The sequence below is a fragment of the Rutidosis leptorrhynchoides genome, chromosome 9, assembly GCF_046630445.1.
Source record: "Rutidosis leptorrhynchoides isolate AG116_Rl617_1_P2 chromosome 9, CSIRO_AGI_Rlap_v1, whole genome shotgun sequence".
NCBI lineage: Eukaryota > Viridiplantae > Streptophyta > Magnoliopsida > Asterales > Asteraceae > Rutidosis > Rutidosis leptorrhynchoides.
The window spans coordinates 118,365,562-118,437,650 of NC_092341.1; positions in this window are offsets into that span (position 1 = coordinate 118,365,562).

A 72,089-nucleotide genomic window follows, 5' to 3' on the forward strand; every position below is an offset into this window, starting at 1 on the left:
AGTCGATGGGTAATTGAATTGTTCAAAATTTTGGGATTCAATTTCACAGACTTTGCTTATCGTGTCGGAAACGTTAAAGATTAAGTTTAAATTTGGTCATAAATTTTCGGGTCATCACATTTAACCTCACGATCCATTATTTCAACGGGTTCTTCGACGAATTGAAGTTTTTCGTTGATTTGGATTTCGTCTAACGGAATAGTAGGATCTTCTTTAGCAAAACATTTCTTCAAATTTGAGACGTGAAAAGTGTTATGTACAGCTGCGAGTTGTTGTGGTAATTCAAGTCGGTAAGCTACTGGTCCGACGCGATCAATAATCTTGAATGGTCCTATATACCTTGGATTTAATTTCCCTCGTTTACCAAATTGAACAACGCCTTTCCAAGGTGCAACCTTAAGCATGACCATCTCTCCAATTTCAAATTCTATATCTTTTCTTTAAATGTCGGCATAGCTCTTTTGTCGAATTTGGGCGGTTTTCAACCGTTGTTAAATTTGGATGATCTTCTCGGTAGTTTCTTGTATTATATCCGGACTCGTAATCTGTCTATCCCCCACTTCACTCCAACAAATCGGAGACCTGCACTTTCTACCATAAAGTGCTTCAAACGGCTACATCTCAATGCTTGAATGGTAGCTGTTGTTGTAGGAAAATTCTGCTAACGGAAGGTGTCGATCCCAATTGTTTCCGAAATCAATAACACATGCTCGTAGCTTGTCTTCAAGCATTTGTATCGTCCTTTTGCTCTACCCATCAGTTTGTGGATGATAAGCAGTACTCATGTCTAGACGAGTTCCTAATGCTTGCTGTAATGTCTGCCAGAATCTTGATATAAATCTGCCATCCCTATCAGAGATAATAGAGATTGGTATTCCATGTCTGGAGACGACTTCCTTCAAATACAGTCGTGTTAACTTTTCCATCTTGTCATCTTCTCTTATTGGCAGGAAGTGTGCTGATTTGGTGAGACGTGAAATGTCCCGTTCTTATTGATTAAAAACGTTCCATATTAATTGATTTCGTTGCGAGGTTTTGACCTCTATATGAGACGTTTTTCAAAGACTGCATTCATTTTTAAAACAAACCATAAACTTTATTTCATAAATAAAGGTTTAAAAAGCTTTACGTAGATTATCAAATAATGATAATCTAAAATATCCTGTTTACACACGACCATTACATAATGGTTTACAATACAAATATGTTACATCGAAATCAGTTTCTTGAATGCAGTTTTTACACAATATCATACAAACATGGACTCCAAATCTTGTCCTTATTTTAGTATGCAACAGCGGAAGCTCTTAATATTCACCTGAGAATAAACATGCTTTAAACGTCAACAAAAAATGTTGGTGAGTTATAGGTTTAACCTATATATATCAAATCGTAACAATAGACCACAAGATTTCATATTTCAATACACATCCCATACATAGAGATAAAAATCATTCATATGGTGAACACCTGGTAACCGACAATAACAAGATGCATATATAAGAATATCCCCATCATTCCGGGACACCCTTCGGATATGATATAAATTTCGAAGTACTAAAGCATCCGGTACTTTGGATGGGGTTTGTTAGGCCCAATAGATCTATCTTTAGGATTCGCGTCAATTAGGGTGTCTGTTCCCTAATTCTTAGATTACCAGACTTAATAAAAAGGGGCATATTCGATTTCGATAATTCAACCATAGAATGTAGTTTCACGTACTTGTGTCTATTTTGTAAATCATTTATAAAACCTGCATGTATTCTCATCCCAAAAATATTAGATTTTAAAAGTGGGACTATAACTCACTTTCACAGATTTTTACTTCGTCGGGAAGTAAGACTTGGCCACTGGTTGATTCACGAACCTATAACAATATATACATATATATCAAAGTATGTTCAAAATATATTTACAACACTTTTAATATATTTTGATGTTTTAAGTTTATTAAGTCAGCTGTCCTCGTTAGTAACCTACAACTAGTTGTCCACAGTTAGATGTACAGAAATAAATCGATAGATATTATCTTGAATCAATCCACGACCCAGTGTATACGTATCTCAGTATTGATCACAACTCAAACTATATATATTTTGGAATCAACCTCAACCCTGTATAGCTAACGCCAACATTCACATATAGAGTGTCTATGGTTGTTCCGAAATATATATAGATGTGTCGACATGATAGGTCGAAACATTGTATACGTGTCTATGGTATCTCAAGATTACATAATATACAATACAAGTTGATTAAGTTATGGTTGGAATAGATTTGTTACCAATTTTCACGTGGCTAAAATGAGAAAAATTATCCAATCTTGTTTTACCCATAACTTCTTCATTTTAAATCCGTTTTGAGTGAATCAAATTGCTATGGTTTCATATTGAACTCTATTTTATGAATCTAAACAGAAAAATTATAGGTTTATAGTCGGAAAAATAAGTTACAAGTCGTTTTTGTAAAGGTAGTCATTTCAGTCGAAAGAACGACGTCTAGATGACCATTTTAGAAAACATACTTCCACTTTGAGTTTAACCATAATTTTTGGATATAGTTTCATGTTCATAATAAAAATCATTTTCTCAGAATAACAACTTTTAAATCAAAGTTTATCATAGTTTTTAATTAACTAACCCAAAACAGCCCGCGGTGTTACTACGACGGCGTAAATCCGGTTTTACGGTGTTTTTCGTGTTTCCAGGTTTTAAATCATTAAGTTAGCATATCATATAGATATAGAACATGTGTTTAGTTGATTTTAAAATTCAAGTTAGAAGGATTAAATTTTATTTGCGAACAAGTTTAGAATTAACTAAACTATGTTCTAGTGATTACAAGTTTAAACCTTCGAATAAGATAGCTTTATATGTATGAATCGAATGATGTTATGAACATCATTACTACCTTAAGTTCCTTGGATAAACCTACTGGAAAAGAGAAAAATGGATCTAGCTTCAATGGATCCTTGGATGGCTCGAAGTTCTTGAAGCAGAATCATGACACGAAAACAAGTTCAAGTAAGATCATCACTTGAAATAAGATTGTTATAGTTATAGAAATTGAACCAAAGTTTGAATATGATTATTACCTTGTATTAGAATGATAACCTACTGTAAGAAACAAAGATTTCTTGAGGTTGGATGATCACCTTACAAGATTGGAAGTGAGCTAGCAAACTTGAAAGTATTCTTGATTTTATGAAACTAGAACTTTTGGAATTTATGAAGAACACTTAGAACTTGAAGATAGAACTTGAGAGAGATCAATTAGATGAAGAAAATTGAAGAATGAAAGTGTTTGTAGGTGTTTTTGGTCATTGGTGTCTGGATTAGATATAAAGGATATGTAATTTTGTTTTCATGTAAATAAGTCATGAATGATTACTCATATTTTTGTAATTTTATGAGATATTTCATGCTAGTTGCCAAATGATGGTTCCCACATGTGTTAGGTAACTCACATGGGCTGCTAAGAGCTGATCATTGGAGTGTATATACCAATAGTACATACATCTAAAAGCTGTGTATTGTACGAGTACGAATACGGGTGCATACGAGTAGAATTGTTGATGAAACTGAACGAGGATGTAATTGTAAGCATTTTTGTTAAGTAGAAGTATTTTGATAAGTGTATTGAAGTCTTTCAAAAGTGTATAAATACATATTAAAACATTACATGTATATACATTTTAACTGAGTCGTTAAGTCATCGTTAGTCGTTACATGTAAATGTTGTTTTGAAACCTTTAGGTTAACGATCTTGTTAAATGTTGTTAACCCAATGTTTATAATATCAAAAGAGATTTTAAATTATTATATTATCATGATATTATGATGTACGAATATCTCTTAATATGATATATATACATTAAATGTCGTTACAACGATAATCGTTACATATATGTCTCGTTTCAAAATCATTAAGTTAGTAGTCTTGTTTTTACATATGTAGTTCATTGTTAATATACTTAATGATATGTTTACTTATCATAATATCATGTTAACTATATATATAACCATATATATGTCATCATATAGTTTTTACAAGTTTTAACGTTCGTGAATCACCGGTCAACTTGGGTGGTCAATTGTCTATATGAAACATATTTCAATTAATCAAGTCTTAACAAGTTTGATTGCTTAACATGTTGGAAACATTTAATCATGTAAATATCAATCTCAATTAATATATATAAACATGAAAAAGTTCGGGTCACTACAAGACGATCAACTATTACCCAAATAGTATCAAAACCACTTGCAGTCCTTGGCAATTTAGTGATGAAATCCATGGTAATGTTTTCCCATTTCCATTCCGGGATTTCGGGTTGTTGAAGTAGACCTGATGGTTTCTGATGCTCCGCTTTGACCTTAGAATACGTCAAACATTCTCCTACGTATTTAGCAACATTGGCTTTCATACCCGGCCACCAAAAATGTTTCTTGAGATCCTTGTACATCTTCCCCGTTCCAGGGTGTATTGAGTATCTGGTTTTATGAGCTTCTCTAAGTACCATTTCTCTCATATCTCCAAATTTTTGTACCCAAATTCTTTCAGCCCTATACCGGGTTCCGTCTTCCCGAATATTAAGATGCTTCTCTGATCCTTTGGGTATTTCATCCTTTGAATTTCCCTCTTTTAAAACTCCTTGTTGCTCCTCCTTTATTTGAGTAGTAAGGTTATTGTGAATCATTATATTCATAGCTTTTACTCGAATGGGTTCTCTGTCCTTTCTGCCCAAGGCGTCGACTACCACATTTGCCTTCCCCGGGTAGTAACGAATCTCAAAGTCGTAATCATTCAACAATTCAATCCATCTGCGCTGCCTCATGTTCAGTTGTTTCTGATTAAATATGTGTTGAAGACTTTTGTGGTCGGTATATATAATAATTTTGACCCCATATAAGTAGTGCCTCCAAGTCTTTAATGCAAAAGCAACCGTGCCTAATTCTAAATCATGCGTCGTATAATTCTGCTCGTGAATCTTCAATTGTCTAGACGCATAAGAAATTACCTTCGTTCGTTGCATTAATACACAACCGAGACCTTGCTTTGAAGCGTCACAATATATCACAAAATCATCATTCCCTTTAGGTAATGATAATATAGGTGCCGTAGTTAACTTTTTCTTTAACAATTGAAACGCTTTCTCTTGTTCATCCTTCCATTCAAATTTCCTCCCTTTATGCGTTAATGCAGTCAAGGGTTTTGCTATTCTAGAAAAATCTTGGATGAACCTTCTGTAGTAACCAGCTAGTCCTAAAAATTGGCATATATGCTTCGGAGTTTTCGGGGTTTCCCACTTTTCAACGGTTTCAATCTTTACTGGATCTACCTGAATACCTTCTTTGTTCACAATGTGACCGATGAATTGAACTTCTTTCAACCAAAATGCACACTTTGAAAACTTAGCGTACAGTTTTTTCCTTTCTTAACAACTCTAGCACTTTTCTCAAATGTTCTTCATACTCTTGGTCATTCTTTGAGTAAATAAGTATGTCATCGATGAAAACAATGACAAACTTGTCAAGGTATGGTCCACACACTCTATTCATGAGGTCCATGAACACAGCTGGTGCGTTAGTCAACCCAAACGGCATAACTATAAACTCGTAATGACCGTAACGCGTCCTAAAAGCAGTATTTGGAATATCATCCTCCTTCACCCGCATTTGATGATACCCAGAACATAAATCAATCTTCGAATAAACCGACGAGCCTTGTAGTTGATCAAATAAGTCATCGATTCTCGGTAGTGGGTAGCGGTTCTTGATGGTAAGTTTGTTCAACTCTCGGTAGTCGATACACAACCTAAATGTACCATCCTTCTTCTTGACAAACAAAACAGGAGCTCCCCACGGTGATGTGCTTGGCCGAATGAAACCACGCTCTAAAAGTTCCTGTAACTGACTTTGTAATTCTTTTATTTCGCTAGGTGCGAGTTTGTATGGAGCATGAGCTATTGGTGCAGCTCCTGGTACAAGGTCTATTTGAAATTCAACGGATCGGTGTGGGGGTAATCCCGATAATTCTTTCGAAAATACATCGGGAAATTCTTTTGCGACGGGAACATCACTGATGTTCTTTTCTTCAGGTTTAACTTCCTCGATGTGTGCTAGAATGATGTAACAACCTTTTCTTATTAGTTTTTGCTCCTTCAAACTACTAATAAGATTTAATTTCGCGTTGTTCTTTTCTCCGTACACCATTAAAGGTTTTCCTTTTTCACGCACAATGCGAATCACATTTTTGTAACAAACGACTTCTGCTCTCACCTTTTTCAACCAGTCCATGCCAATTATTACATCAAAACTTCCTAACTCGACTGGTATTAAATCAATTTTAAATGTTTCGTCAACCAGTTTAATTTCTCTATCCCGACATACTTTATCTGCTGTAATTAGTTTACCATTTGCTAATTCGAGTAAAAATTTACTATCCAAGGGCGTCGGTGAACAACTTAGTTTAGCACAAAAATCTCTACTCATATAGCTTCTATCGGCACCCGATGTGATGACCCGAGAATTTCCGACCAAATTTAAACTTAATCTTTATAGGTTTCCGACACGATGAGGAAAGTCTATTAGATTGAATCTCAAAATTTTTTTGAACTGTTTCATGTATGCAATTACTTTGTGACTATGCCCGACGATTCACGAACATTGTGTGTAAATAAAAATATAATTATATATATGAATACTATACATAAGCAATATTATATATGATGTATAAATGATAAATATTTTATATATGTTATCATATAATATTAATAATTAAATTTAATTATAAGTTTGAATATAATCTTTATATTAATATTATTCACATTACCTTTATTATAAATGTTAAAAATTAATATTTGTATTATAAATTATTTTATATAAAATATTTATAAATATGTAAAATAGGATATGTACAAGTATTATCAATATTATTTATATTATTATTACTATTTCTATTATTATTATTATTAATATTATTAGTTTCACTATCATTATTAAAATTAATATTTAATATCAATGTTTGTATAACAAATATTAATTATGTTTCTAATACTGACATATATAAATACAAATATATATATATATATATATATATATATATATATATATATATATATATATATATATATATATATATATATATATATATATATATATATATATAATTAAGAATATATAATCAGATATACAAATAGATTTATAAAAAAAATCAAGTATACATAAATTCATATATACATTTATATATAGTTATAAAAATGCGATTAAATATATATATCGATACATATATAACTAATTATATATAATTCAGTTAACTACTTATATAAATATCATATATTTATATAAATATAAACATTAAGACTAATTATAAAATTATATAAATATAAATACTATTATATTACGCATAATTATTTATTTTATTTGCTGTTACATCCGTGATTCAATACCAGACAAACTCGTTACCTAATAACTTCACTTTATTTACTTTTATCTTATTTTTTTTATTTTTTTTGTCTGCCGTTATATGCTGTCGAACCAAATTTTTTTTTTTTCAATCGATCACTCCACAAAACTGAGTAAAGTAAATTCGAGTTCCACCATCAAATATCACTCCCACTGATTTTTTTCTTTTATCTGATAATGTAAGTAACATTTTTTTTATATATGTCGATATCCCTGTATTGAACTCAAAACTGCAAAACTACGAAATTGAATGATATTTAAAAATGTAATAATGCAATCATGTTCTAAATCCTTCGTTTAAACTATCTGTAAAGTTTCAATGCTCAATTTTAATTATCGAATTCAAATTGGGCAGTCAAAGTTTTAAAAATAAAAAGTCAACGTTTGTTCTTCAATAAAATTCGAGTTGTCTGTTTCAATTCGAGTTAAATTGTTAATTTTTATAGATTCTAGGAAGGTTTAAGAACATATTTCATTTAGGAATTTTTGTCTAAAACGTTATAAATTTCGTAATCATTTTTTTTGTTTCCATTAACGAACAGCAGCGAAGGCTGTTTTAGGTTTTTTTTAAATTTTTTTTTTCTTTTTCTTTTGTTAATGAATTTAAGCTTGCTCTAAATGCTTTTGTGTTAATAAGTTTTTTTAAAAAAAAAAATCAAACGTTAAAGAATGGGTTAATTGGTCAGTGTTTGTGATCGATAAAGAGGAAGAAGATGGAACACAGAAATACGGAGTTATAATAATATCGAATGGGTTAATAACAGAAAAACAGCCACAGCCCAGCTGGTTAGGGTGTTTGTTCGGGGTTCGAGAGGTCATGGTTTCAATTCCGGTCTTAGACTATTCTTTTTGTTGAGCGATATTTTAAAGGGTATACATCCATTTTTCTTTTATTATTATTATTATTATTATTATTATTATTATTATTATTATTATTATTATTATTATTATTATTATTATTATTAATATTATTATTATTATTAATGTTAATATTATTATTATAATTATTATTTTTACCATTATTGATTATTAATATTATTATTATGTTTATAAATATAAATATAATTAAGATATGAAAGGTGATAATAGAAGGATAACAAAATAAGATAATTACAAAATTAATAGTATTATGATTTAATGAAAAATGATAAAAATTATAAGTATAAGATAATATATAACTATGATTAAAATCGTTATCTTGATCATTATCGTTAAACTTATTATTAGCATTATTATCAAAATAACTATTAGTTAAGGATATATGCATATATAGATTATAATACAAACATGATTATAAAGATGATTAATTTTGTAATTGAATAATGAGTTAAAATAAATATTATTATTATTATTAATATCATTATATTATTATTATTATCATCATTATTATTATTAGTGTTATTATTGACATTAAAGATTATGAATGATATTATCAACCTGAGTACGATAAGTAAGATATAAATAGAGATGAAATCGTTAGTAATGACAATAAATAATATTATGAATACGTAGGAAATCTAAATAAAGTTTATAAATTTTATAAATATGAATAACACATTTTTATTATTAAAACTATATTATAATTAATATCAAAACTATTATTTTTAACATTACCATAATTATGTTAATATTATTACCATTATTAATATTATAATAATTATCATTTTTACCACTATTAAGATTATATTGGTATTATTATAACTACTATTATTAATATAAAAATGATATATATATATATATATATATATATATATATATATATATATATATATACATATATTTAGGTATATAAAAAATATATATATATATCTAATACATATAACATAACGAAAATTAATATTTTTATACAACAAAATGAATAAATGACACATATACATATATACATTCAATATAACTAATAATGTTATATATATATATATATATATATATATATATATATATATATATATATATATATATATATATATATATATATATATATATATATATATATATATATATATATATATATATATATATATATAAACTTGATTGATTATGAATATGTATATTAATAAATATACAAATGATATAGGTTCGTGAATCCGAGGCTAACCTTGCATCGTTTAGTTGTTCAATGTCGTCATATGTATTTTTACTACAAAGTACATTAGGTGAGTTTCATTTGCCTTTTTACCCTTTATATTTTTGAGCTGAGAATACATGCGCAAATTTTTATAAATGTTTTACGAAATAGACCCAAGTAATCGAAACTACATTATATGGTTGAATTATCGAAATGGAATATGCCCCTTTTTATTAAGTCTGGTAATCTAAGAATTAGGGAACAGATACCCTAATTGACGTGAACTCTAAAGATAGATCTATCGGGCCCAACAAGCCCCATCCAAAGTACCGGATGCTTTAGAAATTTGAAATTTATGTCATGTCCGAAGGAGGATCCCGGAATGATGGGGATATTCTTATATACATATTGTGAATGTCGGTTACCAGGTGTTCAATCCATATGAATGATATTTTTGTCTCTATGTATGGGACGTATGTTTATGAGAATTGGAAATATGAAATCTTGTGGTCTATTAAAATTATGAAATGATTATTTATGCTAAACTAATGAACTCACCAACCTTTTGGTTGACACTTGAAAGCATGTTTATTCTCAGGTACGAAAGAAATCTTCCGCTGTGCATTTGATCATTTTAAAGATATTACTTGGAGTCATTCATGACATATTTCAAAAGACGTTGCATTCGAGTCGTTGAGTTTATCAAGATCATTATTAAGTCAATTATAGTTGGATATATTATGAAATGGTATGTATGTCTGTCAACTTCAGATGAAATGAAAGATTGTCTTTTCAAAACGAATGCAATGTTTATAAAATGTATCATATAGAGGTCAAGTACCTCGCGATGTAATCAACTGTTGTGAATCATTTATAATCGATATGGACTTCGTCCGGATGGATTAGGATGGGTCCTTTCAGTTGGTATCAGAGCGGTGGTCTTAGCGAACCAGGTCTGCATTAGTGTGTCTAACTGATAAGTCGTTAGGATGCATTAGTGAGTCTGGACTCCGACCGTGTCTGCATGTCAAAAGTTTTGCTTATCATTTCGTGTCGAAAATTTCCTGCTTATCATTCTTAGGGAATCACTTGCTTATCATTCTTAGTCTAGACACGTTTTACTGCATTGACTGCATGAATAGTGTATAGACAAAATTCATATCTTAGCGCATCTGCTACTTTATATCTTAGCGTACCTGTTACTGTAACTTGGGCTGACAACTTCCGTAGATTCCTCCGTAACTTATGGGATTTTAGTATTATATATGCATATGTAAATTATGTATTGCAGGGTACTAATCTACATCCTATAATCTATTTCTTATCGAAAATCCTCCATCTGATCGTACGAGATGAATCCTGCAACCAGTTCGAGTCCCTCAGATTCCGATAGCTATTCCGATAGTTATTCCGACAGCTATTCCGACATAGATGTTCACCTAAGCTCCGAAAACAGCGTCATCGGCATGAATCAACCAATCAGCCATTATCAATTCATCTGATGGGTTCATAGTCGACTTAATTAATGGAAACGCGCAGAAGACAAATCCTTCCACTAACCGAATTCACCTCTTGACAATGAACCTGAAGCGTTTACCGACAAACCTGTTCGAGACACCATTTTCAGTCTCATTTCTAGGGTAACTCGACAAGATTATATTCTATCCACAATTCTGAACCTTATTCATCCGCTCGTTCCGACCGACAATCATCCTGGAGTAATAAGTCAACGAACTTCGCGCTCGAATAATCAATTCGGAGAATATGGTGAAAAATGTACCAGCTTCAGCAACATCACCGGCACCAACAGTACCATCAATAACAGCACCAGTACCATCAACAATCCATGCTTCAATATCATCATCTATACTTTGAGTATGATCTTCGTTCTACGTATCGTTCTACCTCATTTATCTTCGTTCGACATGGAGAATATGTAATCTCTAAAGTTTTAGAGATTATTTATTCTAGTTCCAACGGAAAACTACATGAGTTTAATTTCCCATTAACTCATTAAATCCATGATTACGTCTGAAGAAAATATATATGTATATATGTTTTCATAGAGATTGTAATTAAAATTTTTATTGTACAAACTGTTAATGGTGAAAATATTTTAACGGGTAGGTAACACCCGAGGAATATTTAGATTCTACATTAATAAGTTACACTGTACATTCTTCGAATCTGATTCAACATTCATTTACTATCCTACTTACATCCATCGATATACAAATCCGTTCATCACAGAATAACCATTTTCATCCAATTACATATTTGGATTTTGACCTATCAGAATCCATCAAGTGGCATAACGAAGAAATAATAGACAAAAAAAAAATTTGATTAGAAACAGATTAATTAACAATATGAAATTCTATTAAGAATCCACGCTAACAAAATCCTAGCTAACTGTTCCTAGCTAACTGTTAATTCCGTATTACCATTTAATTTATTGCAATTTATTTTATCGCAATTTTAATTATTGTCATTAATTTCTGTTATTTACTTTACGCATTTTATTTATCGTCATTTAATTTCTGTATTTATTTTACGCACTTTAAATATCGGGACACGTATACAAGGTTTTGACATATCATATCGACGCATCTATATATATTATTTGGAATCACCATAGACACTCTATATGCAGTAATGATCGAGTTCTCTATACAGGGTTGAGGTTGATTCTCAAATAATATATATACTTTGAGTTGTGATCGAGTCTGAGACGTATACGGGTCACGATACGTATTAATTAATTCGAATATTATATATTAAATTATATATGAATTATTGGACTATTAAATGTGGACTATCGACTGTGGACTAATGACATTGGACAATTAAAAGGAATTAAAATATTGAATATAACATATGAAACTAAACATTTCTTCAAGTTGCCACTTGATTTCATTTTAAACCTCATTTGTATCTTGATGATTACAATCTGCGTTCAAACCTTTCATGATTCTTGAAAACACCTCAATTGAGAGGATGAACCAACCGCACTTCATCAACGAAAGAAAAGATTGATGCATATAGTTATGCACCTGAAAACACTCAGAACATGAGTAAACGTTTAACACGTATCTGTGCTAGCTCCTTTGGCGTTGTTACTACCGAAAATAACTTTACAATTCCTTTCCCAATTAGCCAATTTTGTCATAGCTCCAGCAAATCAACTTTGACTTTCATTCGAATTAAACTTATTATAACTTGATTTATAAGCCCACCTTTCATCATCGTTACCGGGGAACTGTTTATATTTCACCACATTAACAGAAACTTATCAGCAACTTCATTACTCATCGACTTAATTTCTCCGAAGAATCATTATATTTATTCAATGAAACCCCATCTTGTATTCATCTACACACTGTAACAATAATTGCCATAACAATTATCGGGAATCAGCAATCAGTACTTTGAAAACTCACAGCATATGTACATCAACAGTTATATATATGACATTTATCTCTTAGAATTATGATCTCTCATTCTGAAATTCTGAAAAGCACCCAGTCACAAATCAATACTTTGAATGTTGAAAAAGCTGAACGAAGCAGCAGAAACTGTAGATAACCGTAAACGACCATAATCATCGAAAGTTTGATGATAAAGATTAGTATGTTGGAAAAGCTCAGAAAAGTTAGAACTGGAAAGCGGATTGAGCTAACCATAAAGGAAACCAAGGAGAAATACAAGTAACATACCCTAAATTAATAGAACCCAGATAAATCTAGATCCGTTGAAATCTTTAGAGAATATCTTGCTCCGAAGTCATGTTAAAATCTTGCGGAAAATCTTTCTTCATCAACCATCGAACTTAGAAATTCCAAAATGTTATCATCAATATCTTCGATATTTCTGAGGATATTTTCATAAATATTCTCGTCCGAAATTATATACCTCTTCGTGCTTCCTGTGTACCATTGTATTGGAAACACTCAATAGAAAATTAGTGTCGAAAAGCGGATTATGCAAAACTATGAAGGAAGCCGTGGACAAATCACAAAGAATAAGTTTGACTTCAAAGAATCCAAATGATTCTGTTTCTGATGAAATCTTTAGCGAATACCTTGCTTCCGAATCTAAACCTTTACAGATAAATCTTCTTCATCATCCATCGATATTAGAAATTCCAAGATATCATCGTATCCTTCATTATAAATATCCTTCATATTTCTGAAGATATTTTCATAACTATTCTTATCTGAAATCATTAATCTCTTCGTGCTATCAGTGTTACATCATATAGAAACTGTTAGTTTCTATAATCTGTAAACTTTCGAGCTTAAAATATGAATGTTATTGAAGTAATGTTGGGAACTGATGCATGAGTTAGTATAATATAATGACACTTGATCAACGTGATTATATTACAGTAAGTCATGCTGAGTTCTAATGGGACATGATGGTTCACAGTAGATCATACCACCATCATGTGTCATGTTACATAACTCTTTCATTCTAATTAACTTCTGAACATATCAAGAAAGTATATTCTTGATAGCTCTATTCTCAATGATTCTGGTAATTTGACGAATCAAATCGTGCTATTACGTTCTTTCTTGATTATAACATTAAATTCATTCGAAACTCCATACTTACAAATTCTAGACCATTACTCGTTTTACTAGAGATCGAGAGGAGATTAAAAAGACGAAGAGCTCCGAAACATAAAGGAAGATATAAAACTCGACAACAACACTGAAATTACAATAATTAAAAATTAAAACTTCACGACAATTAAAAATTAAAAGATTAAAATCAAACTACTCGTCGTCGTCAATTGTCATCTGCGAAGTAGCGTTCACCAGTCTTTTCACCATCCTTGAAGTACTCTGGAGACATCGGTATTTCTCTTGATACCTCAACTGCTGCTTCAGCTGATTCATCGAGGTAACGATAACCCAACGTCTCTTCATCTTCAAGAACCGCATACAAAGAAATGCGTTTACCGCGATCTTCAATAGTATCTTTTATAAAGTACCATTTATCATCGGTACACAGAAAACTTGCCCTACAATCCGCATCATAATCGTCTTTATAAAAGAACACAGACGTGAATTCACACGGAACTTTTTCCTTCAGAAAGGATAGCAAGTCTTGTAAACCAACATCACGAATGTCGATATCTTCAAACGAAATACTGTCGCCCCACTTATATTCCTTCATTTGATTACGGAAATCACCTCCGTAATGAACATCGAATGAAACAATCATTGAGAGAAGTGTTAACATTTTGCAGTTTGAGAGTATTTGATTTTGATTTTTGAGAAAGGTGGAAATATAGAAGAAATATATGTTGGAGTGTATAAAAATGAAGTAAATGGTTGGTGTTTTTATAGTGTAAAAGTGACCGTTGGGATAGCCGTTGAAATTTGTTTTTTATTTTACTAACGGCTAAAAATTTGGGCAAGTTTTTGGGCAAAGGTGGACGATACCCGTTGGGACCTCTCTCATGATAGTTTCATTCGTACTCTTCGAATAATCGAATTATTTTTATCTGTATTATTCAATAATGATAAACTCTATTTATCAGCTCATATTCGTCAGGAAAACATATTTATTGTTAGCCATGACGACCTCACTCAAATTTCGGGACGAAATTTCTTTAACGGGTAGGTACTGTGATGACCCGGGAATTTTCGACCAAATTTAAACTTAATCTTTATAGGTTTCCGACACGATGAGCAAAGTCTATTAGATTGAATCTCAAAATTTTTTTGAACTGTTTCATGTATGCAATTACTTTGTGACTATGCCCGACGATTCACGAACACTGTGTAAATAAAAATATAATTATATATATGAATACTATACATAAGCAATATTATATATGATGTATAAATGATAAATATTTTATATATGTTATCATATAATATTAATAATTAAATTTAATTATAAGTTTGAATATAATCTTTATATTAATATTATTCACATTACCTTTATTATAAATGTTAAAAATTAATATTTGTATTATAAATTATTTTATATAAAATATTTATAAATATGTAAAATAGGATATGTACAAGTATTATCAATATTATTTATATTATTATTACTATTTCTATTATTATTATTTCTATTATTAGTTTCACTATCATTATTAAAATTAATATTTAATATCAATGTTTGTATAACAAATATTAATTATGTTTCTAATACTGACATATATAAATACAAATATATATATATATATATATATATATATATATATATATATATATATATATATATATATATATATATATATATATATATATAATTAAGAATATATAATCAGATATACAAATAGATTTATAAAAAAAATCAAATATACATAAATTCATATATACATTTATATATAGTTATAAAAATGCGATTAAATATATATATATATCGATACATATATAACTAATTATATATAATTCAGTTAACTACTTATATAAATATCATATATTTATATAAATATAAACATTAAGACTAATTATAAAATTATATAAATATAAATACTGTTATATTACGCATAATTATTTATTTTATTTGCTGTTACATCCGTGATTCAATACCAGACAAACTCGTTACCTAATAACTTCACTTTATTTACTTTTATCTTATTTTTTTTGTTTTTTTTTGTCTACCGTTATATGCTGTCGAACCAATTTTTTTTTTTCAATCGATCACTCCACAAAACTGAGTAAAGTAAATTCGAGTTCCACCATCAAATATCACTCCCACTGATTTTTTTCTTTTATCTGATACTGTAAGTAACATTTTTTTTATATATGTCGATATCCCTGTATTGAACTCAAAACTGCAAAACTACGAAATTGAATGATATTTAAAAATGTAATAATGCAATCATGTTCTAAATCCTTCGTTTAAACTATCTGTAAAGTTTCAATGCTCAATTTTAATTATTGAATTCAAATTGGGCAGTCAAAGTTTTAAAAACAAAAAGTCAACGTTTGTTCTTCAATAAAATTCGAGTTGTCTGTTTCAATTCGAGTTAAATTGTTAATTTTTATAGATTCTAGGAAGGTTTAAGAACATATTTCATTTAGGAATTTTTGTCTAAAACGTTATAAATTCCGTAATCATTTTTTTTGTTTCCATTAACGAACAGCAGCGAAGGCTGTTTTAGGTTTTTTTTTAAATTTTTTTTCTTTTTCGTTTGTTAATGAATTTAAGCTTGCTCTAAATGCTTATGTGTTAATAAGTTTAAAAAAAAAAATCAAACGTTAAAGAGTGGGTTAATTGGACAGTGTTTGTGATCGATAAAGAGGAAGAAGATGGAACACAGAAATACGGAGTTATAATAATATCGAATGGGTTAATAACAGAAAAACGGCTACAGCCCAGCTGGTTAGGGTGTTTGTTCGGGGTTCGAGAGGTCATGGTTTCAATTCCGGTCTTGGACTATTCTTTTTGTTGAGCGATGTTTTAAAGGGTATACATCCATTTTTCTTTTATTATTATTATTATTATTATTATTATTATTATTATTATTATTATTATTATTATTATTATTATTATTATTATTATTATTATTATTATTATTATTATTATTATTATTATTAATATTATTATTATTATTAATGTTAATATTATTATTATAATTATTATTGTTACCATTATTGATTATTAATATTATTATTATGTTTATGAATATAAATATAATTAAGATATGAAAGATGATAATAGAAGGATAACAAAATAAGATAATTACAAAATTAATAGTATTATGATTTAATGAAAAATGATAAAAATTATAAGTATAAGATAATATATAACTATGATTAAAATCGTTATCTTGATCATTATCGTTAAACTTATTATTAGCATTATTATCAAAATAACTATTAGTTAAGGATATATGCATATATAGATTATAATACAAACATGATTATAAAGATGATTAAATTTGTAATTGAATAATGAGTTAAAATAAATATTATTATTATTATTAATATCATTATATTATTATTATTATCATCATTATTATTATTAGTGTTATTATTGACATTAAAGATTATGAATGATATTATCAACCTGAGTACGATAAGTATGATATAAATAGAGATGAAATCGTTAGTAATGACAATAAATAATATTATGAATACGTAGGAAATCTAAATAAAGTTTATAAATTTTATAAATATGAATAACACATTTTTATTATTAAAACTATATTATAATTAATATCAAAACTATTATTTTTAACATTACCATAATTATATTAATATTATTACCATTATTAATATTATAATAATTATCATTTTTACCACTATTAAGATTATATTGGTATTATTATAACTACTATTATTAATATAAAAATGATATATATATATATATATATATATATATATATATATATATATATATATATATATATACATATATATAGGTATATAAAAAAAATATATATATATCTAATACATATAACATAACGAAAATTAATATTTTTATACAACAAAATGAATAAATGACACATATACATATATACATTCAATATAACTAATAATGTTATATATATATATATATATATATATATATATATATATATATATATATATATATATATATATATATATATATATATATATATATATATATATATATATATATATATATATATATATATATATATATATAAACTTGATTGATTACGAATATGTATATTAATAAATATACAAATGATATAGGTTCGTGAATCCGAGGCTAACCTTGCATCGTTTAGTTGTTCAATGTCGTCATATGTATTTTTACTACAAAATACATTAGGTGAGTTTCATTTGCCTTTTTACCCTTTATATTTCTGGGCTGAGAATACATGCGCAAATTTTTATAAATGTTTTATGAAATAGACACAAGTAATCGAAACTACATTATATGGTTGAATTATCGAAATGGAATATGCCCCTTTTTATTAAGTCTGGTAATCTAAGAATTAGGGAACAGACACCCTAATTGACGCAAACTCTAAAGATAGATCTATCGGGACCAACAAGCCCCATCCAAAGTACCGGATGCTTTAGAAATTCGAAATTTATGTCATGTCCCAAGGAGGATCCCGGAATGATGGGGATATTCTTATATACATATTGTGAATGTCGGTTACCAGGTGTTCAATCCATATGAATGATATTTTTGTCTCTATGTATGGGACGTATGTTTATGAGAATTGGTTGACACTTGAAAGCATGTTTATTCTCAGGTACGAAAGAAATCTTCCGCTGTGCATTTGATCATTTTAAAGATATTACTTGGAGTCATTCATGACATATTTCAAAAGATGTTGCATTCGAGTCGTTGAGTTTATCAAGATCATTATTAAGTCAATTATAGTTGGATATATTATGAAATGGTATGTATGTCTGTCAACTTCAGATGAAATGAAAGATTGTCTTTTCAAAACGAATGCAATGTTTGTAAAATGTATCATATAGAGGTCAAGTACCTCGCGATATAATCAACTATTGTGAATCGTTTATAATCGATATGGACTTCTTCCGGATTGATTAGGACGGGTCCTTTCACCCGAATCAAATAAAATATAAGCAGATTTATTGTCAATGAGAAACGTACCCGTAACAAGCTCCGGGTCTTCCTGCGCTTCTGCCGTATTAATATTGAAAACTCTTCCGCGGCCCTGCCCATTAGTATTCCCATGATTCGGGCAATTTCTACTAAAGTGGCCTGGTTTTCCACATCCAAAACAAACTATGGCGGTGTTATTGGTTCCGACATTATTTGTTCCTTTAGTTCTGTTATGCATTGGTCCGTAGATTTCGCACTTCTTCGCGCTATGACCATTTCTTTTACACCTGTTGGAAAATATCGTGCAGAACCCCAGGTGATGTTTTTCACATCTTTGGCATGGCTGTTTTTGGTTTTTGTTGCCATTGTTGTTATTGAGATTGTTGTTGGGATTGTTATTATTGATGTTGTTGTTGTTGTTGTTGTTGTTGTTGTTGTTGTTGTTGTTGTTGTTGTTGTTGTTGTTGTTGTTGTTGTTGTTGTTGTTGTTGTTGTTGTTGTTGTTGTTGTTGTTGTTGTTGTTGTTGTTGGGACGGTTATTGTAGTTGTTGTTGGGACATTTGTTGAAGTTGTTGTTGCAATTGATGTTGCGGTTATTGGGATAGTTATTGCGATTGTGGTTGTGATTGTTGTTGTTGTATTGGTGACTCTTGTCGTTGATTTCTTCCCACTTTCTCTTGACTTGTTTCATGTTAGCCTCTTCGGTCACCTGCTCTTTAATCCTTCCTTCGATCTGGTTCACTAATTTGTGAGCCATTCGACTTGCCTTTTGCATAGAGGCGGGTTCGTGTGAACTCACATTTTCTTGAATTCTTTCCGGTAACCCTTTTACAAATGCGTCGATCTTCTCTTCTTCGTCTTCGAACGTTCTGGGACACAATAGGCATAATTCTATGAATCGTCATTCGTACGTGGTGATATCGAAACCTTGCGTTCGTAATCCTCTAAGCTCTACCTTGAGCTTATTGACCTCGTTTCTGGGACGATACTGCTCGTTCATCAATTGCTTAAATGCTGACCATGGTAGTGCGTAAGCAGCATCTTGTCCTACCTGCTCGAGATAGGTATTTGTGACGACCCGGAAATTTCCGACCAAATTTAAACTTTAATCTTTATTTTATTCCGACACGATAAGCAAAGTTTGTTAAATTAAATCTCAAAAATTTTAAACTGTGTTCATACATTCATTATAACCTCGACCAAATTCCGACGATTCACGAACCGTTATATATAAATAGATATGTATATGTATATATATATTATAACTTGAGAATATTAATAAAGTATTAAACGTATAATACTTTACACGAACGTATTTGTTTCAATATGATTTTCGACGAAATTAAAAAAAAAATATATTAAATGATTGAATTATTAGAAACATTGAATTATGATTACAAGTCTCTGTTGAGAGGTCCACTATGATTTGAGAAAATCTATTCCTCTTAACGATATTTAGAATAATTTGTAAAGCTATTTATAAATAAAAAAAAGTGTCATTTGCGAAAGTTAGACAAAAGTTAGTGGAGAATTGGTTTCCATAATATTCTATTAATCTATTTTCAAACGTACAAAGACGTTTTCAGTTTAAAAAGAACTTTATTATTAAAACGTATATAACTTTTATAAATATCTAGAACCACTTTTGACAACTCATTACTTAACCAGTATGATAAAGATAACGATATTTATATTTTATTTTATTAAATATATATAACGATTTAAATTAATATTATATATATTTATACGCGTATTATACGTATATAGTTTTATACTTTTACTATACTTTAACTTTACCTTTACTTTACTATTACTTTTACTTTACTTTTACTTTAATAATTCACTTTAATAATTCATACTTTAATAATTCACTTTAATAATTCATACTTTAATAATTCACTTTAATAATTCACTTTAATAATTCATACTTTAATAATTCACTTTAATAATTCACTTTAATAATTCATACTTTAATAATTCACTTTAATAATTCACTTTAATAATTCATACTTTAATAATTCACTTTAATAATTCACTTTAATAATTCATACTTTAATAATTCACTTTAATAATTCACTTTAATAATTCAAAAATCTATTATAAATAGAATTGAATAGGTTTCATTATTTCATAGAAACTTGAAAATATATTTCTCTAAACTCTCTCAATCGAATTACATATATATATTTTCTTTGTATTATTTCATGATATTATTAGTATACATAAAATACTACGATGGAGTTATACTCAGACGATTTCAAAATAAGTTTTCAAACGGGATAAAGCTAAGGAAATTATGAGTTATAGCTATGGAGGTTATGGGTATTGATCGAGAGTATTGCTCGTGAGTCAAACTAGTGTTTATCATCTCCATTGCGTCTACGTACTTTTCCTGCAATATTGAATCTCAATATTGATACGTTCGTGAATCCAAGGCCAACATTGCACTTGTTCAATGACGTCATATGTATTTTTACTACAAAATACAGTATTGTGAGTTTCATTTGCTCCCTTTTATATATATTTTTGGGACTGAGAATACATGCGCTGTTTTTTATAAATGTTTTACGAAATAGGCACAAGTACTAAAACTAATTCTACGTGGGTTTAAACCAGAAATATACCCTTAGCTTGGTAACATTAAACTACTTGTCTATGTACGGTAGGCGCGAATCCTAAAGATAGATCTATTGGGCCTGACAAATCCCATCCTGACTACGGGATGCTTTAGTACTTCGAGGTTATTTTAAACACACCTGATCTGGTGTACTTCAGAGGGTAAAATATGAACGTTAAGGCTTGTTACCGGGTGCCTACAATTTATAGAATAATTTTATACACTTGCGAGTGTACATATATTTATAAACGGAAATCTTGTGGTCTATTAATATATTGAAATGATTGTTATGATAAACCTATGAACTCACCAACCTTTTGGTTGACACTTTAAAGCATGTTTATTCTCAGGTATTAAAGAAATCTTCCGCTGTGCATTAGCTCATTTTAAGGATATTACTTGGAGTCATTCATGACATATTTTGAAAGACGTTGCATTCAAGTCATTGAGTTCATCAAGATTATTATTAAGTCAATTATAGTTGGATGTATTATGAAATGGTGTGCATACCGTCAATTTTCGTTGTAAAGAAAGTTTGTCTTTTAAAAACGAATGCAATGTTTGTAAAATGTATCATATAGAGGTCAAATACCTCATGTAATCAACTATTGTGAATCGTTTATAATGTATATGAACGAGTCATTTCAGTTGGTATCAGAGCGGTGGTCTTAGTGAACCAGGTCTTGCATTAGTGTGTCTAACTGATAGTTGTTAAGATGCATTAGTGAGTCTGGACTTCGACCGTGTCTGCATGTCAAAAGTTTTGTTTATCATTTTTAGTCGGAAATCATCTACTTACCATCCTTAGGAAATTATCTACTTATCATTCTTAGTCTAGACACGTCTTGCTGCATTGATTGCATGAATAGTGTATAGACAAAATTCATATCTTAGCGTATCTGCTAAATCATATCTTATCGTATCTATTACCGTAAACTTTGCCTGACATATTCCTTAAATTCCTCCGTAATCTATGAAATCTTTTGATCTATATATATATATAGATATTCTATGTAGTTAGAATACCACCCGATAGCCGGAAAATCATTTCGTATCTAAAAATCCTTTATCAAATAGTACGAAATGGAATTCGTCATCAGTTCAAGTTCCTCGAATTCCGAAATGGAATCCCACTCAAGCTCCGAAAGCAGTGTGACTGGAATGGATCAACCAATCAGCCATCATCTATTCTGGATGAATTGGGGATGGGTTCGTAGCCTCCTTAATCATTGGAGACAAGAAAAAGGCGATCCTTTCCATCCACCACATTGTCCTCTTGGCAATGAACCTGAAGCACTTACCGGCGAACATGTCCGAAACACCATTTTCTCTCTCATTTCTAGAGTATCTCGTCATGATTATATACTACACCAAATTCTAGATCTTATTTATCCGCTCGTCCGAACTGACAATCACCCCGGTGTAATAGAAGAAGTCAACGAGCTTCGTGCTCGGGTAGTGGCTTTGGAGAATATGGTGCAAAGGTTACAAACACCAGCACCAGCAACATAACCAGTACCACCATCAGCAACATCAACAGTACCATTACCACCACCAACAACAACATCCACATCCCACACCGCAACATCACAATCTGTATCTCAAACATCAACGGCATACACCCTGTAAATATCCAGGAATATCAACAACAACAAACGATGAAGTATTAATTCATAAACTTCATTGAAGAGATATCTCTGCGGCAGTTATGTAATCTCCAAAATCTTAGAGATTATTTAATTCTGACCGTAAATCGGATGAGTGAACGGAGATGGTAGAGTAGAAACTTTGATCGAAAATGGTGTACGATTTAAAGCTAGAATTGTTTTACCAACAGCATCAACAGGACCGTAGCATCATCAACACAGTCAGTGCCGTCAGTATCGTCAGAATCAATAGCACCTGTAACATCACAAACTCTGTCAGTTCAAGAATCATTGTGGACATCATTACGAATCAACAACAAATATATTGTATCAACGAGTTATGAAGTATTAACTCATTTCCAATCGAAAGATTTATATGTATATTTTATATGTATAAATTTTTAAACCATAATAAATCTTCCCGTACTAAGCTATTATGTGTGAATCTTAACTACTCAGTTAATTCATATTACAAATATGCAATGATGTACGTCCTTCGTCCGCAACTTAACCATCGTTAATTACAATCTCTGTCTCAATTCAATAAAAATCCAATTCATAATAAATCAAATGTATTATTCGAATATATGTTTCATTTTACACTTTCATCATTGATGTACTCGAAACTTTTCAAATAACATCATTCGTACCTTGCGAAGTTCACAAGAATTTCACGAAAACCAACAAATAACAAAGTAATGATTCATAATTTCAATATTATTGAAGAAATACTTATGCAATTTATAAAGTTTTAGGGATTACTCAATTCTAGTTTCAATCATAAAACAAATGAGTTTAATTTAATATTAACTCATTAAATCTATATTACATCTAAAGAAAATATACACATATATTTTCATAAAGACTGTAATAAACTTCTTTTGTACAAAACATTAATTGTGAAATTTTTATAACGGGTAGGTAATACCCGAGAGATATATAAATTCACAATTAATATATTACATTTTTCGAAACTGATTCAGCAATCATCAACTATACTCCCTACTTTCACAACAATATCCATTCTTTCATATAAATCAAAACAATCATACTCATTCAAATTCAATTACATACTCTGATTTTGAAATCGCATAATTCAATTCGAAATATAACTAGTATGATCACTCTTAGATTCCTATATCTTTCAAAGCTATAATTTGACTTCAAAACTGTGTTAGAACATCATATGTATTAACGATTACAATATGTGCTCAAACCCTTCGAAATTCCTGAAGACACTTCAACTAAGGAACAATCGAGATGATGATCCAACCACATGTTACCCACAGTTATACACCTGAAAAACTCTCAAAACCCAAGTCATAGTTCGACACGTATCCGTGTTAGACCCTTTGGCATTTACTAGCTAAAATAACTTTTTAATTCTGTTTCAAAATAGACAGTTTTGTCACAGCTCCAGCAAGTCAACTTCGACTTCTTAATCAAAACAGTCTTATTATAACCTTGATAGATACGTTGCCCTTTCACCAACGTTACCGGAGAATCGTTTATATTCACCACATTAGCAATAAACTTACCAACAACTTCACTGATCTTTGACTTTCCAAAAAAAAAAAATTCATTAAAATTATCGAAACCCTATCATATACTCATTTGTACCTTATAACAAGAATTGCCATACCAATTATTGAGAATCAGCAATCAGTATTTTGAAACCTCGCAGCATGTTTACATCAACAATTACATATACACACAATGTCTACCTCCAAGACTTACATTCTTTGAATGAGAAATTTCTGAAAAACACCCTAAACTGCGAACCAGTTCTCGAAATTTTGAAAAATGCTGATGAAGCAGCAAAAACTGTAAACGACCTTAACAGTAAAAAGTTGAATGATAAAGGATAGTATATTGGCAAAGCTCAGAAAAAGAGAAGCTTTGGAACTGGAAAACGGATTGAGCAAAGTATAAAGGAGGATGTGGACAAATCACAAAGGCTGAACCTGCCTTCAAAGAATCCAAATGATTCAGTACTTGCTGAAGTCATTAACGAATACCTTGCTCCTGACTCTAAACCCCTGCGAACAATATCCTTCATCATCCTCTGATATTAGACATTCTAAGATATCATCGTATCTTTCATTATAAATATCATCCATACCTCTGAAGATATTTTTATAATTATTATTATCTGAAATCATTTACCTCTTCGCGCTATCTGTATTATATCATAAAAGAAACTATTTTAGTTTATAAATTCTGAAACATTCGAGTTTAAAATAGGAATATTCTTGAAGAAGTGTTGGGAGCTGAAGCATGAGTTAGTATAATATAATGACACTTGATCAACGTGATTATATTACAGTAATTCATGCTGAGTTTCTAAATGGAACATGATGTATCACAGATCATAATGTCATCATGTGCTATGTTACACGACTCTTGTATTCTCTTTGATCTCTAAATATCAAGAAAATATTTCTTGATGATTCGGCCTTTTGCGAGGTATTCTGGTGATTTGACAAGTCAAGATCATACCATTTCAATTTCATTCCTAGAACATTAACAATGTTCATTCTGAAATTTATATCTGCGAATTCTGGACCATTACAAGCGGTGCTTAATCGCAAGAAGAAGAAACGAAAGGACAAAGCTCCGAACTAGAAATGGGAGTATAAATCATAGCAAATAGAAGAGAGCATTAACTGTGGATGACAATGATTATAGAAGAAGCAAGGACTTTGAAATATAAGGGAAGATATAAAACCCAATAACAACCCAGAAATCACAAATCGTATATATCAATGCATATAGCAATATAAAGACACGGGAGAACTAAAAACACTATAAAACCAAGAGTATAGTAGAAGTAGATAGATTCTTCCGGAGGCAGATGAAAAAGAAGAGCGACATATATGAAAGTGAGGAGTATATCAAGAATCAGTACTGGATGAAGCATATTGACAAATACTTTAAAATATGAGTTGAGAAGGTGTGAGTTGTAAGAAAACAAATGAGGTGGATTTATAGTGAAATATTCGACAGAGAAATCAAAATGGATTATCGTATTAATTCGAAGAGGATCATAATTTCCTTAATCGCCGAATAATCAAATCCAATATAGATTACAAAGATTTTCTTTTCGGAGATCAATCGTGATGACTTCAAAAGATACGACGAATCACTATTATCTTATTTCATTCATTTACTATAACTTCACTCACACGCTTCGAGTAATCGAATTATTTTATCCATTCTTCTTGAACATGATAAAACTCTATAATCGTTATAATAACATTCTCATTGTTAGTCATGACGACCTCTATTAAATTTCGGGGACGAAATTTCTTTAACGGGTAGGTACTGTGACGACCCGGAAATTTCCGACCAAATTTAAACTTTAATCTTTATTTTATTCCGACACGATAAGCAAAGTTTGTTAAATTAAATCTCAAGAATTTTAAACTGTGTTCATACATTCATTATAACCTCGACCAAATTCTGACGATTCACGAACCGTTATATATAAATAGATATGTATATGTATATATATATTATAACTTGAGAATATTAATAAAGTATTAAATGTATAATACTTTACACGAACGTATTTGTTTCAATATGATTTTCGACGAAATTAAAAAAAAATATATTAAATGATTGAATTATTAGAAACATTGAATTATGATTACAAGTCTCTGTTGAGAGGTCCACTATGATTTGAGAAAATCTATTCCTCTTAACGATATTTAGAATAATTTGTAAAGCTATTTATAAATAAAAAAAGTGTCATTTGCGAAAGTTAGACAAAAGTTAGTGGAGAATTGATTTCCATAATATTCTATTAATCTATTTTCAAACGTACAAAGACGTTTTCAGTTTAAAAAGAACTTTATTATTAAAACGTATATAACTTTTATAAATATCTAGAACCACTTTTGACAACTCATTACTTAACCAGTATGATAAAGATAACGATATTTATATTTTATTTTATTAAATATATATAACGATTTAAATTAATATTATATATATTTATACGCGTATTATACGTATATAGTTTTATACTTTTACTATACTTTAACTTTACCTTTACTTTACTATTACTTTTACTTTACTTTTACTTTAATAATTCACTTTAATAATTCATACTTTAATAATTCACTTTAATAATTCATACTTTAATAATTCACTTTAATAATTCACTTTAATAATTCATACTTTAATAATTCACTTTAATAATTCACTTTAATAATTCATACTTTAATAATTCACTTTAATAATTTACTTTAATAATTCACTTTAATAATTCACTTTAATAATTCATACTTTAATAATTCATACTTTAATAATTCAAAAATCTATTATAAATAGAATTGAATAGGTTTCATTATTTCATAGAAACTTGAAAATATATTTCTCTAAACTCTCTCAATCGAATTACATATATATATTTTCTTTGTATTATTTCATGATATTATTAGTATACATAAAATACTACGATGGAGTTATACTCAGACGATTTCAAAATAAGTTTTCAAACGGGATAAAGCTAAGGAAATTATGGGTTATAGCTATGGAGGTTATGGGTATTGATCGAGAGTATTGTTCGTGAGTCAAACTAGTGTTTATCATCTCCGTTGCGTCTACGTACTTTTCCTGCAATATTGAATCTCAATATTGATATGTTCGTGAATCCAAGGCCAACATTGCACTTGTTCAATGACGTCATATGTATTTTTACTACAAAATACAGTATTGTGAGTTTCATTTGCTCCCTTTTATATATATTTTTGGGACTGAGAATACATGCGCTGTTTTTTATAAATGTTTTACGAAATAGGCACAAGTACTAAAACTAATTCTACGTGGGTTTAAACCAGAAATATACCCTTAGCTTGGTAACATTAAACTACTTGTCTATGTAAGGTAGGCGTGAATCCTAAAGATAGATCTATTGGGCCTGACAAATCCCATCCTGACTATGGGATGCTTTAGTACTTAGAGGTTATTTTAAACACACCTGATCTGGTGTACTTCAGAGGGTAAAACATGAACGTTAAGGCTTGTTACCGGGTGCCTACAATTTATAGAATAATTTTATACACTTGCGAGTGTACATATATTTATAAACGGAAATCTTGTGGTCTATTAATATATTGAAATGATTGTTATGATAAACCTATGAACTCACCAACCTTTTGGTTGACACTTTAAAGCATGTTTATTCTCAGGTATTAAAGAAATCTTCCGCTGTGCATTAGCTCATTTTAAGGATATTACTTGGAGTCATTCATGGCATATTTTGAAAGACGTTGCATTCAAGTCATTGAGTTCATCAAGATTATTATTAAGTCAATTATAGTTGGATGTATTATGAAATGGTGTGCATACCGTCAATTTTCGTTGTAAAGAAAGTTTGTCTTTTAAAAACGAATGCAATGTTTGTAAAATGTATCATATAGAGGTCAAATACCTCGCGATGTAATCAACTATTGTGAATCGTTTATAATGTATATGAACGAGTCATTTCAGTATTCCACCATGTTAACACCGTACCTGTGAAGGTATGCGTAGCGTACTTAACTTTGTCCTCTTCAGTACACTTACTTATGGAAAACACCGATTCGACCTTCTTGGTCCACCGTTTCAATCCAATTGGTCCTTCGGTTTCATCAAATTCCAAAGGTTTGCAGGCAGTGAATTCTTTGTAGGAGCATCCTACATGATTTCTTGTGAAATTAGTTCCACTGCTAGATCCAGAGTTATTGTTATTTTGCATCGCAGCCTGTACTGTGGCTATATTTGCTGCAAGGAAAACACGGAAGTCTTCCTCACTCATGTTCAAGTTCTGACTAGTTGCCGGTGCCATTTCCTTCAAAAATAGCCAAAAGAATTGAGTTAATCATATAGAATTTAAGAGTAGTCAATAGTATTTCATAGCATAATATGAACTTATTTATAAAAGCTTTTTCTTCATATTAGCATTTTATAGTTTTAATTCGGGTAGTACCTACCCGTTAAATTCATACTTAGCAGCTATTATACAATTCAACTACTACAATTCTATATGAAAAACTTATTACAATAATATTTCGCATTCAAACTTTATACAATATTTTATAAACTTACAATACCGCTATTATACATATTGGATGAAATATAGCACATAATAACTTTGCTACTCGGCAGCTGTGAAGGCAATTCTAGTTAATGTGCAAGTTGTTCAGCAAAAGAAATAAAGACACGTAATTCATAAGTCCAGAAACAAGTCATGCATTCAGGTTTTACTAAGACGACTTCCCATCCTTGATCTTGTGGAAAGTAACCGTTATGACCATTGGCTAGGCAGCATGTTGTAATGTCGTCAAAAGGACGAGGGTTTCGTAATGTCCAACAGCCCCGTAATAATCTAAAAACCTTGTTTCTCACCCTAACTACTGAATCCGTCACTTGTGAGAAGGTTTTATTTAAAAGTTGTAATCCGATGTTCTTTTTCTCACTTTGGTAAGAAGCGAACATCACTAACCCGTAAGTATAACATGCTTCTTTATGTTGCATGTTAGAAGCTCTTTCTAACTCACGAAATTCTATGTTGGGATATGTTGAGTCAAAATAGGTTCTTAACCCGTAGCGTAAGATTGCATTTGGGTTCCCCGCATTTAGCACTTTAAAGAAAACACGGCGTAACTTGCGATCTCCCCAATGTGATATACCTCACCTATCAAAGGAAAGCCTTTTATAAACTAAGGCATTTCTGGAAAGTCTTTCCAATGTTTGACAAGTTAATTTCGCCATAACTAAATGTGCTGATGAATTCTGACTGACTCTAGTCAAGATTTCCTCAATCATATCCTCTGGTAGGTCTTCTAAAATATTCGGTTGTCTACCCTTAACGTCCATTTTGTTTTTATACTGTAAAATAGACAAGGATTAGATTCGTAAAAGACAATTAACAAACAATACAAGCAATTTTTACATCGAATATAAAAGTACAAGCACACTACAATACATATAATATACAACATGATTACAACCCTCTAATCTGAATCACTGGTTTCTTCTTCTTCGGACTTGGTTCGTTTTCCTAATTTTCTAGGGATATATGGTGTTCCTCTAATACGAGCCGTCATTTTCTACAATGGTTTAGAAAACCTGGTGGTTTAGAGGTTCCCAGGTTATTGTTACAATTTAGGAAATACGGACGTTGCCGATATATATAAAGTTCATCGGGGTTGGAATCAGGTTTCTCTATTTTTATACCTTTTCCCTTATTATTTTCTTTTGCTTTATTAAATTGGGTCGAGGTAATTTCTATAACATCATCGAAATCCTCATCGGGATCCGATTCATCAGAAAATTGGTAATCTTCCCAATATTTTGCTTCCTCGACGGAAACACCATTGATCATTATTGACTTTGGTCCGTTGATTGAGGATTTTCTTTTATTTAATCGATTTACAGTAGGTATCAATATTTCTTCCTCCGAAACCTCTTCTTCTTCCGGTTCCTCCTCTTTCGGTTCCTCCTCTTCCGGTTCCTCCTCTTCCGGTTCCTCCTCTTCCGGTTCCTCTTCGGGAATTTGTGAATCTTCCCAAAGTATATTCGACTCTTCATTATTATTAGGTGAGTCGATGGGATTTGTACTAGAGGTAGACATCTATCACACAATATCAAACACGTTAAGAGATTAATATATCACATAATATTTACATGTTAATAATATATAGTTTCCAACAAAAATGTTAAGCAATCGTTATTTAAAGAAAACACGGTTGAAGTCCAGACTCACTAATGTATCCTAACAAACTCAATAAGACACACTAATGCAAATTTCTGGTTCTCTAAGACCAACGCTCTAATACCAACTGAAATGTCCCGTTCATATTGATTATAAACGTTCCATATTAATTGATTTCGTTGCGAGGTTTTGAGCTCTATATGAGACGTTTTTCAAAGACCGCATTCATTTTTAAAACAACCATAACCTTTATTTTATCTATAAAGGTTTAAAAAGCATTACGTAGATTATCAAATAATGATAATCTAAAATATACCGTTTACACACGACCATTACATAATGGTTTACAATATTAATATGTTACAACAAAGTAAATTTCGAATACAATTTTAAACAATATTATACAAGCATGCTGACTCCAAATCTTGTCCATATATTAGCATGCAACAGAGGAAGCTCTTAATAATCACCTGAGAATAAACATACTTTAAACGTCAACAAAAATGTTGGTGAGTTATAGGTTTAACCTATATATTTATCAAATCGTAATAATAGACCACAAGATTTCATATTTCAATACACATCCCATACATAGAGATAAAAATCATTCATATGGTGAGCACCTGGTAACTGACATTAACAAGATGCATATAAGAATATCCCCTATCATTCCGGGACATCCATCAGACATGATAAAACAACATCGAAGTACTAAAGCATCCGCTACAACGGATGGGGTTTGTTGAGCCCAATAGATCTATCTTTAGGATTAGCGTCAATTAGTAGACTGGTTTACTAATTCTTAGGTTACCAAGTAAAAAGGGGCATATTCGGCTTCGATCGTTCAACCATAGAAAGCAATTTCATGTACTTGTGTCTATTTTGTAAATCATTTATAAAACTGCATGTATTCTCATCCTAAAATATTAGATTTTAAAAGTGGGACTATAACTTACTTTCACAGATTTTTACTTCGCCGGGAAGTAAGACTTGGCCACTGGTCGATTCACGAACCTATAACAAATATGTACATATATATCAAAGTATGTTCAAAATATATTTACAATATTTTTAATACATTTTAATGTTTTAAGTTTATTAAGTCAGCTGTCCTAGTTAGTAACCTACAACTAGTTATCCATAGTTAGATGTACAGAAATAAATTGATATATATTATCTTGACCTAACCCACGACCCAGTGTATACACATCTCAGGCTAGATCACAAATCAAAGTATATATATTTTTGGAATCAACCTCAACCCTGTATAGCTAACTCAAACATTACTGCATATTGAGTATCTATGGTTGTTTCAAATAATATATATACATGGGTCGATATGATATGTAAAAACATTTGCATACGTGTCTATGGTATCCCAATATTACATAATATATTAGAATACATGTATAATACAATATAAGTTAGCTAGGATATGATTTGTATAGAATTGTTACAATATTTCCCGTAGCTACAACAATCAAAAAAATATTCAATCTTGTTTTACCCATAACTTCTTCGTTTTAAATCCGTTTTGAGTGAATCAAATTGCTATGGTTTCATATTGAACTCTATTTTATGAATCTAAACAGAAAAATTATAGGTTTATAGTCTTAAATATAAGTTACAAGTCATTTTTGTAAGAGGTAGTCATTTCAGTCGAAAGAACGACGTCTTGATGACCATTTTGAAAAACATACTTCCACTTTGGGTTTAACCATGATTTTTGGATATAGTTTCATGTTCATAAGAAAAATCGTTTTCCCAGAAAAACAACTTTTAAATCAAAGTTTATCATAGTTTTTAATTATCAAACCCAAAACAGCCTGCGGTGTTACTACGACGGCGTATGTCCGGTTTTACGGTGTTTTTCGTGTTTCCAGGTTTTAAATCATTAAGTTAGCATATCATATAGATATAGAATATGTGTTTAGTTGATTTTAAAAGTCAAGTTAGAAGGATTAACTTTTGTTTACGAACAAGTTTAGAATTAACTTAACTATGTTCTAGTGATATCAAGTTTAAACCTTCGAATAAGGTAGTTATATATATATGAATCGAATGATGTTATGAACATCATTACTACCTCAGGTTTTGTGGATAAACCTACTGGAAATGAGAAAAATAGATCTAGCTTCAAAGGATCCTTGGATGGCTTGAAAGTTCTTGAAGCAGAATCATGATACGAAAACAAGTTTAAGTAAGATTTCCACTCGAAATAAGATTGTTATAGTTATAGAAATTGAATCAAAGTTTGAATATGAGTATTACCTTGTATTAGAAAGATATCTTACCGTAAATAAGAAAGATTTCTTGAGGTTGGATGATCACTTTACAAGATTGGAAGTAAGCTAGCAAACTTGGAAGTATTCTTGATTTTATGAAACTAGAACTTATAGAATTTATGAAGAACACTTAGAACTTGAAGATAGAACTTGAGAGAGATCAATTAGATGAAGAAAATTGAAGAATGAAAGTGTTTGTAGGTGTTTTTGGTTGTTGGTATATGGATTAGATATAAAGGATGTGTAATTTTGTTTACATGTAAATAAGTCATGAATGATTACTAATATTTTTGTAATTTTATGAGATATTTCATGCTAGTTGCCAAATGATGGTTCCCACATGTGTTAGGTGACTCACATGGGCTGCTAAGAGCTTATCATTGGAGTGTATATACCAATAGTACATAGATCTAAAAGCTGTGTATTGTACGAGTACGAATACGGGTGCATACGAGTAGAATTGTTGATGAAAATGAATGAGGATGTAATTGTAAGCATTTTTGTTAAGTAGAAGTACTTTGATAAGTGTCTTGAAGTGTTTCAAAAGTGTATGAATACATATTAAAACACTACATGTAAATACATTTTAACTGAGTCGTTAAGTCATCGTTAGTCGTTAAATGTAAATGTTGTTTTGAAACCTTTAGGTTAACGATCTTGTTAAATGTTGCTAACCCATTGTTTATTATATTTAAATAGATGTTAAATTGTTACATTATCATGATATTATGATATATAATATATCTTAGTATGATATATATACAGTTAAATGTCGTTACAATGATAATCGTTACATATATGTCTCGATTCGAAATCATTAAGTTAGTAGTCTTGTTTTTACATATGTAGTTCATTGTTAATAAACTTAATGACATGTTTACTTATTATTTATCATGATTAAACATAGTGTATCAATATCTTAATATGATTCATATGTATTTAGTAAGACATTGTTATAACGATAATCGTTATATATATCGTTTCGAGTTTCTTAATTCAATAAACTCAATTTTATGTATATAACTCATTATTAAAATACCTAATGAGATACTTACTTATCATAATATCATTTTAACTATATATATAATCATATATATGTCATCATATAGTTTTTACAAGTTTTAACGTTCGTGAATCACCGGTCAACTTGGGTGGTCAATTGTCTATATGAAACCTATTTCAATTAATCAAGTCTTAACAATTTTGATTGCTTAACATGTTGGAAACACTTAATCATGTAAATAACAATTTCATTTAATATATATAAACATGGAAAAGTTCGGGTCACTACAATAACTATATGCATAAATCCTTTCTTTCGTAGATGAAGTGCAGTTGGTTCATCCTCTCGATTGAGGTGTTTTCAAGAATCATGAAAGGTTTGAACGCAGATTGTAATCGTCAAGATACAAATGAGGTTTAAGATAAAATCAAGTGGCAAACTTGAAGGAATGTTTAGTTTCATATGTTATAATCAATATTTTAATTCATTTTAATTGTCCAATGTTATTAGTACACAGTCGATAGTCCACAGTTAACAGTCCAATAATTCATATATAATTTAATATATAATATTCGAATTAATTAATACTTATCGTGGCCCGTGTACATGTCTCAGACTCGATCACAACTCAAAGTATATATGTTATTATAGAATCAACCTCAACCCTGTAAAGAGAACTCGATCATTACTGCATATAGAGTGTCTATGGTTATTCCAAATAATATATATAGATGCGTCGATATGATATGTCAAAACCTTGTATACATGTCCCGATATTTAAAGTGCGTAAAATAAATAACAGAAATTAAATGACGATAAATAAAATTGCGAGAATATAAATTACGATAAATAAATTGCGATAAATAAATTGTAATCAGTTAGCTAGGAACAGTTAGCTGGAAATAGTTAGCGTGGATTCTTAACAAAATTTTCCTCATAGTTAATTTGTTTGTTTCTAACAATTTTTATTTTGTCCAATGTTTTCTTCATTATGCCACTTGTTGGATTCTGATAAGTCAAAATTCAAATATGAAATTGAATGAAAAGGGTTATTTTGTGGTGAACGAATTCGTATATCTGTGGATGTAAGTAGGATAGTAAATAACTGTTGAATCTGATTCGAAGAATGTACAGTGTAACTTATTAATGTAAAACTAAATATTCCTCGGGTATTACCTACCCGTTAAAATATTTTCACCATTAACAGTTTGTACAAAAGAATTTTTAATTACAATCTTTATGAAAATATACTTACATATATATATTTTCTTCAGATGTAATTATGGATTTAATGAGTTAATATGATATTAATCTCATTTGGTTTACCGTCCGAACTAGAATACATAATCTCTAAAACATTAAAGATTACATAATCGCCAGGAAGAACGAAGATAGTTGATGTAGAATGATACGTAGAATGATGATTATACTCGAGATACAGAATGAGATGTTGAGGCATGGATTGTTGATGGTACTGGTGCTATTACTGATGGTACTGTTGGGGACGGTGTTGTTACTGAAGCTGGTAAATTTTGCACCATATTTTCCAAGGCTACAACTCAAGTGCGAAGCTCGTTGACTTCTTCTATTACTCCGGGATGATTGGCGGTTGGAACGAGCGAATGAATAAGATTCAGAATTTGAGATAGTATATAATCATGGCAAGATATCCGGGGAATGAGGGTGAAAATGGTGTTTCGGACTGGTTCGCTGATAAGTGCTTCAGGTTCATCGCCAAGAGGTAAATTCGGTTGGTGAAAAGGATTGCCTTCTTCGCGTCTCCATTGATTAAGTCAACTACGAACCCATCAGATGAATTGGGGATGGCTGATTGATTGATTCATTCTGGTGACACCGTTTTCGGAGCTTAGGTGAAACTCCATATCGGAATATCTGTCGGAATCCGAGGAATTCGAACTAGTTGAGGGATTCATCTCGTACGATCAAATGAAGGATTTTTGATAAGAAATATATTATAGGATGTGGATTAGTACCCTGCAATACATAATTTACATATGCATATATAATACTAAAATCCCATAAGTTATGGAGGAATCTACGGAAGCTGTCAGGCAAGGGTAACAATAACAGATACTCTAAGATATGAATTTATCTATACACCGTCTATGCAATAGGGGTAGTAAGACGTGTCTAGACTTTAAGGATGATAAGCAATTAATTTTTCGACACTAGATGATAAGCAAAACTTTTGACATGCAGACACAGTCGAAGTCCAGACCCACTAATGCATCTAAACAACTATCAGTTAGACACACTAATGCAAGACGTGGTTCGCTAAGACCACCGCTCTGATACCAACTGAAAGGACCCGTCCTAATCCATCTGGACGAATACATTACATTTGGTTACATCGCGAGGTACTTGACCTCTATATGATATATTTTACAAACATTACATTCATTTTTAAAAGACAAACTTTCTTTACATAAAAAGTAGACTACATGCATACCATTTCATAATATATCCAACTATAATTGACTTATTAATAATCTTGATGAACTCAACGACTCGAATGCAACGTCTTTTGAAATATGTCATGAATGACTCCAAGTAATATCTCTAATATGAGCAAATGCACAGCGAAAGATTTCTTTCATATATGAGAATAAACATGCTTTCAAGTGTCAACTAAAAAGGTTGGTAAGTTCATAGGTTTATCATAAAATAATAAAATTCATCATTTTGATAGACCACAAGATTTAAATCATGCATGGTACAAATGGGCCCGAATCCTATACCCACCTGTAATGTACATGCGATATCTTTGAAATACAGTACACCTTTCTCGTGTACGAAATCATCTTTCATAACTCTTAGAAACCGTACACATATCTCGTGCACAAAAATAACATACACATAACCTGTGTATAAAATCATTCTCTCGATACATAACATTCACTTTTCATTGCTTTCATAGCTTGGCTTGGTAACCGACCTTAACATATAATGCGCATAATAATATCCCCAAAACAGAACATCTCGTTTGTATAATAATCATATAAACTTCAAAGTACTAAACACCACGCCCACTAGCCCTTCCGTCTAGTGAACATTCTTGGTGGGGGTGTTAAACCCGGTAGCTACCTTTAGGATTCGCGTCAATTAGGCATGCACTAATTCTCAAAATTAGTGATGTTCCCTAATTCTTAGGTTACCAAGAAATAATAATCAGGGGAAAAATATTCATATCAATTGTGGCAATTATCACGTCCACATAATTCAATGGTGGTAATTATTACTTCCACAAAATTCATTCGAGGAATGTTTTGCTTGTGTCTATCTCGTCAAACATTTATAAAAGAATTTCATGTATTCGCAGTTCAAAATGTATTTCAAAAGCATTTAATAAAGCAGTTGTAAAAGTAGCGCATGTATTCTCAGTCCCAAAAATGTAAAGAGTAAAAGGGAATCAAATGAACTCACTTTATGATATTTTATAGTAAAAATATGCATACGACGATACTGAACAATGCAGGGTTGGCCTTGGATTCACGAACCTATATCATTTATATATATTAAAACATATACTGGTAATCGAACAAATATAAATATTATTATTAGTGATATAATTTTTATATTTAATAATTTATAGGTTTCATTAATAATTTAATTAAATATATCTAGTTTATATACTTTAGATAAATAATTAGTAAAAATATTAATATAGTTATGTTACATGTATTAAGTGTAGTTATTTATATATAAAAATATTTGTTTGTTATTATAATACTAAGGTAGTAATGATAGTAATAATAATATTAATAATTTCATTTAATTTGTAACTTAATCGTTTCTATAATAATATTGATATCTATAATCATAATAATAATAATAATGTTAATAATAATAAAAATGAAAATAATGATAATAATAATGATAAAATTTAATAATAATAATGTTTAATAATAATTTTTTCTAAAAAAGATACTTTTAACAACCATGATAATAATAATATTTATATTCCTAATAATGATAATATTAATAATAATAATAATAATAATAATAATACTTATAATAATAATAATAATAATATTATTATTATTATTATTAATGATTATACTTATGTTAATAATAATAATAGTCGTAATCATAATAATAATAATACATGTATTAGTAATAATAATAATGATAAAATTCTTAATACTTATACATAAGGTAATAATAGCTATAATACTACTAATAATAATAATAATAATAACATACAATAACAATAATAACAATGATCATGATAATAATAATAATAATAATAATAATAATAATAATAATAACAATAAAAAAATATTAAAACTACCTCCAAAGCTTGTTTTTAAAAAAAAGAACGCCCCGAACCGGGTTCGAACCCGAGACCTCTCGTAAATACCCAAACACCTTTAACCAATTGATCTGTCACGATTTGCTGTAATTAATCTGACTTATTATTCATTTAACCTCATTTATTTATCGTTCTTCTTCTTCTACTTTCCAAAATCAATCTACGGTTCAATCCACCATCATAACCATTTAAAATTTGATTTTTATAATTCTTATGATTACAGAAACAACTAATATTCAATTAATCTAATTAAAACAGAAGAAGAATTTAAGAAACACAATTTGAAACAGATACTGAAAACGTTTTATGAACTCATCATCCAATTCGAAATTGTAGGATGTTTTAGACTACGATCATAACATGAAAAAGGTTCCATTTGAATCTTAGAAACTCTATGGATCATCAATTGTATCTGAAACATCGATACCGAGTTGAATTTCATGATGAACGAAATATTTGACTTTTGAATTTGAAAGTTTGACCCTAAAATTAGAACTCGATATAAAGAGTTGGAGGTTGAGATTTTACAGAAAGTTTGGTTGGAGGATTCCTAACGAGACTGTGTTAACACATTTTGAAATTTATTTCAAAATAGATCTAATTGAAAAATGGAGGAGAAACAGGGTAGTCGCCTGGATTTTGTTCAAATTTTGTTTTAATTCGACAATCTAAGAGCGGTTAAAGGTAATTGAGGTTGTGAATTGATAATGTAAGTCTACTGGTATCATTTACACTAAATTTGGTCAAGCTTTACAGCTAATTGAGGTCGACACCAATTTTCAAAGTGTACAGAATTAAATAAAGAAAAAATATAAAAAGTTGAAATAGATTTCTAACTGAATTTGGATCGTTCTTGTGATGTTATTCGATGTGTTCTCCAATTTAGAGACAAATACAGAAATCAATTACAGTCCTGATTAAGATGTGTAACTTAAATCAAATATAAATTGTACTTATGATATTTATAATTATTATTAATAATTAATAATTATATTAATAATTATCTAAATACAGTTATTAATAATAATAATAATATGATAAAAGTAATAATAATAATAAGTTATAGTAAAATTTTAATGGAATTTATAATAATAGTATCATTAATAATAATTATAATAATATTACTAATTATATTATTTTTGATAATAATATTAGTATTGATAATATTTATATATCAAGTTTCATATATAAATTGTTTTAATAAGAATATTAATAGCACTAGTATTTATATTAATATTAAAAGTAATAACTCTATTAATATAACAATTGCATTTAATACATTAAAATTACATATTATAGATTATGTAATGTAATTGTATATAATATTAATGAGTACTAACTTTTTATATATTTTAATAATAGTAATATCTAATAATAACGAAGATATAACAAGTTATATGTTTCCATAATAATATTAATGATACCGATATTGATATTAGTATTAATAAAAGTAATAATAATAATAGTATAACAAATATATTTTTTTTAACTTGTCTTTACATTTAATTATTACAATTATGTATTATATGATATCATATGTTATATATTTAATATTTATATATTTTAATATATTCCAATATACATAATCAATAATTATGTATAGAAATCATACATATATATGTATATATATATATATATATATATACACATATATATAATTATATTCCAAATATTAAATATGTAATAATTATATAATGAAACAAATAATCCTAGAGTATAACTTTTAATACATTGTTAATGTTTTGGAAATTATTATCTATACTCACATCTAATCATAATATCCTGTTCGTGAATCGTCGGGAATGGTCAAAGATCAAATGCTTTCATGTAAACAGTTTTCAAAATTTTGTAACTCAATATTACAGACTTTGCTTATCTTGTCGAAATCATATAAGATTAAGTTTAAATTTGGTCGAAAATTTCCGGGTCGTCACATATATTGCAAAAGCATTTAAAAAGGGAGCAAATGAAACTCACAATCCAATATTTTGTAGTAAAAATATTCATACGATGAAACTGCATAATGCAGGGTTGGCCTCGGATTCACGAACCTACGTCATTCGTATATATATATTAAACCATATACTTGTAATTTAACAAATATATATATGTAAATTTATTAGTTATATCATATTTATATTATTAATATATATATGTTTTATATATTCATTTTGTATATAAAATATTAATTTTGTTATGTCATATATATTAAGTATCTTTATATACATGTATATATATTTCATTTGTTTGTTAAAAATAGTAATTATAACAATACTAAAATTATATTAAATATGGTAAAAAAATAATAATAATAATATTTAATTTTATTAATGAAGGTAATAATGTTATTAATTCTCTTAATGATAATAATAATGATATTACTCATGATAATATAAATAATAATACTTATGTTAATATTAACAATTCTATTATTTATAAAAAGATAATAATATTAATATTTATGAAAATAATAATAATTTGTATTATTTTCATAATGATAATAATAATAAACTTTTTCATCTTGATAATAATAATATTAAAGTTTTAAAATTAATAATAATATCATAAGTAATACTCATAGTAATAATAATAATAGATATAATACTTATATTTATGATAATAATAATAAATACAATTATGATACTTATAATAATAATTATAGAGCTAATAATAACAATAACAATAATAATCACAATAATAACCATAACCATAATAATGATAATAAACATAATAATAACTAATAATAATAATGATAGAAGAAAAAAAAATGTGTATACCCCTTTAGAAGCTTTTCTAAAAAGAAATGCCCATGCCCGGGCTTGAACCCGCGACTGTTCATTACACACAACCACACCCAACCGTTAGATCCATATCGTTTTCTATGATTTATCCACCCATTAAAACCTTTTAGCTTTAACTAATCTGTCTCCTCTAAGCCCAACAACAGCTTGGATCACGGCCCAACAGCTTGGATCACAGCCCAACAAAACAAACTGTCCAAAACAATTAATACGGCCCAAGAGGAAACTAAATCGGCTCGTTTAACTGTTTTAATAAAAAGAATGGTGTTGATTTAATCACGTTAACATAACAGACACAAACAAGTGGTACAGCCTGTCATGCCTATCTTTATCATCATTCTTATATATTCTTCTCATCTTTTTAGCAGTAACCGAATTAATAATGATAGTATAAAGCAGTATGCAATAGCAGTTAAATAAAGGTTGTAAGTGGGTGTTTGGTTTGGGTTACGGTTTAAACAGAAACATAACAAGATAGCTGGAGAAACAGAATGAATGGAAGTAGTGATCGAGTGATGGTGTTTTCTTGGTGGTTTTGCTGCAATCGTACAAGGAAACAAAAACGAAAACGAAAACGAAACAGAAAATATTACGATTAAAAACAGAAGACATGAAGTAGCAGTTCACGAGAAGCATTGAAAGAAGAAAAAAAATAATAAAAACAGAAAACATTTGTTGCAGCCTAATTTTCTTTCTCTTTCGTGTTTAATGTTTCAGAAAAATAGAAATAGAATGACCATACAGTAGCAAGGGCTATTTGGGTTAGTGTTGATCGGTCCAACACAGTAACAGCGAGATATTAACAGAAGGTGATGGAGGTTTGATGGTTGGTGTTTTGTTCATGGAAAAGGAAACGAAGAAGGGAAGAAAGAAAGAAGGAGGTGGTGAAAGGTGATGTTAAACGAACAATAAAAGCTCTAGAGTGATGGGGGTTTTCGACTAGTGGTTGTCAAGTTGTTGTACTTCTTCAATTCAAACCGAGATAAGCTTAACGATGACTAAGTACATATTCCTGGATAATCGTTTACGATGACCGCTGTGTTGTGGCTGGATACTACTCGTGGAACCCAGATGCATATCACATAAACTTTGTTCTGGGATGTATATATCCGGAGCTGAAACACGAGAGTTTGTTATTCGAAATAACCCGTGACTGTATGTTTGTATATGTTGGAATCTTGAGCATGATGTTAAGTTGTTAAGAATCATTTCCTATCGAAAAATCTTTTACTCAATCGTACGAAATGGAACTCGTCACTAGTTCAAGTTCTTCAGAACCCGAAAACTATTCCGACATGGATGTTCACCTAAGCTCCGGAAGCAGCGTCACCAGAATGAATCAACCAGTCAGCCATCCCTAATTCATTTGGTGGGTTCGTAGTCTACTTAATCACTGGAGACAAGAAGAAGGTGATCCTTTTCAATCCACTTGATGCTTTATGTTTGTTCTGTATGAGAATATATTTGATATTTAAAGATATTATATTTATGTATGTCCGTGAACTGAATGTGCACCAAATTATGAATTGAGTTTACTGTGTAATGAATTATATAATGTTTTACTATTTGCTTTTAACTCTTCACAACAATATCAATCTCATTTTATATATATACACCTGCATAGAATATGAAGTCACAAAACCCATTTTCTTCCTCTGTTGTATATTTCTGTTTTGCTGTGAACTTTCACAACTAACCACCACCGAGTGTCACCTTGTTCACCATAGTTACAACCATGTACTTATCCCTCACTCACTTCTCCTTGTGTTCTTCTCCTTTTCCTCTTGAGATAACCGGAGCCACCATCACCTCGTATCACCTTCCAACAATCTACAACCACCACTAACTACCATCTCACCCTATATATATATATATATATATATATATATATATATATATATATATATATATATATATATATATATATATATATATATATATATATGTATATACATGTTATAAAAACCAAATATCACCACTCTTTATCTTTGCAAAAGCAATACCCACCATCTTTAAACTTGTTTAACCAACCCACCATGATACCAACTGAAATTCAGTTGGGGACACCACACATCCCACCCAGTACCTTCCCAGCTAACCGCATGGTGACCACTGAGTGTACCTCAGATACTAATTTTAGGGCCTGCCTCTCGGCTACTGCCAACCCTCGTAAGGGATCGCAAGGAGTAAGAGCCAATGCTTCGTCACAGGTAACACTGTGAGAACCTCCTTTACGACTAACCCACCACACATGGACGCGGTTATACCAGCTCTGATACCAACTTTCATGACCCAACCTAATCCATCTGGACGAATACATTACATTTGGTTACATCGCGAGGTACTTGACCTCTATATGATATATTTTACAAACATTGCATTCGTTTTTGAAAGACAAACTTTCATTATGTGGTATCAAAGCTGGTATAACCGCGTCCATGTGTGGTGGGTTAGTCATAAAGGAGGTTCTCACAGTGTGACCTGTGGCGAAGCATTGGCTCTTACTCCTTGCGATCCCTTACGAGGGTTGGCAGTAGCCGAGAGGCAGGCCCTAAAATCAGTATTTGAGGTACACTCAGAGGTCACCAGGCGGTTAGCTGGGAAGGAACTGGGTGGGACGGTGGTTGTCCCCACTGTTACTACATGTGCCAATACTTCGCCACAGGTCACACTGTGAGAACCTCCTTTACGACTAACCCGCCACACATGGACGCGGTTATACCAGCTCTGATACCACCTGTAGTGACCCGTCCTAATCCATCTGGACGAAGTCTTCAACAGTTGGTCCCATTGCGAGGTTCTGTCTTCTATATGCCATGAATGACTCCATGTAATATGAGCAAATGCACAACGGAAGGTTTCCTCAAAAGGTTGGTGAATTCATAAGTTTATCATAAAATAATAAAATTCATCATTTGATAGACCACAAGATTTAAATATAGTACACCTATCTCGTGTACGAAACCATTTTTCATAAATCTTAGTAACCGTACACATATCTCGTGTACAAAAATATCATACACATAACCTGTGTATAAAATCATTCTCTCGATACATAACATTCACTTTTCATTCATTGTTTGGCTTGGTAACTGACCTTAACATATAATGCGCATCAATAATATCCCCAAAAACAGAACATCTCATCTGTATAATATATAAACTTCGAAGTACTAAACACCACGCTCACTAGCTCTTCCGTCTAGTGAATATTCTGGGTGGGGGTGTTAAACCCGGTAGCTACCTTTAGGATTCGCGTGAATTAGGGCCATACCCGATTCTAATTCTTAGGTTACCAAGCAATAATAATCAGGGGAAAAATATTCACAACAATTAGTGGCAATTATCACGTCCAACTAATTCAATAATAATCCACAGAACTTCTGTCTGAATAATAATTCATTCGAGGAATGTTTTGCTTGTGTCTATCTCGTCAAACATTTATAAAAGCATTTCATGTATTCGCAGTTCAAAGTATATTTCAAAAGCATTTAATAAAGCAGTTGTAAAATAGCGCATGTATTCTCAGTCCCAAAATATAAAGAGTAAAAGGGAATCAAATGAACTCACGATACAATATTTTGTAGTAAAAATATTCATACGACGATACTGAACAATGCAGGGTTGGCCTCGGATTCACGAACCTATAACAAGTATATATATTAACACATATAATAATATTTAAATAAATATATATTTTGATATTAGTAATATACTTGTGATATTAAATTTAATATTAATAATTACTTAAATATTTTTATTTTATATATTTTATTAAATTATCATAATAATATATTTTGAATAAATACTTATTTTTAATATTCTTAAATACTCATAATTTTTAATATGATAGTATTTTTAATAAATTCAAGTTATATTAAAACGTAAATGAACAAAAAGTATTTTATTAGTAAAAGTAGTATACTTATTATATGTACTTCTATATATCTAATGTTTGTATCTAACTTATAATATCTATCTTTTTAGTTTAAGATCATAAAAATATAGTTATATTTTATATATACAAAATATATTTAAAACTAAAGTTATAGTTAATAATAATAATAATAATAATAATAATAATAATAATAATAATAATAATAATAATAATAATAATAATAATAATAATAATAATAATAATAATAATAATGATATTAGTAGTAAAAATAATAATGATAATGATAATAATATTAATATTAGTAATAATAATACTTATTTAAATAATAATAGTAATAAGAATAATAGGAATAATAAGTATACTACCTTAAAGAAATAGCTTCAAAAAAATAATGTTGCAGCCCGGGCTCGAACCCTTGACCTCTCGTTTCCCATAACCCACTCCCAAACCATTAAACTGCTTATAACTTTCTTGATATATTTTGATCATTTATTTGATTAACATATACGAAGCAGTATATTAAATTCATCATCATCATTATCACTATCCTTACTCATCTTCATAATCTTAATCATGATTATCACAGATTCATAAAATCACAGAATTATCACCAACGTCCATCATCATATATCGTTTTAACATCTTCATCGTTTCACGAATACGTGTTATTTTATGATATTATCATCATCCTAGTATTATCTTCGTATCATCATAATACCGTCATTACCATAATCATAATCATACTCTATCGTCTCCTTAATCGTCATCACCATTTTCGACAGTTTCATTATTCGAAAACAACAGAAACACGACATGATGGCAGTGATCCAATTACAAGTGAATTTTTGTTAAAGACCCAACTTCAAGGACTAGTCCACTAGCAGCCCACAATTAAATTATTTGGCCCAATTGAAACCCGATCCAAATTTGTTTTAATCAACAAATTAAAAGGGTTTGGTGGTGGTAGTTCTTGGCCATCAACAGGGACCAGAAGACAAAGCTTGGAATAGTTTTTGGGTTCAAACAAAATAGCAGTAGTTTTCAATGGTTCAGGGTTAGTATTTGAAGCCGACCCCATAGCAGCAACAATAACATGTGTGGTGGTTTGTTGGGTGTTTTACGGAATAAGAAGAAAAGGATAGCAGTTAAATTTTGGCTGTTGGGCTTCGATTAAAACAGGAAAACAAATGGGTCATTCAATAATAATATTCGTATTGTGAGTTTTATTTGCTCCCTTTTTAAATGCTTTTGCAATATATATTTTTGGGACTGAGAATAGATGCGCTGTTTTTATAAATGTTTTACGGAATAGACACAAGTAATCGAAACAACATTCTATGGTTGGATTATCGAAATCGAATATCACCCTTTTAGCTTGGTAACCTAAGAATTAGGGAACAGACACCCTAATTGACGTGAATCCTAAAGGTAGATCTACGGACACTAACTCCCCCCATACTGGAAAATGGTATGCTTTAGTACTTCGAGTTTATATTATACAGATGGATTTCTGTTTTGGGGATATTCTATATGCATTTTGTTAATGTCGGTTACCAGGTGTTCAATCCATATGAATGATTTTTAAACACTTGCGAGTGTATGATTATTGAATAAAGGAAATCTTGTGGTCTATTATAATATTGAAAATGATTGATTATGATAAACTAATGAACTCACCAACCTTTTGGTTGACACTTGAAAGTATGTTTATTCCCAGGTATGAAAGAAATCTTCCGCTGTGCATTTGCTCATATTAGAGATATTACTTGGAGTCATTCATGACATATTTCAAAAGACGTTGCATTCGAGTCGTCGAGTTCATCAAGATTATTATTAAATCAATTATAGTCGGGTATATTATGAAAATGGTATGCATGCCGTCAACTTAGTATTAATATAATTACTATTTTAACAAACAAATAAAATATATTCATATAAAATATTTGATACATATAACATAACAAAAGTTATATTTTTATATAGTAATAATGAGATATATAAATTAATAATATAAAAATTATATCACTAATAATAATATATGTATATTTGTTGGATTACAAGTATATGTGTTAATATATATATATATATATATATATATATATATATATATATATATATATATATATATATATATATATATATATATATATATATATATATATATATATATATATATACTTGATATAGGTTCGTGAATCTGAGGCCAACCCTGCATTGTTCGGTATCGTCGTATGAATATTTTTACTACAAAATATTATATAGTGAGTTTCATTTGCTCCCTTTTTAAATGCTTTTGCAATATATATTTTTGGGACTGAGAATACATGCGCTGCTTTTATAAATGTTTTACGAAATAGACACAAGTAATCGAAACTACATTATATGGTTGGATTGTCGAATCGAATATCACCCCTTTAGCTTGGTAGCCTAAGAATTAGGGAACAGACACCCTAATTGACGCGAATCCTAAAGGTAGATCTACGGTCACTAACTCCCCCCATACTGGAAAATGATATGCTTTAGTACTTCGAGTTTATATTATACAGATGGATTTCTGTTTTGGGGATATTCTATAGGCATGATGTTAATGTCGGTTATCAGGTGTTCAATCCATATGAATGATTTTTAAACACTTGCGAGTGTATGATTATTGAATAAAGGAAATCTCGTGGTCTATTAAAATTATGGAAATGATCGATTATGATAAACTAATGAACTCACCAACCTTTTGGTTGACACTTGAAAGCATGTTTATTCTCAGGTATGAAAGAAATCTTTCGCTGTGCATTTGCTCATTTTAGAGATATTACTTGGAGTCATTCATGACATATTTCAAAAGACGTTGCATTCGAGTCGTTGAGTTCATCAAGATTATCATTAAGTCATTATAGTTGGATATATTATGAAATGGTATGCATGCCATCCATTTTCGATGTAATGAAAGTTTGACTTTTAAAAATGAATGCAATGTTTGTAAAATGTATCATATAGAGGTCAAGTACCTCGCGATGTAACCAAATATAATGTATTCGTCCAGATGGATTAGGACGCTCTAACAACCCGTCCTAATTCGTACGTCATCCACACTCTTCACCTCGGTTTCTAATGTTTTCACATGTGCCAAAACAGCAAGACGTCATTTCTTCATGATCTTTTGCGCTTTCATGCAACTAATGAGATTCAGTCTCGAGTTACATCTCTCTCCGTAAATAATCAGTGGATTACCGTCTCCGTGTGGTATACGAAGAGCTTTATCTCCACAGATAATGTCGGCCCTTATCTTGGTCAACCAGTCCATACCGACAATAACATCAAAGCTTCCCAACTTAATGGGTATCAAGTCAATCTCGAAATCCACACCAGCTATGTTGATAATGGATCCTCGGTTAATATGGTCAATTTTCTCAAGTTTTCCATTGGCTACCTCTACAAGCATACTCTCCTTTAAAGGAACTAACGACCAATTTATCTTATCGCAAAAGTGTCTACATACATAACTTCTATCGGCACCAGTATCAAATAGGACAGAAGCTAATAGATTGTTGATAGTGAATATACCTGTCACCAAGTTAGGGTTCTCACGAGCATCCCTTGCATTTATATTGAAAGCTCGTCCACGCAGTGGTTCGCCGTCCTTTCGCTTGTTGGGACACTCATTTCTGAAGTCTTTCTCGGTCCATTGGGGTTCGGGTTCCCAGTCATGGTGGTGATCTTGCAGTCCTTGCTGATATGGTGCTTGTAGCACCTCTTGCACTGTGGCAGACTACCCTTGTAGTTGGGGTTCGAGTTGGTGTTCGAATTAGGATTCCCACCGTTGTTGTGCCTCTTAGTGGGGGTTTGATCATAGGCTCTCCCGTTGTTGTTATCCCACTTACGCTTATCACTACTACCCGCTTTGAATTTAGCCTTCTCCGGTTCATCGATGATAATTTGGTTCATTAAGGTATGCGCCATGCGCATTGCTTCCGGTACATTGGGTGGCTTAGACGAGGTGACATTTCCCTTAATAGACTTAGGAAGTCCCCACAAATACCTTTCCATACGTTTAAACTCCGGGGTAACCATGGTAGGACACATCAGGGCTAATTCTAGATACCTACAGTTGTAACCATCGAGGTCGTTTCCCACAACCTTCAACTGCATAAACTCAATCTCCATTTTCTAGATCTCTGTCCTAGGGCAATATTCCTCAATCATGGCCCCCTTAAACTCTTCCCATGGAGTGGCATACGCCTCATTAATACCCTTTGCTTGAGCCAGAGTGTTCCACCAAGTTAGGGCACTTTCAGACAGCGTACATGAAGCATACTTGGTTTTGTTCGCCTCTGAGCAGTTACTAACTCGGAACACAGATTCTAATTTCTCAAACCACCTAGTGAGACCAACCGGTCCCTCAGTTCCACTAAAGTTGTGGGGCTTGTAGCTTTGAAACTCTTTGTATGTACACCCATTACGAATGGGCTGGATAACCGGTGGTGGTGGAGCTTGGGGGTTCATTTTTGCTAAAGCTGTGGCGACTCGTTCATTGATCATTTCCTAGATCTGTGCTGCGGTTGGCGTTGATCTTCTGTTGGCCATTAATGTTCTAAACAAAAATTTTGACTCAAGTCAAAATCCAGTATTCAAATAGTAATAATACAGTATATGGTAACCAACATTGAATTAATACATCACATGTTTATTAAGTAATGCAATTAGATTCAGATACACAGAATCATCATACAGTAACGTAAATAGGACACTGTATAAGAATTAAACAACACAAAGTTCCATTCATTAATAATAAGTTGCATACATCCGCATAGGTTCGTACAATACATAAGTGAAACATGAAACTACAAATGAGATTACATAATGAAATCTACTACAAAAGCCCTACGGTGATGGTAGGTGTAGGATGTCCATGATGTGGGACATCTGGTCCTCGAGCTCAATTACCCGAGCACGCAGGATCTCCACTTCCCTCTTCAATTCCTCGACGGAGGGAGATGGTGGGGCAGGCGGTGCTGGTGGTGCAGGTGGTGCTGGTGGTGCATATGGTCCGGCTCCAGAAATAGAGGCTGCAAAGTGGTAAGGCTTACGCACAAAAGGGTCAGCAGGATACGGCATAAGCCGCTTACGGGCGGTAACCCTACAACGCCGACCATGAGCGTCAACGAATGGTCAACCTCCATTAATCCCTGGAATGATGGTATCCTCGAAACGGTACCGCTTCTTCGGCGGGGTGGAGGGTGGTTGTACAGGTGCATCATCAGGGTCCTCATCTGAATCCTCGTCACTAGAGTCGTCAGAGGATGAGTCGTCGGATGACGAATCGGCGAATGATGGGTCGTCTAGATTGGCTGGGGGTGGCTGCACGGGTGGCTCTCCTCGGGCGGCCATCATCTGTCAGTATCTGCCGGGCCCGATCGGCACGAGACGTCCATCAGGAAGGCGTCGACACCAATGGTTATGCTCAATATGGACTGGACCTTCCCCAAGTTCCGCGGGAATCACAGCACCACTGGAATGGTGCTGTGGCTCCGAGGGTCCTGGGCCAAGTGGAGTTGGAATCTCCTGTAGGTCCTCTGCTCCGTCTGAGGTAATCACTGGGCCGGGTGCATGGCTACTAGCTCCGAAGGACGAAGCGCCTGAGTTACTGGAGGGTGTCATTGACGGGATCAGAGAATCGGCAACGATGGCCGGCGATGTGGCTGATGAGTCTGTGTCGCTGTCCAAAATGATGACAGGTTGAATATCCGACATCTGAACACGGAAAAATAACTTTTTCCATGTCAGTAAGTCATAAAGCAAGCACATATTAGGCAAAGTAACTATGACAGTCTAGATCATGTATAGCAGTAAGTAGCATGGTAATAATAACAAATCGTACAGAAGTTTCATGCAATCGAAGCATATAGTAGCATGCAGTAGAGTAAACATGTGGCAGTATACGACATATAGTAGCAAAAGTAAGCAGCAGCATGCAGCAAGTTCCGCAGAAACATGTAAACTAGAAAGTTGTAGATTAGTCCTATTAGTGAATCATACTCGGGTCGGTCCAGACTCACTAATGCAACCTAATTCCCTACAAACAATGCTCTGATACCAAATGTGATGCCCCGTACAAAACCATCGTGTACGAATCATCAACAACAGGATCATTACAAGGTCAAATACTATATGCTGTCTCAAAATAAGTTTGCATTCATGAAATGAAGTGACGTTTTAACCAACGTCAAATGTTTAACAACCAAAAGTATGCTTCTACGAATAGCAAGCAATAATAGTACGTGACCCGTAGGTCGTTACAAATACATCGTTTCAAAAGTAATATAGTTTGAATGCAAAATAAACGTTTCATGCGGTGACATCTCTAATAAGCACAGCGGGTGTCTACAAAGCATGACTAGTACAGCGGAAGCAAGCAAACCTTAAGCACCTGAGAAAAACATGCTTAAAAACATCAACACAAAGGTTGGTGAGCTATAGTTTAAGTATAACAGTAATGTAAGGTAGGCCATGAGATTTCAATGCTTTAACAGCGTTTCAAAACAGTATGAAAAGTATATGTATAACCGTGGGCACTTGGTAACTAACTTAACGTTTATCACCCCTAGAAGTACACTTGGCGAGTGCGTATGTTTACAAAGTATTAAACACCCATTAAATGCTAGTGCTACTAGCCCGAGTGGGGATGTCAAACCCTATGGATCCATATCTAAGATTCGCGTTCACCGGTTCAAAGACCAATGACTAAACGTTACCGAGCTAAGGGGAAAGTTTATGCCGTTGTATAACCCACACATATATAAAGTTTAAGTACTCGTGCCTAGTATGTAAAACGTAAAATTTGCATGTATTCTCAGTTCCCAAAATAGTTAAAGTAAAAAGGGATGCTATAACTCACAGTGATAAAGTAGTAGTAAAGTTGACATGGGAAATGTAAGCAAGTATGTTTGTCCGGAAGGGTCCTCAACCTAAGTCAAAAGTTACTAAGTCAGTAAATCATTCCTAAAGGATTAAATGTATGTAAATTAGGTCTTAAGTATCATCATCATTCATCATTAAACAAAAAGTGTAAAGTAAATTTTAAGTCAAGACTAGGGTTTGAAACAAAGGCTGACTTCGTCCAGTCGCCACGGCCTCTATACAAACTGAAATGAGGCGAGACCAGTGGCCATGGCTCCGTATATGAGTCCCCTAGGTACTGACCAAACTCGTCTTCATTTGACAGTGGTGACGGTTTAAGTGCGAGTAGGTCAGAAATTTCAGCACAACGTTAATAGGGTGTAGTGACTTTCGGGGGGCCATAGATCCTAAATCGTAACTCGGATTAAGACGAGGTCTAAACGGAAAATTATCTAATCGAACCAAACTAACTAAAAATTAACTTTACAGTAGCCCAGGTGGTCTGATCAGTTCCAAAAAATAGTAGCTAAAGTGTTCCAGTGGGTTCTTGTGTAGTGACCCGAACTTTTCCATGTTTATATATATTAATTAAGATTGATATTTACATGATTAAATGTTTCCAACATGTTAAGCAATCATACTTGTTAAGACTTGATTAATTGTAATAGGTTTCATATAGAAAATTGACCACCCAAGTTGACCGGCGATTCACGAACGTTAAAACTTGTAAAAACTATATGATGACATATATATGGATATATATATATACTTAACATGATATTATGATAAGTAAACATATCATTAAGTATATTAACAATGAACTACATATGTAAAAACAAGACTACTAACTTAATGATTTTGAAACGAGACATATATGTAACGATTATCGTTGTAACGATATTTAATGTATATATATATCATATTAAGATATATTAATACATCATGATATCATGATAATGTAATAATTTAACATCTCATTTTATATAATAAATATTGGGTTAACAACATTTAACAAGATCGTTAACTTAAAGGTTTCAAATCAACACTTACATGTAACGACTAACAATGACTTAACGACTCAGTTAAAATGTATATACATGTAGTGTTTTAATATGTATTCATACACTTTTGAAAGACTTCAAGACACTTATCAAAATACTTCTACTTAACAAAAATGCTTACAATTACATCCTCGTTCAGTTTCATCAACAATTCTGCTCGTATGCACCCGTATTCGTACTCGTACAATACACAGCTTTTAGATGTATGTACTATTGGTATATTGAAAGGACAATTTCATATACATTATAAACGATTCACAATAGTTGATTATATCGCGAGGTATTTGACCTCTATATGATACGTTTTACAAACATTGCATTCGTTTTTAAAAGACAAACTTTCTTTACATCAAAAATTGACGACATGCATACCATTTCATATTACATCCAACTATAATTGACTTAATATTAATCTTGATGAACTCAACGACTCGAATGCAACGTCTTTCAAAGTATGCCATGAATGACTCCAAGTAATATCCTTAAAATGAGCTAATGCACAGCGGAAGATTTCTTTAATACCTGAGAATAAACATGCTTTAAAGTGTCAACCAAAAGGTTGGTGAGTTCATAGGTTTATCATAACAATCATTTCAATATATTAATAGACCACAAGATTTCCGTTTATAAATATATGTACACTCACAAGTGTATAAAAGTATTCTATAAGTTGTAGGCACCTGGTAACAAGCCTTAACGTTCATGTTTTACCCTCTGAAGTACACCAGATCAGGTGTGTTTAAAATAACCTCGAAGTACTAAAGCATCCCATAGTGAGGATGGGGTTTGTCAGGCCCAATAGATCTATCTTTAGAATTCGCGCCTACCGTACATAGACAAGTAGTTTAATGTTACCAAGCTAAGGGTATATTTCTGGTTTAAACCCACATAGAATTAGTTTTAGTACTTGTGCCTACTTCATAAAACATTTATAAAACAGCGCATGTATTCTCAGCCCAAAAATATATATTGCAAAAGCAATTAAAAAGGGAGCAAATGAAACTCACCATACTGTATTTCGTAGTAAAAATACATATAACGACATTTAATAAGTGCAAGGTTGGCCTCGGATTCACGAACCTATATTAATTATATATATTTATATGTTGGTCAATATTTGTCTAACAATTTTTGGTCAAGTCATAGTGTACCACAATCCTAATGCTCGAGACTAATATGCAAAAGTCAACAAAAGTCAACTTGACCCAAAATGACTTCTAAAATTTATACGTGTTTATTATATAACTTAACTATAGTCGTTTTATATATTTAAATATATTTATTAGATTTTATAATAATAAAAGTCATTTATTAATAAAAATTTATATTAACGTTTATATATGATAGAATATACTTTTATATATCTTAAGTAGTAAAATTTATAAAGTTCACTTAATATCGTAAAACTATAGTGGTAAGTATTATTAATGTAATTATATTACGCGTGGTGAAAAATATCTTTATATCCCCTATTTATTTGATAAAATAATATTGATCATAATAATAATAAGTAAAAGTTGTATTATTTTGTAATAATAATTATTATTATTCTATAAAAAAATAACAATATTTATATTTACTAAAAATGGTATTATGATAAAATGATAATACTAATATAATAGTAATAATGATATTTTATAATAACAATGATATTTCTATTAAAATAATAACGACGATAGTAATAATAATCATTTTAACAATAATACTAAAATTCAGTTGACTATAACTTCTAATCCGTTCATCGAAACCATTCGATATCTAAATGAAAAGTTCTTAATTTTTCGCTAGCTTTCCAATGATATGCATATCATATACCCTATCTGTCATAACCCGTCCTTAACCATAAGAACGCGTTAGATAACGTATGATTTCATTGCGAGGTATTGACCTCTATATGAGACATTTTTGAAAGAAAACTGCATATATTATACATTACAAACCATAACCATTATTTTTGTTACAAACTTAAGACAATAAAAAGAAGATTAACGTTTAGCGATAATCTTCGACTTACAAACTTTACAAATGATGACAACAACACGGTTTCTAGCATATTTTACAGTACAACATCTTGGATATGCAGTTTTATTTTTGACACAAACATGCGTACGCAAGATCCTGGTTAGATCCAACATGATGCAGCGGAAGCTTTAGAAATCACCTGAGAATAGACATGTTTAAAAAGGTCAACATAAAGTTGGTGAGATATAGGTTTAATGCCGGCTGCAATATATATATAGACCACAAGATTTCGTATATAATCAGTTTAATAAAAGTATTCTAAGTGGTTGAGCACTCGGTAACCATACTTAACATTTTCACGTCGCATATTCCCTTTAATATGAAATCTTACTACACCGTACCAAGTGTAGTCACAAAAACGAAGTACTGTGCAACCGTTGAATACTGGTCGTCCAGTCCGGTTGGGGTTGTCAGGCCCGATAGATCTATCAACAGGATTCGCGTTTACAATACCGCTGTAAATATTAGTTACCAAGCTACAGGGAAGTATGCCAGTGGTACAACTCAACGTAGAATATATTTTTCAGTTACTTGTGTCCATATCGTAAAACATAAAATACATGTATTCTCATCCCGAAATATTTAAAGTTTAAAAGTGGGACTATATACTCACACTTGTCTTGATGATATATATAATTTGACTCGGTCTTCCGGTTGATATCACGGACCTATCCATATATAATATATCAATATGTTTTCATTTTAAACAAACGTTACATATATATATATACTTGTTATACTTTTAATACTTTGAATATTTCCTTAGTCCGAAGTTAGCATTCCGATGTTAGTAATTCAATTTTTAATGGTTCATTTTTAGATGTTTAATATACCCGCAATAAATAAAACCCCCAACGAAATAAATAAAACCCCAACGTATATGTATTGGTCGAGATTAATCTTGACCCATGGTACCGGTGTTGTCAAATGACGTGTTGCGTACAATCATGGGATCTTATGATTAATCTTCTCGTGTTGTTTACGGGTGATCCTGAACCATATAAAATTGAATTATAAGTACATATATATAAAATATCATGTTATCTTAGAAGTATGTGATTTTATGTAAATTTTTCCAATGAATCCCGAAGTCATTTAAGCCTTGGATAACCAATTTTGTTTCGGTCATAGTTTCTTCGTTACAAGTCCGTTTTCGTTGATTCAACTTGCCATCTCCTTGGATCGAGTCCCTCTTTAAGACTATGAACTGTAAATACCTTAGTTTGTATTCAAAATCACACGGCATAGGTCAAACTTTAGTGAAACTTATGAAGTTAATCATTTTCGTTACAACAAAATCATTTAATGACCATTTTTCTAAAAATACTTATACTTTGAAAAACCAAGTTTTACCTTGTTAAATTAGCATATACATAAGTTATATTACAGGTCTTGAAGTATTTTAAAAGTTAAGTTAGAAGGATCTATTTAGTTTGCAAACAAGTTTGAAAACATTCAAACTATGTTCTTGTTGTTAAACTTGTATACCACAAAATATGATAGCTATATATATATGAATCGAATAAGGTTATGAACATATATTCTACCTCAAGTTCCTTGGATGAAGTTGCTGTAAAAGAGAAGTAAGAAGCTAGAATCAAAAGGGTGATAGAAGTGGATGAAAGATTGGAAGTAAGTTGGTGTTCTTGGAGGGTTTTTTTGAAGTGTTTTTGTATGGTTTTCTTATGGTGTTTTAGTATGGTTTTTGAAGCTAGATCTTTATGGAATTTTGCTGGGTTGTTATGGAGTTTAGAGAGTAAGAAAGATTGTGTGTTTTAGCTAGGAAATTGAAGTAGTAAATGAAGCAAAATGATCATGTATATATACACCATAAAAACGTGAATGATGATGATGATGGACAAGTTCACATGTTGTATTTTTGTGTAATAATTCATGCATGCATCCAAAATCCAATTACCTTGCTCTAAGGGCAGTAACAAGGGTGGGTTAGGTGGTGATTTGATGTGTATTCACTATTAGTAAATACGTATAGAAGCTTGGCATGATACGAGTACAAATACTCTAGGTATACGTATAGAAATTTTGTGAAAAATGGAATGAGGATTCAAATATAGCTATCTTTTGTGAATACACTTATATGATTTTATGTATTTAAGTCTTTAAAAGTGATTAAATACATTACTTATACAATATATGTATAAACATTATAAGTCTTAAGTATTTATGTCAATTAACGTTACGTATTGTTATCATTTTGAAAACTTAAGTTAGTAGTTTCAAAATATACTTATAACTTGTTGTTATTAATACAAAATGAGATATTAAAACATTTATTAATCATGTTAAATATGTATATATACATATATATACACAAACGTATAATTATTATATATTGTATAGTTCGTGATATCATTGGTCAAACTAGACGGTCAAACGTTGCGTAAAACTCTTTTCGGAAATATAAATCTCGACAATTTGGATTGCTTATCATGTTGGCAAGGTTTAATTTATGTAAATATTAATCTTATAAGTATAGTATGATCGAAAAAATGCGGGTCGTTACATTACCTCCCCGTTAAATAAATTTCGTCCCGAAATTTTAAAATTGTACCTATTTTGCGTCATCAAGAAACAAGTGTGGATACTTTTGCTTCATCTGATCCTCTCGTTCCCAAGTAAACTCGGGACCTCTTCTAGCATTCCAACGAACCTTAACAATCGGTATATTGCTCTGTTTGAGCTGTTTAACTTCACGGTCCATGATTTCGATTGGTTCTTCGACGAATTGTAGTTTCTCGTCGACATGGATTTCTTCGAGAGGAATGGTAAGGTCTTCCTTTGCAAGACACTTCTTAAGGTTTGAGACGTGAAAGGTATTATGTACTCCAGCGAGTTGTTGCGGTAACTCGAGTCGATAAGCTACCGGTCCAATGCGTTCGATGATCTTAAACGGGCCTACGTACCTTGGGTTCAGTTTACCCCTTTTGCCGAAACGTATTACACCTTTCCAAGGTGACACCTTTAGCATAACCATGTCCCCGACCTGAAACTCTAATGGTTTCCTTCGGACATCGGCGTAGCTCTTTTGACGACTACGGGCTGTTTTCAATCTCTCCTTGATTTGTACTATCTTCTCGGTCGTTTCGTGTATGATCTCGGGACCAGTTAAATACCGATCTCCTACTTCAGTCCAACAGATAGGAGATCTACACTTCCTTCCATACAATGCTTCGAATGGTGCAGCTCCAATGCTCGCATGATAACTATTATTATACGAGAATTCTGCTAACGGTAGATACTTATCCCATCCGTTTCCAAAATCGATCACACATGCCCTGAGCATATCTTCAAGAGTCTGAATTGTTCTTTCACTCTGCCCGTCGGTCTGCGGATGATATGCGGTACTCATATCCAAACGAGTTCCTAGTGCCTCCTGTAGTGATTGCCAAAACTTTGAGGTAAATCTACTATCACGATCGGATATAATGGAAATAGGTATTCCATGCCTTGAAACAACTTCCTTTATATACAATCGTAATAGTTTCTCCATTCTATCCGTTTCCTTTATAGGCAAGAAATGTGCAGACTTGGTGAGACGATCAACAATCACCCAAATGGTGTCGTATCCCCAGGCAGTCTTTGGTAACTTCGTGATGAAATCCATGGTAATACCATCCCATTTCCATTCTGGGATTTCTGGTTGTTGAAGTAACCCTGACGGCTTTTGGTGTTCTGCTTTAACCTTGGAACAAGTTAAACACTCCCCAACATATGTTGCAACGTCTGTTTTTAAATTAGGCCACCAATAACGTGTCTTAAGATCTTGATACATTTTTCCAACTCCAGGATGTATCGAGTATCTTGTCTTATGTGCCTCGTTCAATATCAACTTCCTTAATCCACCCAACTTCGGTACCCAAATACGATTTGCAAAATATCGAATTCCATCTTCCCGCATAATGAGTTGCTTCTCATACTTCTTCATTATTTCATTTCCTACATTTTCTTTAGTAAGTGCTTCTCGTTGAACTTCTTTGATTTGTGAGTTGAGATTCATACGAATTTTTATGTTCATTGCTCGAACTCGAATTGGTTCTCGTTCTTTTCTGCTTAAAGCATCAGCCACCACGTTTGCCTTCCCGGGATGATAACGAATTTCACAATCATAGTCGTTTATTAACTCGACCCACCTACGTTGCCTCATGTTCAATTGTTTCTGATCAAAAATATGTTGAAGGCTTTTATGATCAGTAAACACAGTGAATTTAACCCCATACAAGTAGTGTCTCCACATCTTCAATGCAAACACGACTGCTCCCAATTCTAGATCATGCGTCGTATAATTTCGCTCGTGAATCTTCAATTGTCGGGATGCAAATGCAATAACTTTCTTCCGTTGCATAAGAACACAACCAAAACCTTGTCGCGAAGCGTCACAATATATTTCAAAATCATTGTTCCCTTCTGGTAACGATAAAATAGGCGCCGTAGTTAACTTCTTCTTCAGTAATTGAAATGCGTTCTCCTGCTCCGAGGTCCATTCGTATTTCTTCCCTTTTTGTGTTAATGCTGTCAACGGCTTAGCTATTCGGGAAAAATCTTGAATAAACCTTCTATAATAACCGGCTAAACCCAAAAATTGGCGTATCTGTGTTGGTGTCTTAGGAGTCTCCCATTTTTCAATAGCTTCAGTTTTTGCTGGATCGACCTGAATTCCTTTGCTATTAACAACGTGACCAAGAAATTGCACTTCTTTCAACCAGAAAGCACACTTAGAAAATTTAGCGTATAGCTGTTCTTTTCTCAACAACTCTAATATCAACCTTAAATGCTGCTCATGCTCTTGCTCACTCTTGGAATAGATAAGAATATCATCAATGAAAACGATAACAAACTTATCTAAATACGGACTACAAACTCGATTCATGAGGTCCATGAATACAGCTGGCGCATTTGTCAACCCAAACGGCATGACCAAAAATTCGTAATGACCATAACGTGTTCGAAAAGCAGTTTTCGGAATGTCCTCTTCTTTGACACGTAGTTGATGATAGCCCGATCTTAGGTCGATTTTCGAATAAACACATGATCCCTGGAGTTGATCAAATAAGTCGTCAATTCTCGGTAGTGGATACCGATTTTTGATAGTTAACTTATTTAATTCACGATAATCTATGCACATCCTAAAAGATCCATCTTTCTTCTTAACAAACAAAATTGGAGCTCCCCACGGTGATGTACTTGGTCGTATGAATCCACGGTCCAATAATTCTTTTAACTGACTTTGAAGTTCTTTTAATTCGGACGGTGCAAGTCTATATGGCGCACGAGCCACTGGTGCAGCTCCTGGTACTAAATCTATTTGAAATTCTACCGATCTAAATGGAGGTAATCCCGGCAATTCTTCCGGAAAAACTTCAGGAAAATCTCTTGCCACAGGCACGTCGTTGATGCACTTTTCTTTCTTTTCGACTTTATTAACATGTGCTAAAATAGCGTAACATCCCTTTTCTAAACACTTCTTGGCTTTCAAACAGCTAATGAGTTTTAGCTTTGAATTACCCTTCTCTCCATAAATCATCACCGGTATTTTATCCTTACCAGGAATACGAATTGCCTTCTTGGCACAAACAACTTCCGCTCCTATTTTGGACATCCAGTCCATGCCGACTATTACATCAAAACCTCCTAATTCTACGGGTATTAAGTCGATTTTAAACGTTTCTCCGGCTAGATTTATTTCACAATCACGACAAATTTTATCGGCTTTAATTAGCTTACCATTAGCTAACTCAATCAAGTACTTAGCATCTAGAGGTAATGATGAACAATTCAATTTAGTGTAAAAATTTATACACACGTAACTTCTATCGGCGCCAGTATCAAATAAAATAGATGCTGATAAGTTATTAATGGTAAACGTACCCGTAACAAGTTCCGGGTCTTCTCGTGCCTCTCTAGCATTAATAACAAACGCTCTTCCACGTGCAGGTCCGCCATTCTTTTCTGGATTCGGGCACTGACTCTTATAGTGACCTTGTTTTCCACACCCAAAACAAGTAATGTTAGCCAAAGCAGTTCTATTTGCGTTGGTGGCAGGAGTCTTGTTACCATTTGCATTTGTAACGAGAGCCTTACAATCTTCAGCAAGATGTCCCTGTCTATTGCATTTGGTGCACAACACACTGCAGTAACCAAAATGATGTTTGTGACAACGGTTGCATAAAGGACTTTGTCCTTTGTAACCAACGCCTGAACCGCTACCCGCACCTTTCGTGGTTTCTTGTTTCTTATAAGGTTGTTGTTGGTTACCTCGATCATAACCTCCATTCCACTTTTTCTTGTTCCCCAATACCTTCACCTCAGTATTGAATGCTTTCTTGTCCAAAATGACCTGATCCATTAGCTCGTTCGCCATGGTTATAGCTTCATGAATTGTCTTAGGTTTCGACACCGTAACGTTTGCCTTGACCTTTTTGGGCAAACCACCTTTGTACATTTCAATCTTCCGTGCTTCGGTTGGGACCAATTCAGGACATAGTAAAACTAATTCCATGAATCGCTGGTTGTAGTTGGTGATTTCAGTACCAACCACCTTCAAACTTCGTAACTCATCTTCTAACTTAATAACCTCATTCCTTGGACAATACTCGGTGATTATCATTGCTTTGAATTCTTCCCATGGAGTATCATAAGCTACATCTCCTCCTACCGCCTTCACATAATTCTTCCACCATGTGAGTGCACTATCTTGTAAAGTGCACGATGCATACTTGGTCATGTCTTTTTCATCACAACCGCTGATTTTGAACACCGTCTCCATCTTTTCTATCCATCGGGTTAAACCGATAGGTCCTTCCGTTCCACTGAATGATGAAGGTTTGCAAGCTTGAAACGTCTTGTAGGAGCATCCTACACGAGGATTTGGATTAACTGCAGTAGCTCTTGCAGCTTCGACCCATAGCATTCTATCGTTGACTCGCTGGTTGATGAAGTTCTCGACTTCTTGTTCCGTCATTCGGTTCAATCGCGCCATTTCCTAATGAAAGAAAATAATTATTCACATGGATTATTATAGATGTAGTATGTATTTATAGTACATTTATAGCTTGTTAATAATATGAACCAGGTATTATTATAAAAGCCTTTTCTTCTTATTAGCGTTTTATAATTATATCTTGGGTAGTACCTACCCGTTAATGTTCATACTTAATAGCTTAGTACAGAATCAATTACTACAATCTAAATAATACTTAACCATGGAAAATTATTGCATTTCATACTTCGCTATTTTACATATGCTTATCTTACATCAAACTTTAAGCAAACCACACTAATAATATTATACAAAACATTATATGATTCCATGGCTTAATACGGCAGTGCATCGTTCGGTCTATTTTCTAGGGCGTTTAGTTCCAATGAATGGCCTAACGCTTATCCTAGCTGTCTGCCTACGTTTTGGCTGAGGAGCCGAAGAACTAGATGCGGGGATAGCACTAATAGGAATAGCGGGAATAGGGGTGGTAGTGTTGAGTGGAATTGGTGCTACGTCATTCTCACTAAGTTCGGGATTTGAATTTTCTAATTCATTCGCTTTTCGTTTCTTTCCTTGATCGAATTTTTCTTTCGTAATTTCTAGTATTTCTTCCTCGGGTTCACTTTCTTCTTCGGGTTCACTTTCCTCTTCGGGTTCACTTTCCTCCTCGGGTTCACTTTCCGATATTTCTATAGTTGGTTCATCTGGAAATTGTGAGTCTTCCCCAAAAATACCATTTTCGTCATCGGATATGTTAATGACTGAAACACAATCTGAAGATTCTGATTCGGAGTCGCTGAATGTGATAATAAGTTTCGAGCCCGACATCTATCACACAACAACTAACCCATTAGTACTTACATAATATTTACATATGAATTTTTAACCAACAGTGATAAGCAATGTTTTTTTTTTTTTTTTTAAAATCAAACCCGGTCAAAGTCCAGACTTACTAATGTATCCTAACGACTTATCGGTTTAGACACACTAATGCAAACCTGGTTCGCTAAGACCACCGCTCTGATACCACATGTCATAACCCGTCCTTAACCATAAGAACGCGTTAGATAACGTATGATTTCATTGCGAGGTATTGACCTCTATATGAGACATTTTTGAAAGAAAACTGCATATATTATACATTACAAACCATAACCATTATTTTTGTTACAAACTTAAGACAATAAAAAGAAGATTAACGTTTAGCGATAATCTTCGACTTACAAACTTTACAAATGATGACAACAACACGGTTTCTAGCATATTTTACAGTACAACATCTTGGATATGCAGTTTTATTTTTGACACAAACATGCGTACGCAAGATCCTGGTTAGATCCAACATGATGCAGCGGAAGCTTTAGAAATCACCTGAGAATAGACATGTTTAAAAAGGTCAACATAAAGTTGGTGAGATATAGGTTTAATGCCGGCTGCAATATATATATAGACCACAAGATTTCGTATATAATCAGTTTAATAAAAGTATTCTAAGTGGTTGAGCACTCGGTAACCATACTTAACATTTTCACGTCGCATATTCCCTTTAATATGAAATCTTACTACACCGTACCAAGTGTAGTCACAAAAACGAAGTACTGTGCAACCGTTGAATACTGGTCGTCCAGTCCGGTTGGGGTTGTCAGGCCCGATAGATCTATCAACAGGATTCGCGTTTACAATACCGCTGTAAATATTAGTTACCAAGCTACAGGGAAGTATGCCAGTGGTACAACTCAACGTAGAATATATTTTTCAGTTACTTGTGTCCATATCGTAAAACATAAAATACATGTATTCTCATCCCGAAATATTTAAAGTTTAAAAGTGGGACTATATACTCACACTTGTCTTGATGATATATATAATTTGACTCGGTCTTCCGGTTGATATCACGGACCTATCCATATATAATATATCAATATGTTTTCATTTTAAACAAACGTTACATATATATATATACTTGTTATACTTTTAATACTTTGAATATTTCCTTAGTCCGAAGTTAGCATTCCGATGTTAGTAATTCAATTTTTAATGGTTCATTTTTAGATGTTTAATATACCCGCAATAAATAAAACCCCCAACGAAATAAATAAAACCCCAACGTATATGTATTGGTCGAGATTAATCTTGACCCATGGTACCGGTGTTGTCAAATGACGTGTTGCGTACAATCATGGGATCTTATGATTAATCTTCTCGTGTTGTTTACGGGTGATCCTGAACCATATAAAATTGAATTATAAGTACATATATATAAAATATCATGTTATCTTAGAAGTATGTGATTTTATGTAAATTTTTCCAATGAATCCCGAAGTCATTTAAGCCTTGGATAACCAATTTTGTTTCGGTCATAGTTTCTTCGTTACAAGTCCGTTTTCGTTGATTCAACTTGCCATCTCCTTGGATCGAGTCCCTCTTTAAGACTATGAACTGTAAATACCTTAGTTTGTATTCAAAATCACACGGCATAGGTCAAACTTTAGTGAAACTTATGAAGTTAATCATTTTCGTTACAACAAAATCATTTAATGACCATTTTTCTAAAAATACTTATACTTTGAAAAACCAAGTTTTACCTTGTTAAATTAGCATATACATAAGTTATATTACAGGTCTTGAAGTATTTTAAAAGTTAAGTTAGAAGGATCTATTTAGTTTGCAAACAAGTTTGAAAACATTCAAACTATGTTCTTGTTGTTAAACTTGTATACCACAAAATATGATAGCTATATATATATGAATCGAATAAGGTTATGAACATATATTCTACCTCAAGTTCCTTGGATGAAGTTGCTGTAAAAGAGAAGTAAGAAGCTAGAATCAAAAGGGTGATAGAAGTGGATGAAAGATTGGAAGTAAGTTGGTGTTCTTGGAGGGTTTTCTTGAAGTGTTTTTGTATGGTTTTCTTATGGTGTTTTAGTATGGTTTTTGAAGCTAGATCTTTATGGAATTTTGCTGGGTTGTTATGGAGTTTAGAGAGTAAGAAAGATTGTGTGTTTTAGCTAGGAAATTGAAGTAGTAAATGAAGCAAAATGATCATGTATATATACACCATAAAAACGTGAATGATGATGATGATGGACAAGTTCACATGTTGTATTTTTGTGTAATAATTCATGCATGCATCCAAAATCCAATTACCTTGCTCTAAGGGCAGTAACAAGGGTGGGTTAGGTGGTGATTTGATGTGTATTCACTATTAGTAAATACGTATAGAAGCTTGGCATGATACGAGTACAAATACTCTAGGTATACGTATAGAAATTTTGTGAAAAATGGAATGAGGATTCAAATATAGCTATCTTTTGTGAATACACTTATATGATTTTATGTATTTAAGTCTTTAAAAGTGATTAAATACATTACTTATACAATATATGTATAAACATTATAAGTCTTAAGTATTTATGTCAATTAACGTTACGTATTGTTATCATTTTGAAAACTTAAGTTAGTAGTTTCAAAATATACTTATAACTTGTTGTTATTAATACAAAATGAGATATTAAAACATTTATTAATCATGTTAAATATGTATATATACATATATATACACAAACGTATAATTATTATATATTGTATAGTTCGTGATATCATTGGTCAAACTAGACGGTCAAACGTTGCGTAAAACTCTTTTCGGAAATATAAATCTCGACAATTTGGATTGCTTATCATGTTGGCAAGGTTTAATTTATGTAAATATTAATCTTATAAGTATAGTATGATCGAAAAAATGCGGGTCGTTACACTATCTCAGTAGCATATGTATCTAATTCAGGATTCAACAAACCTATCTAAGGACAATATCGAATGTACAAGCATGCATAATCCTATATACTCGAGCACTAGTCAGGGATACACTATTGATATATAAAAGTGAAGTTATGAGTGCTCACGTATCAATATTGAGATTCAATATTGCAGGAAAGTACGTAGACGCAACGGAGATGATAAACACTAGATTGACCTCACGAGCATACCCATGAACCATACCCATCACCTCCATAGCTATAACCCATAATTTCCTTAGCTTCGACTCATTCAAAAAAACTATTTTGAAATCACTCGGACAGCACTCCGTCGTAATATTTTATGTATACTAATAATATCTTGAAATAATACAAAGAAAATATATATATGTAATTCGATTGAGAGAGTTTAGAGAAATATATTTTCAAGTTTCTATGAAATAATGAAACCTATTGAATTCTATTTATAACAGATTTTTGAATTATTAAAGTGAATTATTAAAGTATGAATTATTAAAGTGTGAATTATTAAAGTGAATTATTAAAGTATGAATTATTAAAGTGAATTATTAAAGTATGAATTATTAAAGTGAATTATTAAAGTATGAATTATTAAAGTATGAATTATTAAAGTTAAAGTAAAGTAAAAGTAAAGTAAAGGTAAAGTTAAAGTATAGTAAAAGTATAAATACTATGTATGTATAATACGCGTATAAATATATATAATATTAATTTAAATCGTTATATATATTTAATAAAATAAAATATAAATATCGTTATCTTTATCATACTGGTTAAGTAATGAGTTGTCAAAAGTGGTTCTAGATATTTATAAAAGATATATATGTTTTAATAATAAAGTTCTTTTTAAACTGAAAACGTTTTTTGTACTTTTGAAACTAAATTAATAGAATATTATGGAAACCAATTCTCCACTAACTTTTGTCTAACTTTCGTAAATGACACTTTTTGTTTTTATTTATAAATAGCTTTACAAATTATTTTGAATATCGTTAAGAGGAATAGATTTTCTCAAATCATAGTGGACCTCTCAACAGAGATTTGTAATCATAATTCAATGTTTCTGATAATTCAATCATTTAATATATATTTTTTTTCGTTGAAAATCATATTGAAACAAATACGTTCGTGTAAAGTATTATACGTTTAATACTTTATTAATATTCTCAAGTTATAATATATATATACATATACATATCTATTTATATATAACGGTTCGTGAATCGTCGGAATTTGGTCGAGGTTATAATGAATGTATGAACACAGTTTAAAATTCTTGAGATTTAACTTAACACACTTTGCTTATCGTGTCGGAATAATATAAAGATTAAAGTTTAAATTTGGTCGGAAATTTCCGGGTCGTCACAGTACCTACCCGTTAAAGAAATTTCGTCCTCGAAATTTGATCGGGATCGTCATGGCTAACCATAAAAATGTTTTCATGATGAATATGAGTTGATAAATAGAGTTTTATAATCATTGAGTAATATAGATAAAACAATTTGATTACGCGAAGAGTATAAGTGAAGCTATCACAAAAGAGTGAAATGAATAAATGCAGATTCGTTTTAACCAGTGACGTAGTCACGGTTGATTTTCAGATTTAGAGGAAATCTTCGTCATAAGATTTGGATTCTTCGATAATTAAGGAAATTAGAATCCTCTTTGGTTAAATGCGATGATCTGTCCTGATTGTTCTGTCTGGTACTTCACTATAAATCCACCATCTTCGTTTCCTTACACCTTCTATTCTTTCTCCCTCAACTCATATTTTAAAGTATTTATCAATATGCTTCATCCAGTGCTGATTCTTGATATACTCCTCACTTTCATATCTGTCTTTCTTCTTTTTCATCTGCCGCCGGAAGAATCTATTTACTTCTACTATACTCTTGGTTTTATAGTGTTTTTAGTTCTCCCGTGTCTTTATATTGCTATATGCATTGATATATACGGTTTGTGATTTCTGGGTTGTTGTTGGGTTTTATATCTTCCCTTATATTTCAAAGTCCTTGCTTCTTCTATAATCATTGTCATCCACAGTTAATGCTCTCTTCTATTTGCTATGATTTATACTCCCATTTCTAGTTCGGAGCTTTGTCCTTCCGTTTCTTCTTCTTGCGATTAAGCACCACTTGTAATGGTCCAGAATTCGCAGATATAAATTTCGGAATGAACATTGTTAATGTTCTAGGAAGGAAATTGTAATGACACGATCTTGACTTGTCAAATTACCAGAATACCTCGGAAAAGGCCGAATCATCAAGAAATATTTTCTTGATATTTAGAGATCAAAGAGAATACAAGAGTCGTGTAACATAGCACATGATGACGTTATGATCTGTGACTCATCATGTTTCATTTAGAAACTCAGCATGAATTATTGTAATATAATCACGTTGATCAAGTGTCATTATATTATACTAACTCATGCTTCAGCTCCCAACACTTCTTCAAGAATATTCCTATTTTAAACTCGAATGTTTCAGAATTTAGAAACTAAAATAGTTTCTTTTATGATATAATACAGATAGCGCGAAGAGGTAAATGATTTCAGATAAGAATAATTATAAAAATATCTTCATAAGTATGGATGATATTTATAATGAAAGATACGATGATATCTTAGAATGTCTAATATCAGAGGATGATGAAGGATATTGTCCGCAAGGGTTTAGAGTCAGGAGCAAGGTATTCGTTAATGACTTCAGCAAGTACTGAATCATTTGGATTCTTTGAAGGCAGGTTTAGTCTTTGTGATTTGTCCACAGCCTCCTTCATACTTTGCTCAATCCGTTTTCCAGTTCCAAACCTTCTCTTTTTCTGAGTTTTGCCAACACACTATTTTTTTATCATCAAACTTTTTACTGTTAAGATCGTTGACAGTTTCTGCTGCTTCATCAGCATTTTTTTAAAATTTCGAGAACTAGTTCGCAGTTTAGGCGTTTTTCAGAAACTTCACATTCGATGTATGTAAGTATTGGAGGTAGACGTTATATGTATATATAACTGTTGATGTAGACATGCTGCAAGATTTCAAAATACTGATTACTGATTCTCAATAATTGGTATGGCAATTCTTGTTACAAAGTGCGGATGAGTATATGATAGGGTTCTAATGAATATATCGATTTTTCTGAAAATCAAAGATCAGTGAAATTGTTGGTATGTTTATTGCTAATGTGATGGGACATAAACGGTTCTCCGGTAACGATGGAGAAAGGGCATCGTATATATCGAGATTATAATAAGACCGTTTTAATTGAAAAGTCGAAGTTGACTTGTGGAGCTGTGACACAACTGTCTACTTTGGTAAGGAATTGAAAAGTCATTTTTGCTAATAAATGCCAAAGAGTCTGACACGGATACGTGTTAAACTATGACTTTAGTTTCGAGAGTTTTTCAGGTGTATACTGTGGGTAACATGTGGTTGGATCATCATCTCGATTGTTCATTATTTGAAGCGTCTTCAGGAATTTCGAAGGGTTTGGACACAGATTGTAATCGTTAATATACCTATGATGTTCTAACACAGTTTTGAAGTCAAAGTATAGCTTTGAAAGATGTAAGGATTTAAGAGTGATGATTTTTGGCTATATCTCGAATTAAATTTTGCGATTTCAAAAACAGAATATGTAATTGAATTTGAATGAGTATGGTTATTTTGAATTCTATAAAAGAATGTATATTGTTGTGAAAGTAGGGAGTATAATGGATGATTTGCTGAATCAGATTCGAAGAATGTAATATATTAATTGTGAATTTATATATCTCTCGGGTATTACCTACCCGTTAAAAAAAATTGTCACAATTAATATTTTGTACAAAAGAATTTTATTACAGTCTTTATGGAAATATATGTGTATATTTCTTCAGATGTAATATTGATTTAATGAGTTAATATTAAATTAAACTCACTTAATTTATGGTTAAGGCTAGGATAGATAATTTCTAAACTTTAGAAATTACATAATCGTCATAGAATGTTTTCCCAATGAAGTTATGAATCAATACTTCATCGTTGTGGTATTCCTTAGTATCTACATGGCGTATGACGTCGATGCTCATGGGACAGATTGTGAAGTTGAGGTTTGCGATGCGGTTGTTGTTGGTGGTGGTAATGGTACTGTTGATGTTGTTGATGGTGGTACTGGTTATGTTGTTGGTGCTGCTGCTGGTGTTTGTAACCTTTGCACCATATTCTCCAAAGCCACTACCCGAGCGCGAAACTCGTTGACTTCTTCTATTACACCGGGGTGATTGTCGATTCAGACGAGCGGATAAATAAGATGTAGAATTTGGTGTAGTATATAATCATGACGAGATACTCTGGAAATGAGAGAGAAAATGGTGTTTCGAATAGGTTCGCCGGTAAGTGCTTCAGGTTCTTCGCCAAGAGGGCAATGTGGTGGATGGAAGGGATCACCTTCTTCTTGTCTCCAATGATTAAGGAGGCTACGAACCCATCCCCAATTCATCCAGAATAGATGATGACTAATTGGTTGATCCATTCCGGTCACACTGCTTTCGGAACTTGAGTGGGATTCCATTTCGGAATCCGAGGGACTTGAACTAATGACGAATTCCATTTCGTACGATTGAATAAAGAATTTTTTCGATATGAAATTATTTTCCGGCTATCAGGAGGTATTCTAATTATATAGAGCAAAAGGTTTCGTAGATTACGGAGGAATTTACGGAATATGTCAGACAAAGTTTACAGTAACAGATACGCTAAGATATGAATTAGCAGATACGCTAAGATATGAATTTTGTCTATACACTATTCATGTAATCAATGCAATAAGATGTGTCTAGACTAAGAATGATAAGCAGATAATTTCCGACAAAAATGATGAGCAAAACTTTTGACATGCAGACACGGTCGAAGTCCAGACTCACTAATGCATCCTAACGTCTATCAGTTAGACACACTAATGCAGACCTAGTTCGCTAAGACCACCGCTCTGATACCAACTGAAAGGACCCGTTCATATACATTATAAACGATTCACAATAGTTGATTACATCGCGAGGTATTTGACCTCTATATGATACGTTTTACAAACATTGCATTCGTTTTTAAAAGACAAACTTTCTTTACATCAAAAATTGACGGCATGCATACCATTTCATATTACATCCAACTATAATTGACTTAATATTAATCTTGATGAACTCAACGACTCGAATGCAACGTCTTTCAAAGTATGCCATGAATGACTCCAAGTAATATCCTTAAAATGAGCTAATGCACAGCGGAAGATTTCTTTAATACCTAAGAATAAACATACTTTAAAGTGTCAACCAAAAGGTTGGTGAGTTCATAGGTTTATCATAACAATCATTTCAATATATTAATAGACCACAAGATTTCAGTTTATAAATATATGTACACTCGCAAGTGTATAAAAGTATTCTATAAGTTGTAGGCACCTGGTAACAAGCCTTAACGTTCATGTTTTACCCTCTGAAGTATACCAGATCAGGTGTGTTTAAAATAACCTCGAAGTACTAAAGCATCCCATAGTGAGGATGGGGTTTGTCAGGCCCAATAGATCTATCTTTAGAATTCGCGCCTACCGTACATAGACAAGTAGTTTAATGTTACCAAGCTAAGGGTATATTTCTGGTTTAAACCCACATAGAATTAGTTTTAGTACTTGTGCCTACTTCATAAAACATTTATAAAACAGCGCATGTATTCTCAGCCCAAAAATATATATTGCAAAAGCAATTAAAAAGGGAGCAAATGAAACTCACCATACTGTATTTCGTAGTAAAAATACATATAACGTCATTTAATAAGTGCAAGGTTGGCCTCGGATTCACGAACCTATATTAATTATATATATTTATATGTTGGTCAATATTTGTCTAACAATTTTTGGTCAAGTCATAGTGTACCACAATCCTAATGCTCGAGACTAATATGCAAAAGTCAACAAAAGTCAACTTGACCCAAAATGACTTCTAAAATTTATACGTGTTT